We start from the raw sequence: 72,089 nt of genomic DNA on the forward strand, positions 1-72,089 counted from the left end.
AATAGAAGAAGATATTAGAAGATGGAAAAATACACCCTGTTCATGGATAGGCAGAACTAACATCATCAAAATGGCGATATTACCAAAAGTTCTCTATAGGTTTAATGCAATGCCAATCAAAATCCCAATGGCATTTCTTGTAGAAATGGAGAAAGCAATCATGAAATTCATATGGAAAAACAAAAGACCCAGAATAGCAAAAACAATGCTAAGCAGGAAGTGTGAATCAGGCGGTATAGCAATACCAGACTTCAAACTATACTACAGAGCAATAGTAACAAAAACAGCATGGTACTGGTACCAAAACAGGTGGGTGGACCAATGGTAGAGAATAGAGGACACAGAAACCAATCCACAAAACTACAACTATCTTATATTTGATAAAGGGGCTAAAAGCATGCAATGGAGGAAGGATAGCATCTTCAACAAATGGTGCTGGGAAAACTGGAAATCCATATGCATCAAAATGAAACTGAATCCCTTTCTCTCACCATGCACAAAAGTTAACTCAAAATGGATCAAGGAGCTTGATATCAAATCAGAGACACAGTGTCTGATAGAAGAAAATGTTGGCTACGATCTACATATTGTGGGGTCGGGCTCCAAATTCCTCAATAGGACACCCATAGCACAAGAGTTAATAACTAGAATCAACAAATGGGACTTACTCAAACTAAAAAGTTTTTTCTCAGCAAAAGAAACAATAAGAGAGGTAAATCGGGAGCCTACATCCTGGGAACAAATCTTTACTCCTCACACTTCAGATAGAGCCCTTATATCCAGAGTATACAAAGAACTCAAATAATTAGACAATAAGATAACAAATAACCCAATCAACAGATGGGCCAAGGACCTGAACAGACAATTCTCAGAGGAGGACATACTATCAATCAACAAGCACATGAAAAAATGCTCAGCATCGCTAGCAGTCAGAGAAATGCAAATCAAAACCACCCTAAGATACCATCTCACTCCAGTAAAATTGGCAGCCATTAGGAAGTCAAACAACAACAAGTGCTGTCGAGGATGTGGGGAAAAGGGTACACTTGCTAATTGTTGGTGGGACTGCAAATTGGTGCAGCCAATTTGGAAAGCAGTATGGAGATTTCTTGGAAAGCTGGGAATGGAACCACCATTTGACCCAGCTATTCCCCTTCTCGGTCTATTCCCTAAAGACCTAAAAAGAGCATGCTACAGGGACACTGCTACATCGATGTTCATAGCAGCACAATTCACAATAGCAAGACTGTGGAACCAACCTAGATGCCCTTCAATAGATGAATGGATAAAAAAAAATGTGGCATCTATACACAATGGAGTATTACTCTGCATTAAAAAATGACAAAATCATAGAATTTGGAGGGAAATGGATGGCATTAGAGCAGATTATGCTAAGTGAAGCCAGCCAATCCCTAAAAAACAAATGCCAAATGTCTTCTTTGATATAAGGAGAGTAACTAAGAACAGAGTAGGGACGAAGAGCATGAGAAGAAGATTAACATTAAACAGGGATAAGAGGTGGGAGGGAAAGCGAGAGGGAAGGGAAATTGCATGGAAATGGAAGGAGACCCTCATGGTTATACAAAATTACATACAAGAGGAAGTGAGGGGAAAGGGAAAAATAATACAAGGGGGAGAAATGAATTACAGTAGAGGGGGTAGAGAGAGAATCGGAGAAGGGAGGGAAGGGGGGATAGTAGAGGATAGGAAAGGCAGCAGAATACAACAGACACTATTATGGCAATATGTAAATCCATGGAAGTGTAACTGATCTGATTCTGCAATCTGTATACGGGGTAAAAATGGGAGTTCATAACCCACTTGAATCAAAATGTGAAATATGATATGTCAAGAACTATGTAATGTTTTGAACAACCAACAATTAAAAAAAAGAATTGAAAAAAAAAGAATTTACAACTAAATAGCCTGCACTATAAAACATACTGAACAAGATATTTCATGAAGAAGGAATCAAAAATAAAACTGAAAACCAGCAAGGAAAAAACTACACTAGAAGAAAAGTCAATCAAAAGAGCAACTAATTCAAATTAAACACCAGAAATAATACAAAATGACAGGGAACAAAAACCATTTCTCAATAATAATATTGAATGTACATGGCCTAAACTCATCAATCAAAAGACATAGACTGACAGATTGGATTAAAAACAAAACCCAACAATATTCTGTTTCCACATGACTCACCTCATAGGCAAAAACATCCACAGGCTGAAGTAAATGGATGGGAAATTGCATATCATTCATACATATGGATCTCATAAATGAGCAGGGGTTTCTAGTCTCATATCAGATAAAGTGGACTTGAAGCCAAAATTAATCAGAAAGTATAAAGAAGGTAATTTCTTCCTCCTTAAGGAAATTATATATCAACAAGATACAACAATTCTAAATATTTATGTCCCAAAATATGAAGCATCTACATACGTTGAACAAATCTTTTCAATTTCAAGAATCAAATATATCATAACACAATAATACTAGATAATGTCAACACACCTCCCTCACCCATCAATAGATATTCAAAGCAAAGCAAAATAAAGCAGCTATAGAATAAAAATGCAATTAATAATTTAGACTATAGAGATAATATATAGAATATTTCATCCATCAATGACTCAATATGCTTTCTTCTCAGCAGCACATGGACCCTTCTATAAAATACACCATACATTATGCCACAAAGCAACTCTTAGCAAATACAAAAAATAGAGATAATCCACATTCTATCATATTATAACAGAATGAAATTAGAAATCAATGATAAAATAAAAAATACAAGCTACTCTAATACCTGGCAATGAAATATATGCTATTAAATGACCAATGAATAGCTGAGAAAATCAGGGATGAAATAGAAAAATATGAAAGAATATTGAGTCATTAGAGAATGAGAATATCAACAAACATATCAAAATCTCTGGGGCACTATGAAGAGGTATGAATAGTAAAGTTCATTGCAATGAGCTCAGTCATTAAAAGAATAGAAATTCACCAAATAAATAACATAGATTTACATAATGAAGCTCTTGAAAAAGAAGAATAAATCAACACCAAAAGCAGAAAACAGGAAATAATTAAAATCAGATCTGAAATCAATGAAATTAAACCCCCAAAATTAAAAAAAAATTGATTGATGAAACAAAAAGTTGGTTCTTTGAAAAAATTGAGTAAAATTACTAAACTCTTCGTCAAGCTAATGAAAACAAAGAGTGAGAAAACTCAAATTACTAAAATTCATAATGAAAAAGGAAATATCATGATGGACACTATTGACATACAGATGGTATTCAGAAACTATTTAGAAATTTTATACTTTAATAAAATAGAAAACCTTGAGACACTGACAAATTACTAGAGACATATGTCCTACTTAAACTGAATCAGAAGAACATAGAAAATTTAAACAGATCAATATCAAGCAATAAAATTAAAAATGGTATCAAAAGCCTACCAACAAAAGATAGTCCAGGACCAGACAGATTCTCAGCCAAGTTCTACTAGACCATTAAAGAAAACTAACACTATTCCTCCTCAAATTATTTCATGAAATAGAAAAGGAGGGAGCCCTTCCAAACTCATTCTATGAAGATAGTATCACATTGATACCAAAACCAGACAAAGAAACATCAGGGAAAGATAACTACAGACCAATATTCCTGATGAACACAGATGAAAAATTCTTAATAAAATACTAACAAATCACATAAAAATATATTAAAAGTTTGGTGCAGTACCATTAAGTGGGGTTCATTCTAGTGATGAAAGTTTGGTTCAATATGTGGAAATCAATGAACGTAATGCATCACATCACTAGACTTAAAGAATCATATGATTATCTAAATAGATGTAGAAAAAGCATTTGAAAAAATATGGTATTCATTTATGTTCAAAACACTAGAAAAACAAGGGATAGTAGAAATATACCTCAACATTGTTATATATGTTAAACCCAAGGCCAACATCATTCTAAATGGAGAAAAAATGAAAGCATTCCCTCTAAAAACTGGACCAAGACAAGGATAATCTCTTTCACCACTTTTATTCAACATAATCCTGAAACTCTGGCCAAAGCAAATGGCCAAAAGAAAGAAATTAAGAAATATGAGTACAAAAAGAAGAACTCAGGCTCTCACTATTGGCCAACTGTATTTAAAAAACTGAAAAATACTCCAGAAAACTTCTAAAACTCACAAATGAATTCAGCAATGTAGCAGGATATAAAATTAACACTCATAAATCAATTTCATTTTCATATATAAATGATGAAACAACTGAAAAAGAAATTAGGAAACTTATCCCATTTCATAATAGCCTCCAAAAAATATTTGGGCATCAATCTAACAAAAGAGGTGAAAGACTTCTACAATGAAAGTTATAGAACACTAAAGAAAGATTTTGAAGACCTTAGAAGATGGAAAGATCTCCCATGTTCTTGGATAGGCAGAAGTAATATTGTCATAATGGCTGGACTACCAAAAGGAAACAATCAAGATCATGAAGACAGAGCCTACAGAATGGGAGAAAATCTTAACAAACTGCACTTCAGATAGAGCATTTTTATATATGGTATAGTTATATAAAAACTATTTTTATACATTTTATAATTATATCTTTATTTTATGTCTATAGTTGGGGTATTATCTTTTTTATTATGTACTTAGGCTTTTTTAAAAGATAACCAATATGAAAAGGTTTTTAAATTTTACATATATATATATATATATATATAAATATATATATTTTAAGTGAGTATACTGAACATGAGCTATTAACCTCTTAATGAAATTTTGAGTGTACAATAGAGTATTGTTAATGATAGGCAAGATGTTATAGGCAGATCTCTGGGGGTTCTATTTAACAGCTTGAATATTATTTATTTATTATTTTTAATGAAAGTCTATTTGTGTTCAAAGGAAATAAAATTTAATTTGTTTCAATGAAGCTTTAGAGCATTGAATAGCCTACCAAGAATTATGATTTTATTTTGCAGAATTTTAAGAATCATTATAATTGTACTCTCCAGAAAATAACTTATTTTTGATTGTTTTTTGTTATGCATAACATTAGGATTCATTTTGTCATAATTATAAAAGTCAGAAAAGTATAAATCCAGAAAAACATATGAGTATAAAAACAAAAAAACAGACTGAAGTCATTTCATAAGCACAGATAATGAAAGGAAAATTTTCTTTGGTAAAATATTTTCAGTGATTACCTTTGTTCTACTCTTAACACTAACTTCACATTACTTGTGGATTATGAAAAATAAATAGAATATATCTGAGATAATATTTAAATAAGTAAAAGAGAAAATCTTGGGAAATCTCCTTGTTGTTTAATCCATGGTCCCAACTAATCGGTTTTTAGAGGCTAATAAAGCATAAAGATTCCTACACACTCTTGACACACATGCACAATTCAAGAGATTTTTCTGAAAGAAATGAGCCCTATGGGAGCTTGTATTGAGCATTGCAATATTTATATTTTGTGGATCTGATACAAGTGATATAATATTTAGAAGTAATGAGTTAGTAGTTATAATGGGAAATTATTGATGTGTTTACTTATAATTTTAGTCTAACCTTATTTTTATTTATTTTATTGACTATTCTGTCAATACATTCTTGAAAGGAAAAAATAATCATAGATAAATTTTGACTATTTTCCATACTTTAAAAATAATTTGTGGGCAATGATTTTCTTTTTAGATACAAATCCAAAAGTTCAAGCAATGAAAGCAAATATGACAAATGAGAAAACATCAAATTAAATTGCTCTGCACAGTTAAAGAAATCATTGCAGGACAACCTCCTGATTGGGAGGGAATATTTACAAATGATATATCTGATAAGGGATTAATATTTAAAATGTATGAAGAACTCAGCTCAATAGAGAGAAAACAACACAATTGAGTAAAATGGACAAAAGACTTGTGAAAGCAATTTTCAAAAGAAGACACATCTATGTCCAACAGGTGCATGAAAAGAGGCTCAATATGACTAATCATCAGAGAGATACAAATGAAAACCAAAGTTAAGAAATCACCACACACCTGATTCGGCCACTCCACAAAGTATGCATGTTGTCTATGATTCATATGCTGCATGTTGTACATGATGCACATGTATGATTTTTATTTGTAAACTAAAAAAATAAAAAGATCAGGATATTATTTAGGCTTTTTCTTTTTCCACCAAGCTGTGTAAAAAAAAACCCTTTAAATATTTTTGTCCAAAATTACTCTGTAAAGTTGAATTTTAATTGCCTGAGAACTTCACAAAAACACATTCTTGTATGTGAATTTGGTGCATAAACTCTATTTGAAGTACTCTCCATGCAGGGAAGGTTGACTTTGTGTATTTTCAGAGAATAATGTTGTTCTTCAATCCTGGAGGCAGCTTGCTGTAGAGATCTGTGTATAGCAGCCCAATTGGCTGTGTAAGACTTTGTGTAGCATTTTCCATAGGATCACATGTACACAAAACTAGGTCAGAAACTAAAAGCTTAATTGGCTTTGTTCACATGGACTATATAGTTCATTGAGTTATTCAGAGGAAGTATGAAGATGGTTTATATTTCCAATTACTGACTGCCTTTAAGAACCATTAAAAACACCATACACTACAAATTGCAAATTAAGATGTGTTGGCTCTGCTATTTACCCAGTCTCCAAGCCCCAAAACCAGTATGATATGTACAGCATCCAATAAATTACAAAACACTAAATATTCTATTTTTCTGTTAGTGTCATGTAGTCTTTAGCCTTTGATATCATTTACTTGATCTATGAAAAGAATTTCCTATTTGGTCTTATGACTAAGTTTCTGTTTTTGGCTAATATATTACATTTTCATTCTCCTGCTAGAGTTTTCTTTCCAAATTTTTCTACCAAAAAATTCAATTTCCTTAAAACAGCTAATGCATTCTTTTGCCTGTAGGATACAATCTAAGTTCCTTATTTTGATTTTATGAGGCCACTTATAATCTAAACTAGCCCATCATGCCTGCCTTGTCTTTGATCATAATCCAAAGTTTTCCTTTCCTTCTTTCCACTTTAAGTCTTGTGAAACATTGAGCTCTTCAAAAAACATGCTAAGTCCTTCAGAACTAGACCTTTGAAATGACATGTGTCTCTCTTTTTCAGTTCACAAGCATCCGTTTATTCTTCAAGATTTAGCTAATGTGTTTCTTCCTGTGGGATAGGTTTGAGTATCAATAAGGAAAAATTTCAAAATGAAGTTTATCCATTATTGAGAAATAAGAACAAAACTTTGTTATTAGAGTGCTTTTAAGTTTTAAATGTTATTTTGATAATATCCAGGGAATTTTTATAATTATTTAAAAATTCTAAGGAAAGTCATTATTATTAAATAACACATTAAGTATGTTGTCTAGCTAATGCCATATGAATAATATGAATCTAATACACTAATATTAATTTCCTATTGCACTTTGTTTCTCCTGCTATTTTATCATATATATAATATATAACAAAAATATATTATAATATGTAATATATATAATATGATATATTATATCATATTATATATTAAAATATATAATATATGAAATATATTAAAATGTATCTTATTATAAATAATTTCAATGTTCATTTTCAATAAAGTGATTAATATATCTGTTGTATTTCAAAGTATATCATTACATTTGTATTCCATAATTCTCAAAATCTTCCATTTCCAAATGATGCCATGTCTAATAAACAATTTTCAACACTTCATTGTCAGCATAGCATAAAATATATTTACATTTCAAAATTATTGAGTACATAAAGTTTACTGTGGGCACTTAAATTTTAGAAAAAAAAATATTTTGGAAGCAAAAAAAGTCTGTGTAATGACTTTGTATATTGTGAATTGGAATTTTATACTCTTGCAGTATATGAGTAAAAACGAATTCTATTTTGGTAACATGCTTACATTGTATGCTGACACATAAGCTTATGATTATAATAGTTTAGATGTGCAGAGGAAGGGTATTTTCCTATAATAATTAAGTTATAAAGGCAGAATTTATTCTTTTAAGCTTGCAATGTGTTTAGCCTGAAAGACTTGAAAATTCTAAGTTGTTGTTAACATATTTAGTCGGGGAAAATTTTATTTCAGTATAACTTTAAACTTAGAGAAAAATTAAAAGAATAATAGAGTACAAATAATTTCCACATGATCTTTGCTTGTCCTCATCATTTGTTAACGTTTGTTCTTTTTATTTGAGCATTTGCTCACTCTTGCTCACTCTCTTATTTCCTTTCTTTGTTCTTTTTCTCTCGTCCTCTCCCGTTCTCTATTTTTCTATGGACACACATACACACATGCACGCTTATCATTTGAGAGTGCACAAATAATTAGTTGCAGCATCAAAGCATGCACTTCTAACCATAAATATTTCCTTTTATTCCTAAGAGCAAAGGAAAATTTCTTTCTGAACCAATGATCTAAATCAGGAAATTTAATATTTAGCAAGGTTATTATGTAACCCACGGCTCAGCTCATCTTGGAATTTTGCTCATTGTCCTGCTAATGTCAACTATGGCTATTTTTGTTCTCTCCTTAGAACCCGATCTGGAATTCTATATTGTTTTCAGTTGTAACATCTTTTTAATTCTACTTCAACCTAAAAAAGGTTTTAAGACTTTTGTGTTTATGACATTGACATTAGGCCAATTATTTATTGAATATTTTTGTCATGTGTTTGGGGGTTCATAATTTTTCAGAAGATCAACATTTCATCAGACATTTTTTTTTTTGCAATGCATCATATCAGGAAGTACATGATTTCAGTTTCTCTTGTTCCTTGTGCTGTTAAATTTGATAACTTGGTGGGTTTTGCCAAATTTCTTCATTGTCAAGTTATTATTTTCCCTTTGTAATCAATAAGCTATTTGTGGAGATATGAGTATAAATTGCCTGTTTCTCATCAAACGTTGATCTCCTAGATTCAGCCTGCATTGGTGATTTTTCCTCAAAGCAATTAACATTGTGGGTAAACTGTCATTTTCTAATTCCCTCATTCATTCTACATTTATTTGCCTGGCAATTTTACACAGCTCTCTCTTCCTTGACATTTTAGGAGTCTTTCCGTTTCTTTAGATAATTATAGACTTATGAATTGTTTTACTAATACTTAATTTAGGTTGATGCCTTGCTCTCAGATTTGATCAGTAAAAGCCACTTGAAGATGGCTCTCTATGCTTTACACATTTCTCCATCATTTTACTTTCTTTAATCTTATTTTTTGTGGTGGTAGGATTAACCAAGCTATATCCCCAGCCTTTCCATCATTTTTTGATAGCTTCCTTAAGTCACAAAGTATTTCATACTCATTTGTACTAATTGTGCTTAGATTGGCAATCAACTGTTTTTTCAAAGGCCCTCAGTTTTTTTTTGAAGAAAAAGTATCTAGGAACCAATATTAATAACTATATCTCCTAGGGTATCATTGTTTCTAAGCTTTCTTTGCAGACAATGGTAGGAGACTGTCATCTCTCTGTGTTATCTACAAAAAGAAAACACATGAATGGATTCTGAGACTTTCAATTCCAATACTTAATAGTTAATTCTAGTTCCAAATTTTCTATACTTGAAACACATTTCTCCAAGAGTAACTTTCTTTTTCAAGAAATTTCACCTCCATAATTGTAACATGGTTCCTCATTTGATTAATTCTGCAGAAATATGCAGAACAGATAAGTCCACTGGCACTAGGGTAAAGATGCCCGTTAACCAGAAGTCAGTATTTTTTTTCAGTTTTGTTTTGTATTTGAACAAAATATGTTATTTGAACTAGTTCTTTCTTCAGCTTCTATTTTTGCCAAATGAAGTAGACATCCAAATCACAGTAGCATAAAAATTCATTTTATTATGTCTATGGACCCTGTAGAACCAGAATCCAGACAGGACTCATGGAGAGGTTCCATGATGTCTGGATTCTGGCTTGGGAAGTCTTGAATAATAGGATACTTAATGACTGCTCCTATTATAATTTGGAGGCTCCTTAAACCTGCATTTTGATGACTCTGGGTATTGATTGGGGTTGTTGGCCAAAACTGCCTACATGGTGGGGCAGTCATCCGAAGTTGAATGTTCCATCACGAAACAACAAAAGCGCATCACTTTTTTTTTTTTATTTTATTGTTGGTTGTTCAAAACATTACATAGTTCTTAATATACCATATTTCACAGATTGATTCAAGTGGGTTATGAACTCCCATTTTTACCCCGTATACAGATTGCTGTGTCACATCAGTTACATTTCCATTGGTTTACAAATTGCCTTTCTAGTGACTGATGTATTCTGCTGTCTATCCCATTCTCCACTGTCCCCTCACCCCTCCCCTCCCCTCCCCTCCCCTTCTCTCTCTCCATCCCCTCTACTATAAATCGTTTCTTCAACTTATATAATTTTTCTCCTACTCCTCCTTTCCTCTTATATGTAATTGTGTATAACCCTGAGGCTCACCTTCCAATTCCATGCAATTTCCCTTAACTCTCACTTTCCCTCCCGCCTATCATCCCTGTTTAATGTTATTCTTCTTCTCCAGCTCTTCGTCTCTACCCTGTCCTTGGTTACTCCCCTTATATCAAAGAAGACATTTGACATTTGTTTTTTAAGGATTGACTAGCTTCACTTAGCATAATCTGCTCTAATGCCATCCATTTCCCTCCAAATTCTATGATTTTGTCACCATTTGACCCAGCTATTCCCCTTCTCGGTCTATTCCCTAAAGACCTAACAAGAGCATGCTACAGGGACACTGCTATATCGATGTTCATAGCAGCACAATTCACGATAGCAAGATTGTGGAACCAACCTAGAAGCCCTTCAATAGATGAATGGATTAAAAAAATGTGGCATTTATGCGCATCACTTTTTAAGAACTAACCTCAAAAGGCACAAAACATTACTTCTGCCACATTTTATTGGCCACAAGTGAATCACAATCCTGCCCAGACTCTAAGATGAGGGCAATTATACTTCTTGGATGATAGAATAGCAAGTTTCCAAAAGAGGGTACTGGATGCAAAATAGTGTTACACATATCCATGGAAAATAAATATACTACCCACTAGACACAAGAGTAAACATGAGTTATGAACTACTCACTAGCCATAGTAGTTCACATCTTACCACATGCAAAGTAGACTCTCTTCCTCTCAATAATACACATGAGTTTTAACTGAATCAGGCTCAGGCTTGTGGTCCAGGATATCATCATTTCAATTAGGCCTAGGCTTGTATAATGATCCTCAGATGAATTCTCCATTTGATCTCTCTTTTTATTTAAAGACTCTCTTTTAAAGATTGGTAACCTAAAAAGACTTATCTGCCCATTCCCAACATACAATGGGAGAACAAGGATATACTTCTCAAAAAACTGAGGAAACAGGAGCCAAACAATAGATATTTGTCCATAGCAGTTCTGAAAGTCAGTGAAGGACAAGTCTTCCATTCCCTTACTAGGATTTGTCCTTTCTTAGGAAGAGGTATATTCTCTGGATTGTGGCTGCATTCCCTGGACTTTTGATTCTTTTCTCCTAATCATCATTATTTTCTGTAATAAATGGCTTATATTTGCAAGTAAGTTACTGTCCAGCCAACAACCTGCCAGTTGAAGAAAACAATTGGGGATCCAAAGATGTGTTTTTTGCAGTCTTTCTGGTTCTTTCAGTGAAATCTGATAATTTTTTCAAAACATTATGGGGTTAAAACATATGAATATTAATTTATTATCAATAAATATAGATAAAAAGACCCAGAAAATATTTTTGAGAAAGGCATTTATTTTTTTGGTGTGTGTGTGGGGGGTTCTGTTCTGTGAAAGAATTCCCTGAAAACTTGCATATATAATGAAGTAGAGTGGATCTGGGAGCATTTTTTAAGACTCCTTAACAAAAATTTTTTCAGTGAAATGGCAGATAAAATTATATTTTTGAGGTCATAATGAGAATCTTTCAGCTTCACCCTGAGTCTGATCTTTGAAAGTCATTATAAATCATGAACATTTAAAAATTTTAAATTCTAATTTGTTATATGTGACAGCAGAATGCATTATAATTCTTATTACACATACAGAGCACACTTTTTCATATCTCTGGTTGTATACAAAATATATTCACACCATTCCTGTATTCATACATGTACTTAGGGTAAAGATATCTATCTCATTCCACCATTTTTTTACCCCCATGGACCCTGCTTTCCCTCCCACCCCTTTGCCCTATCTAGAGTTCATCTCATCCTCCCATGCCCCCTGTCCCAACCCCATTATGAATCAGCCTCCTTATATCAGAGAAAGCATTTGGCATTTGTTTTTTTGGAATTGGCTAACTTCACTTAGCATTATATTCTCCAACTCCATCCATTTACCTGCAAGTTCCATAATCTTATTCTCTTTTCATGCTGAGTAATATTCCATTGTGTATAAATACCAAATTTTCTTTCGTTAAATTTTTTTTAGGTGTAGATGGACACAACACAATGCCTTTATTTTTTTATGTGGTGCTGAGGATCAAACCCGGGCCCTGCCCGTGCTAGGTGAGCCCTCTATCGTTGAGCCACAATCCCAGCCCCAAAATATATACCACATTTTCTTTATCCATTCATCTACTGAAGGGCATCTAGATTGGTTCCATAGTTTAGCTATTGTGAATTGTTCTGCTATAAACATTGATGTGGCTGTGTCCCTGTAGTATGCTGTTTTTAAGTCCTTTGGGTATAGACCCAGGAGTGGGATAGCTGAGTCAAATGGTGGTTCCATTCCAAGTTTTCCAAGGAATCTTATAATGCTTTTCAGTTTGGTTGCACCAATTTGCAGTCCCACTAGAAATTTAAGAGTGTGACCTTTTCCCCACATCCCTGCGAACACTTATTGTTGTTTGTATTCTTGATAGCTGCCATTCTGACTGGAGTGAAATGAAATCTTAGGATAGTTTTGATTTGCATTTCTTTAATTGCTAGAGATGTTGAACATTTTTTCATATATTTGTTGATTGATTGTATATCATCTTCCGAGAGGTGTCTGTTCGGTTCCTTGGCCCATTTATTGATCGGACTATTTTTTGCTCTTTAGCTTTTTGAGTTCTTTATATATCCCAGAAATTAGTGCTCACTAGTGTGAGTGGTAAAAATTTACTCCCAAGATGTAGGCTCTCTATTCACCTCACTGATTGTTTCTTTTGCTGATAAGAAGCTTTTTGAGTTTGAATCCATCCCATTTATTGATTCTTGATTTTAATTCTTGCACTATAGGAGTCTTATTAAGGAAGCTGGGGCCTAACCCATCATGATGGAGATTTGGGCCCAGTTTTTCTTCTAATAGGTGCAGTGTTTCTGTTTAATTCCTAGGTCCTTGATCCACTTTGAGTTGAGTTTTGTGCATGGTGAGAGATAGGGGTTTAATTTCATTTTGTTGGATATGGATTTCCAGTTTTCCCATCACCATTTGTTGAAGAGGCTATCTTTTCACCAATGTATGTTTTTGGCACCTTTGTCTAATATAAGATAAATGCAATTATGTGAGTTAGTCTCTGTGTTCCCTATTCTGTACCATTGGTCTACCAGTCTATTTTGGTGCCAATACCATGCTGTTTTTGTTACTATTTCTCTGTAGTATAGTTTAAGGTCTGTTATAGAGATGCCAGCTGCTTCACTCTTCTTGCTAAAAATTGCTTTAGCTATTCTGGGTCTCTTATTTTTCCAGATGAATTTCATGACTGCTTTTTCTATTTCTAGGAGGAATGTCATTTTGGGATTTTGATTGGAATTGAATTAAATCTATATAGTGCTTTTAGTAGTATGGTCATTTTGACATTATTAATTCTGCCTACCCAAGAACAAGGGAAATATTTTCATCTTCTAAGGTCTTCTTTAATTTCTCTCTTTAGCATTGTGTAGTTTTCATTGTAGAGGTCTTTCACCTCTTTCATTAGGTTAATTCCCAAGTATTTTAATTTTTATTTTGAGGCTATTATAAATGGAGTAGTTTTCCTCATTTAACTTTCAGAGGATTTGTCACTGATGTACAGAAATGCCTTTGATTTATGAGTGTTGATTTTGTGTCTTGATACTTTGCTGAATTTGTTTACTTGTTCTAGAAGTTTTCTGGTGGAATTTTTTTGGGTCTTCTAGGTATAGAATCATATCATCAGGAAACAGTGCTAATTTGAGTAATTATGAACCTTTTTTGCTGGCTGAAAACACTGCTTCGATCTTTTATGTTTCCTCTGGATTGCAAGAAAAACAGTCATTCTTTCATGTATTTCTCTTTTTCTCATTTCAATGTGGAAAGTTGAAACACAACTCAATGCAACAAAACAATACAACATAACCAGGCAGCACTCTTAACATATGACCTGAAAATTTTCTTAATTAAGTCCATTAGTATATTTTCTATTTTCCATAGTACTATGGAAACTTTTTTTTTAAACTCTCTAAAGCCATCTGTTAGCCATCTTCTTTCTTCTAGTGCCCAATCACATTTCCATTCCTTTCCTTTAAGACTTTCTGGATTCTCTGTCAAGTTGTTTAAGGTTTCTACTAACATGTTTCATAGAATCCTTCAGCTTTTCCTGAGAAAGAGCCTTTTCAGTTTCTTTCTAGCTCACTCCTTTCCACACTGCTATTCAATCTCAAACTCACCTATTTTAGTTTTTGTTATGGAAGTATTTAACATCCCAGTATCAAACTGCTGTCAGGTAGGATTTGGTCATAAAGAATTATTAAAGTGATTAGACCTCATGCAATCATGGGAGCTGGTGGGCATTTCTTGTGTCTGCTGGTGAGGCTCAGACCACAGGCAAGTTACACTAGTATTCAAGAAGGAAGAGTGGATGTGTTAAAGAATAATGACAAGAAGAAACTGAAAGAACAAACAAATCAATGAGGACAAACTGAACCCACTTGACCTACTGGCACTCAAACTGGATCTGTGTTTTTTGCTTTGATGCTGAGTAATCTTCAGAGGTGATGGGTTCCTTTGCTACAGAGCTGCACATATCTGAATAATTGAATGATATTATTAAGCAGAAGCTGGAGGAGCATAGGGGTGAGCACTACCTCATACCAACCTAATAACCCGACAGGTCAACAGTAATGCTGACAAACTACTACAATACCTAGAATCCTGAAGTGACCTTCAGAACATAAACATTCCTGTTACTTCAGTGTGACCTTCTAAATCTGACACACGATAAACTCTAACCTTGAAACCTGCAAAAGAAAATCTTGGGTAAATTTTCAAGATTTAGCTAAGTTCCAACTTAGCTAAGTTGATATATGCATCATTTTAGTGTATGTATAAGATTGTACAAATGTGTGAATATGTATATGTATTCACATGTATAAGCACAGACACAAACACATATACATACACATACTTTTTACCTTGATTTTATTTAAAATATATTATTTAAAAAATCGCATTGTATAATTTCCAACATACAGTTTTCTAGGGTTATTTTCTATATTATTTTTTTACAACTAATTATTACTCCACTGTTTGGGTATAATGTTAAATCACAATTTCAATTCCTTCTATATAAGTTAAAATTGATTCAAACAGTTTCCAGTTACAAAATTACTAATATATTCTGCAAATATATTTTTGTAATAAATATATTTTGCAAATATATATGTATATCATATATTGTTGAGAGCCACAGCCGAGGGAGCCCCAGCAAACTTCCAGCTGCCAGCAAACTTCCAGGTGCCAGCAAACTTCCAGCTGCCAGCTGATGATTGGCTCACAGCGGCCCCAGCAAACTTCTAGCTGCCAACTGATTGGCTCCTCTGTGGTGATGCTCATTGGGCTGTTTCCCCGCCCTTTCAGACCATGGAGCTGCTCACTGGGGGACTTTTTCTTGGCTCTGCACACACGACCCAGCCAATCAGCCTCAAGAGCAGGAGGAGTGGGGGAGGTTGAGAGGCTTGTGGGAAGCCGGTGGTGGCAGTTGGGCTCTGAAGGTTTTTCCTGAGGAGCTGTGTGGTGTGGTGTGTGTGTTCTAAAAATAAAGTTCGTTTCTTTTGACAAGTGGCTCCTGAATTGTGCCCAGCCAGACTGCTGAAATATATGTGTGAGTGGTATTAATTTAATAACTTGTCTAAAAAGTTTGAATTCTATTATAAAAGTTCAAGGTCATGTAAATTTGATTGTTAATTTTATGTGTCGACTGGATCATGGGTACTCAGGCATTTGATCAAATATTATTGGCTATGTGAGTGAAGATGTTTCTGGATGAGATTAACATTTAAATTGATAGGATAAGTAAAACAGATTGTTTTCCCTAATTGGAGGAGCCTCATCCAATCAATTGAAGTCCTGAATGATTATTGAAACTGGAACACTGGTCTTCTTAGACTCAAAGTCTGACAGTACGTTCACTCTTCTTCATCTTGTTGGTTTTCAGATTGGAACTTAAACCATTAGCTCCCTGGTTCTCAAGTCTTCAGACTCTGATGCTACACACTAGTTCTCCTGGGTTAGAGTCTTCTATTGGTTCTGTTTTTCTGAAGAACCCTAATGTACTATACTTAGGAATGAAACAATTCTTGATACTACTTAACAGAAGACAGACTGGGGTGAATTCAGAACAAAAACACTAATATAAAAAGAAACTTTTATGCTCTTTCGGGAATTATAAAAGGAAAATTAGAGTCTTAGAAGAATTTGTACAAAGAGGAGAAATGATAACTCTTTTGATTTAATTGATTTTATTTTTAAAATACATGACAGCGGAATTTGACCCAGTTATCCCTCTCCTTGGTCTATACCCAAAGGACTTAAAAACAGCATACTACAGGGACACAGCCACATCAATGTTTATAGCAGCTGGATTCACAATAGCTAAACTGTGGAACCAACCTAGATGCCCTTTAGTAGATGAATGGATAAAAAAAATGTAGCATATATATACAATGGAGAAATGATAACTATTAATAAGAAGAGAAATGTCAGGAAAATGGAATCACTTGTTATTTGATTTGGATTGACTGGTTGAAAGAAAAGGAAGAATTGCTTTGAGTGGAGACAGCATATCGGCCACAGGGAAGAATGAATCCATTCCTTACTGTTGAATTTATATTATTTTATTATAAAGAAATAAGTTCCCAGATGTTGGAAAAGCTTAAATAAGGAACATATGGAAATACCTCAGAAACGCTGAAAAATTTCAAATAAATTCTTTTCCCCAAATTTCCCCAAATATATAAATTAGTGAATCTCTATTGAAGTTAATTTTATAACATAGTAGTTTATATGTTTAAGCTATCTGTTTGTTTAGACTGTCTTAAAGTATAAATACACTTATTGTTTCTGCTAAATTTAATATATTTGTTTCTGAGATAAAAAACCCTAATGATCATTTATTATTATTATGACTATTAAAAACGTGTGCAACAATGTGGACACTAAACTAACGTTGTCACAAGTTTTTATTTTAGTGAAAAACAGAGCTTATTAAATAATTTCAACTTATAAGAAATAAATTTACTTTCATAGATTAAAGGGAATGGTGGTAATTATAAATTATTTGTGATTCTAACCTATTACACTTTGCACTTAGCTTAGCAACTGTATATTTACTTGCAATGAAGCCATAAGAAATTCAACATTTTGTTCATATAAAAGATTTGTTGTAACTAGATAAAATTTTAAAATTTATACTGAAAGAAAAAATTCAAAATTGCTTTTATTTCTTTTTAGAATACGCTGTTATGTGATTGCTACTTTGCTCTGATTATGCAAAATGAAATTCATTAAACTATCTGGCTTATATATCAGTTATTCCCTTATATTCATATATGCATTTTCATAGATGGATCTCTGGATGCTGATTCATGTGCCACTGTGAAACAAAATCAGTTATATTCTAATTAAAAACAAATCACTAATGGGTATCAACAGTCTCTAGCTTTGTTTACACTATCATTAAATTGAATTTACTCATTCATTGTGTAAACTAACATACACTTAGTCCCAGGTTTTAAGGTGGCTTGTATATAAGTTGCCAATTTTTATTTCCTTATTTATTTTTTTATATCACAAATCTTATTCTTTTTGAAGGCGAGGTATCAGGGATTGAACTCAAGTGCATTTACCAGTGAACCACATCCCCAGTCCTATTTTGTATTCTATTTAGAGACAGGGTCTCATTGAGTTGCTTAGTGCTTCACTGTTGCTAAGGCTGTCTTTGAATTCAGGATCCTCCTGCCTCAGCATCCCCAGTTGCTGGAATTACAGATGTGTGCAACTGTGCCTGGCACAAATCTTATTCTTATGACTCAGGATATTTACTTCACTGAAAGCTAATCATTTCTCCAACCCTGCCTAGTGTAAGTGCTAATACAATGCTAATGTAGAGATAAGATATGCTCATAAATGTTTGTGCTGGAAAGATTTTCATCTTATGGTATTAACCTTCTCTTTTTCTTACTCTACTTTGAATGCTGCAACTCATATTTGAGTTTCTTTTCTTAACATTATCACAGACACTATGCTTGAGCATATATTTTAGCTGTTAAAAATCAACTTTTATTTTAATTCAATGCAAAACTGACAAAGTTATCTTAGATGTTTAGTGAAATTATTGCCAGAATGTGAATCCTTATGGAAACATACAAGTGAAGACAAAATATTTCAACAATTGTCATAAATGTTTGCTAATGAAGACAGTCTTTAAAATTCAAATGGTTTCAAACCCTTCTCATTTAAAAAATACATATTCAGCTAAAGAAAAACACAGTAGTCTTCATATTCCAACAGGCTTTTTTTTCCTCCAATAAATTATGCATGGCAAGCTAGCTAAGTTGCCAACACTGGGAACATGTTCCTTCTGAGGTGCTCTGAAAGCCTTCTGTTTGCTACAAACTTGCTCAAATACATTCAATGCTTCATACTCAGAAAATTTCCCCAAAGCACACAAAGTCTGTTAGCTAAAGGACTATCTGCTACTGGTGTAATAAATTCTAATATGAAGATGTTTCTTCCAAAGATACTGTTTTCTTATTAAAGGACATTTTATAAATAAATATAAATTATTTAAATGTTTTTAAATACATCTTCAGGTCTTTGTGAAATATTGTTAGCTATTTTTTTGATATTAAATTGTTTTGTGGCAATCACTAGAACCTGAATGATTTATTATATTTTATTATAGACAATGTATTAATCCCTGTGATATCACTTACCAAAGAAATTTGTCTAATTTTTTAAGAATTCATACATTGTCTTTCTCATTGATACTGTTGTTCCTAATAAACTTGTACAGTGAACCTAAAATAGCATTTGGACTTGACATATTTTAGGGTTCTCTCACAAATCTACAGATCAGGGATACATGCCCAGCTGACAAAATTAGAAACAAAGGTTGTATGATAATGAATTCAGTAATGAACTTGAACTGTTAACTAAGTTTTATTCAGGAAGGGCAAGATTGAGGGAGTGAGATAAACTTAGTAGATATTTATACAAAAGAATTAGTAAGTTTGGAAACCAGGAGGATTAAATAGGTCTTTACTAAATTAAATAGGTTAAATTTGTCTGTTACAGATTTAACTATCAGTTTGGTTCAGAATTCTGCCTCATAGCATGAGGCAATTAAAACAAACTTTTGTATCTTGATAATGAAGTAAAAGTATTGGGTAGATAACATTTGCAATTAAAATATTATGTTTAAAATTCTGCTTCTGTTCATATATTCCTAGTACAGAACTCATAGTCTGCAAAGAAAAACAGATAAAATATATGAAATGTCTGTTTTTAGGCATTGGTACAACAGGCAACCAGGGTTTCAAACATGAAGTGAAAAGACACAAATGAGTCTTAAAATTGCACTGTGCTTCTTAATTGTATGCATTTTTTCCCCTGACCATAGTGAAAGAAAAGAGGACACAAGCAGAGCTATGAAAATTTCTCTTCTGTTGAGAGATTGTGGGAGGTTGAAGCAGCTGAAATTTGCAGGGCAGATTGACTCAGGTTATTTACTGATCTAGGCCTGCACATTTTCAGGAATCCCAGCAAGAACAACTCCCAAGAACCTATAAATTAAATAATTCATACTGTTCACATTGTGCTGGGAAATATTTGCATGCTCTTCAGCCAGGTAGGAGATTGCCTTAAACACTAGATGTTAAACATACAATGTCAAGCATGCAATCCAAAATTACTGAACACATAGAAGGGACTACAGGGACCCATAACCAAAGAGGGAAATAGTTTAATAGAAACATTCCTATAGATAACAGATGCCGCGTCCGGCGAATGGACCGAGTCCGGCGAGAGACGTCGGGGTTAAAAGAGTTCACAGGACACCAAGGTTCTTCATCCAGGGAAGAGAGAGAACTTTAGTATCTCAGCTCATACTTATATATTTCTTGCAGATAGAGTGAGAATGGAAAATTACTGGTAGGCGGGAGCAAGGACGGAGGGGAACAAATGGTTCTTGTCGACTCATACTAAGCCTTCAACCAGGAACCTTATCAGACCCAAGCAGGTCAGGACGTTCCCACATGACCGTTATAGGCTGAAATATATGAAAACAGAAACCACAAGTTTTTCAAGGTCTTGTGAGCTGGCCTCTTTGGCGTGCACACAAGAAACCAGGGCTGGGCCCAAGCCCTGGGGGCCAGGGGGAATCCGAGCCAGCAGTTCCCCCTCTTTTGCTTGTTGCACGTCAAAGGGAATCAAGTAGCCCCTGTCTTAGGTCGTTCACTGCCCTTACAGTGCTTACCCGTCTCTGGGGAGGCCCCATTCCCCTGTCTTAGGTTGCAGTGCAAGCGTGAAAGTTGCCCGTCTCTGGGTACTACAAGATCAGCTCGTTGTTACCAAGACATTTAGTCGTAGCGATCCAGCCAGTCATTATTAGGTCTTTAGTTGGTTCTGGTTCGATAAGGCATAGAGTCAGAGGAGAGGAATAATAAAAATAAAGAAAGAGAGAAAGAAGGAAAAAAAAGGGGGTAAAAGGAGGAAGGCATGAAGCAGGGATCATTGTAGAAAAGTCATCTTCGAATTGGTCGGAGACAAACTTCAGCAAGATCATCCTTGGTTTGTAGACGTTGATAATGGACCTGTATTGGCCAGAGGGAACATCACCAACAGAATCCATCTCACGGTTCGGAAGATCGGTGGCAACAGCAGGCTCAGGTGTCTGGGGGTCTTCATCCGGAGCCTCATGTTTGTCGTTCACCGGTCTTATGCAGCGTTCCGGGACCCAAATGGGCTTTTCTGCTCCTGGAGGGAAAACACATACGGCTCCTCTCACTCTCGCTAAGAGTGGAGCCAAAGGCTGCCACCTTACGGTGGATAGATCTTTCCACCGTACTTGAGCATTTTGTGCAGTGGGAGGGGAGAAGTGGCGTTGTGCAGCCGTACGTCCCCTAGCATCGGTGAGCAAAAAATTCAAAGTAAACAAAGTTATGGATAATAGCATTTGTGGTCCCTGGCAGCATCTATATATTTCCCCCTCCTTTATTTTTTGTAGATAAATTTTTAAATGTTGATGGGCTCGTTCCACAATTGCTTGTCCCTGGGGGTTATAAGGAATTCCTGTTTTGTGTTCAATCTCCCATTGGGTGCAGATCCGTTGAACTGTTTGGCTTATATATGCAGGTCCATTGTCTGTTTTGAGACAGCGTGGACTGCCCATGCAAGAGAAAGCTTTTAAGAGATGTCCAATAACATCTTTGGCCTTTTCCCCAGTGTGTAATGTAGCAAAGATATAGCCAGAATATGTATCAATAGAAACATGTACAAAAGACAGTTTACCAAAACTGGGGAAATGGGTAACATCAGTTTGCCAGATATCATTGGGGTGTAAGCCTCTAGGGTTAACACCTAAACTGGGAAAATGAAGAAATGGAGCACATACTGGGCCTAGGGAAACAATTTGTAAAGCCTGATCACGCGAGCATCCTGTGCGGAAGCGTAAAGATTGTGCATTTAGATGAAATTTAGCATGGAGTTGTGAGGCCTCATCATACTTGGTTATGGTGTATACTAGGCCCATATAGTGAGTGGCGGCATCTGCTTTAGCATTACCCTCCGCCAGAGGCCCAGGAAGCTCCGAATGTCCTCGGATATGTCCAATGAATAAAGGATCTTGTCTAGCCCAAACAAGGAGCTGAACCGTTTGTAATTATTCCATGATAGTGGATTGCCTGCCAATATAAGGGGCTGTTTCAATAACTAAGGCTAAATTGGCAACATAGAGACTATCAGTGTACACATTAAGTGGGATGGAATTGTATAGTTTAAGGGCCATAATTAGAGCCTCAACTTCTGATCTTTGGGCAGACAGCTTAGGTAGAGGGTGTCGGATTACTTGAGATCCGTCAAAAACAACAGCAAACCCCCTTTTTGCTCCGTCTGTATAAACAGTCTGAGCTCCCGGGATAGGTTCTCCTTTAATAATTTTAGGAAAAATAATAGGACATTTTTTAAGGCCTTCTAGAAGTTTATGTTGGGGAAAGTGATTATCAATTTGACCTTTGAAATTACAAAGGAAAAGACACCAAAGATCATGTTCTTGTTGTAATTTTAAAATCATTTCCTGGGTATAAGGTTGAATGAGAATGTCAAAAGTTTTCCCAAACAGTGCATCACCCAAATATTTGGTTTTCCAGATCAGATCTATCACTAGTTCATAAAAGGGAGTTATTACTCGAGAGTTAGTAGCGGGTAAATGGACCCAATAGATGGGACCTGTTTGCCAAAACACTCCAGTAGGAGTTAATTTTGATGGCAGGATTACAAATGATAGGGGTGTAGAATAATCTATCTGAGTAACCTGCATATCTTGCAGGGCCTTCTCTATTAGTTTTAGTGATTGTAAAGCCTCAGGTGTGGGTTTCCTGACTGAGGTAGGGGAAGGGTCCCCTTGGAGGAGATCATACAGAGGCTTAAGCTCCCCTGTAGTAATATGGAAAGATGGACGTAGCCACTGTATTTCTCCCAAGAAAGTTTGCCATTGATGCAAAGTCTTGAGGTGATGTATTTGGAATTGAGGCTTCTGGGGATAGATCCCGATATGATTGATAACATATCCCAAATAGTTGAAAGGGTGTTGGAACTGAACCTTTTCGGGGGCTATGATCAATCCTGCTCCCTGTAGAAGAGATTGGAGGGTCTCATAAGCCCGAAGGAGTGAGTCTCTCTGCGGCCCTGCTAATAAAATGTCATCCATATAATGAATAAGATACAGCTGAGAGAATTGGCACCGAAAAGGTTGTAAAACTTCGGCTACAAAATATTGGCACATTGTGGGACTATTAGACATTCCTTGGGGTAGGACGGTCCACTCAAACCGTTGGTATGGTTCCTTAAAATTTATGGATGGTAGGGAGAAGGCAAAGCGTTTTCGGTCTTCTGGGTGTAAAGGAATAGAGAAAAAGCAATCTTTTAAGTCTATGACAATAAGGTGCCAATCTTTAGGGATCACAGTCGGGTATGGCAGTCCTGGTTGTAAGGGTCCCATGGGCTGCATAGTTTTATTAATCGCCCGTAGGTCCTGTAATAATCTCCATTTTCCTGATCCCTTTTTTATGACAAAAATAGGAGTATTCCAAGGGGAAGTTGAGGGTGCCAAATGTCCCAGGTTGAGTTGTTCCTGAACTAGTAAAGAAGCGGCCTGTAATTTTTCTTTTGTTACGGGCCACTGTTCTACCCACACTGGAGTGTTCGATAGCCATGTAATGGCTAATGGGGGTGGCCGCTCCTCAGTGGCCCCTAAGAAAAATTTCCCAGTCCTCGTCGGTCCTTTCCTTTTCTAATGACTCGACCCATTGGGTCTATGGGAGAAGTTCTGCCCTCATGTCCCTTTCCTAAGCCCTGTCCAGGCAGCCATCCCATGTCAAGCATTACATTATTAACAAAATGGTTGTTTTCTTTCAAGGTCCGGGTAGTAAGGATAGCCCCCATTTGTTGGAGTAGGTCTCTTCCCCAAAGATTTGTGGGAAGCCCAGCCACCACATAAGGTTGGAAGAAACCACTGTGACCTTCATTATCTTCCCACTTAAAGAAGGATACACTCTTTTGTGGTCTAGTTTGACCTATCCCCTGCAGGACAGCAGAAGGACTCTGGAGGGGCCAGGCGCGAGGCCATTGTCTATCGGAGATGACGGAAACATCCGCCCCCATGTCCAATATTCCTTCAAAAGTTTTATTTTGTATCTTTAATGTAAATTTGGGGCGTGAATCCAAGTGAGCCACCCAGTAGGTTTTGGGAATCCTGGTGGAGCCAAAGGCCCCCCCTTTTCTGGATCTAAGAAGATTAGGCCCAGGGACAGATACCAAGGGCAGAAGCACCAACTGACCTATACGCTCTCCCGGGTGGATGACAACAAGTCCCTGTGTAGCCTCCACCAGAATCTTTATTTCTCCCTGGTAATCAGAATCAACAACTCCGGTAAGGACTCTCAATCCCCGCTGAGCAGCGCTACCTCGCCCCAGTACTAATGCCACTGTCCCTTCAGGAAGGGGTCCAAACACTCCAGTAGGTAATATCTGGGGTCCCATCTGTGGGGTTAGTACCGCTCGGGAGGTGGAACTGAGGTCCAATCCTGCACCTCCTGGGGTTCCCCGGGGGAGTTGGCTGATAGAAAGGGGTTGGTTACTGGGAGGCGGCGGAGACGCCTGATCCCTAAGGTTTGACTCTGTCTCGGCATTGCCCCGTACACTTTGGTTTCGGGGGCCCGGGGCGGGCCCCTGTTCCTGTTTCCCGACGGTATGGGGTTTCCATCAATGTCCCATTTGGACTGGCAATCACTACTCCAGTGTCTGCCTTTACGGCAGCAGGGACAAAGTCCAGGTTTTCCTCCACCAAGATTTTTATGAAATTCCGGGCAATCTCTTTGTATGTGACCCCTTTTGCCACATTTAAAGCACCCCTTTGGGTTAGTCCCTTGATTGTGAGATTTTTGAAAACCATTTTTAAGGGCCGCGGCTAGGACTTGACCGGTGATATGGGGCCCATCTATATCCTTACATGCCCTAATCATATCATCAACACTTTTAGCTCGTGAGGACTTTATAGCATTTTGGCAGTAGGTATTAGCGTTTTCATAAGCCAATTTTTTAATCAAAGGCATAGCTTGTTTTAGGTTTGGGAATATTTTACCCGCTGCCTGCATTAGGCGGGCTATAAAGTCTGAATATGGCTCGGAAGGTCCTTGAGAAATTTTTGAAATTTTTGTCTCTGTTTTGGAGACAGGTAGGGCCTTCCAAGCATGCACAGCAGCTGAGGCAATCTGAGCGTAAACTCCTGGATCAAAATTTATCTGTTGATCAATGGTGGCATATTGCCCAGTCCCCGTCAACATTTCTGTATTTCTCCGTGGATGGCCTGCATTCAAATTAATTTGGGCCAACTCACGGCATCTCTCATGGTACTCACTTTTCCATAACAAAAAATCTCCTCCTGATAAAACAGCCCTACAGAGTTGTTGCCAGTCACTAGGAACCAATTGATTAGCTGAGAAGGACTCAAAGAGTGTTAACGTAAAGGGAGCATGAGGCCCATAATTAATAACTGCCTCCTTAAGTTGTTTGATATCTTTAAAGGCTAAAGGGACGTGGGCCCGGGTCGGTTGTCCATCAGCGTCAATGTTCTCTATCACAGGAAAAGTTTGAGCTATGTTAGGGTTCCAACGGACCCCAGCCCGCCTGATTGGGGTGTCTCCGTTTCCGTCCCAATAAGGATTATAAAGAGGAGGAGGGACAGGTGGGGGTGCACTGGGCGCTTTCGAGATAATTCTTTTTAAGCGGCCCTCCATTTCTTGAATTTCCTTTTCTAATTCTTCTTCCTCTTCAGAGAGGCAACAAGCATCTTCAATGTCCTTCTCTAAATTAACCTGAAGGCGTCTCTTATTTTTCCCAGTAGGGACTTCAGGAGGGTCCTCCTTCTTAAGAGAGGCTGCCATCTGTTCTTCCTGAACTTGATTAAGGACTTGTTCACATTCTGCTAGCTGTTCCTTAATCTTTATTTTATCTGTTAACAAAGCATCTTTAACCAGTCTCCATAAAGAGAAAGTAGCGATTGGGATACTTTCTGGACCTTGGTCCCTCAACAATTTCTGTAAGTCACATCTGACTTGATCCCAGTCACTATTATTAAGAAATCCTCCTGTCAGAAACCAAGGACATGCCTGGGCAATAACTTCAACGAATTCTGTTGCAGTTTTTGTTTTTATTCTGGTTCCTTGTGTATTCAACAGCTCTCTGAGTTCGTTGGCCAGACGAACTTTGGCTGCTGAGTTACCCATGGTAGCTACCTGTTCCTTATGTAAGTTTCAATTTTTTCCCCTTCTCTTATGGAAGGTCTCTTTTCCCCTTCTCTTATGGAAGGCTTCTAATCCTCCCTCTCCGTGGAGGGAGCCCCGTCCGCTTACCTCTGCTTTCCGATCTCGGTGGGACCTCCACTTGCCGCGTCCGGCGAATGGACTGAGTCCGGCGAGAGACGTCGGGGTTAAAAGAGTTCACAGGACACCAAGGTTCTTCATCCAGGGAAGAGAGAGAACTTTAGTATCTCAGCTCATACTTATATATTTCTTGCAGATAGAGTGAGAATGGAAAATTACTGGTAGGCGGGAGCAAGGACGGAGGGGAACAAATGGTTCTTGTCGACTCATACTAAGCCTTCAACCAGGAACCTTATCAGACCCAAGCAGGTCAGGACGTTCCCACATGACCGTTATAGGCTGAAATATATGAAAACAGAAACCACAAGTTTTTCAAGGTCTTGTGAGCTGGCCTCTTTGGCGTGCACACAAGAAACCAGGGCTGGGCCCAAGCCCTGGGGGCCAGGGGGAATCCGAGCCAGCAAACAGAGATAATGGAATTTTTAAATAAGAATTTAAACCAGCTTATAAATACAACATACTCAGAGATCTAAAGGGAAGGAATACTGTAATTAGGAGAGATATGTAGGAAAAGAACAAAGAGGATTTTAAAAAATGAAAAATGTAATGTCTAAAACAAAAAATTCACTGAGTGAGCAGAAGACAATGTAAGATGCTAAAGAAACAGTGAACAATACAAGAGAACTTAAAGGCATTAGAACTAGACATGATTTGGGCCAAGGTACACAGCTTAAAAAAAATAAAAATAAAAAACTGAGGGGCTGGGGTTGTGGCTCAGTGGTAGAGTGCTTGCCTAGCATGTACGAGGCCTGGGTTTGATCCTCAGCTCCACATAAATAAAATAAAATAAAGATATTGTGTCCACCTAAAACTAAAAAAAAAATATTGAAAAAAAATTAAAGAAAGTGAAGAGAGCCCTAGTTACCTGTGGTACAATATCATACATGGTGCATAAACACAGTTGCAGTTCTAATGGGAGAAGAGGAAACATTTGAAGGAATAAATTTTAATAGATACCAGTATTTATAAATCAAAATAGTCAGTGACCCTCATACCTAATCACAGATATTACTGTAGCAAAGACTATGCTAATAATTTTTCTGAAATCCAAGGATAAAGAGAAATATAAATTAATGCAGAGAAAAGAAATAGGACAAATGAGAATGAGTTAAGGTTAACTTCAGACTTCTCATCCAAAACAAATAACAGAGCTGGGGCTGTGGCTCAGCTGTAGCGCACTAGCCTGGCATGTGTGAGGCACTGGGTTTGATTCTCAGCACCGAGTATAAATAAATATAGGTGTATCAACAACTAAAAACATATTAAACAAACAAACAAAAAAAGTAATCTGAATGACAGCAGAAGAATGTCTCCCATGAGCTGAAACAGAAAAACAAAAAAACAGAAGCTAAAATGTGGCAAACTAGAATTTTGTATGCTGTGTAAATATTGTTTACAAATTAATGTGAAATAAAGACATTTTAGAAAACTGAAGCTGAAAGAATTACCTAAGATTAAATTAGAAGTGAACTACTGTTTAGGGTTTACTCAGCAAGTTTACTAACGTTTAGAGAACTGGAATGACTATATCCATACCAGCTAATATGAACTTGAAGAGAGAGGAAGAAAAACATTTTATAATAACCAAAGTGTAAATTCATTAAGTCAAGGTAATCCTAGTGGCTTGGGAGCCTGAAGCAGGAGCATTGTAAGCTCAAAGTCAGCCTCAGCAACTTAGTGACGCCCTGAGCTACTTAGTGAGACCTTCTCAACATGAAAAATAAAACTGAGCTGGGGAGCTGGAAATGGGGCTCAGTGGTTAAGAGTCCCTGGGTTCAATTCCTAATACAAAACAAACAACAAAGAAAAACAAAAGAAAGACATATATGTATTTTTAAAATATATAATTTTTTTTTCAGAAGAAAACACAGTATATAATAACTTCTGGAATGAGTTAAGATAGTATATAGAGAAATTTAGACGACCATATGAGAAAACAGGAAATTACTGAAATAAAACAATCCCCAATGTAACGTATTGTGACTTGATGGGATTAATTGCTCTTAAAGAGGGATTTGATAATGAGAGTTTTCCCCTTTACTCTTCCTCCTTTTGTCATGTTAGGACTTAACATTCTTCCCTTCCAGATGCCATGTCATCTTGGAAGCAGAGACTAGACCTTTACCAGACAAGGAAACTTTCATCACTTTGCCATCATCTTGAGCTTTTCACTTCTAGAACTATGAGGAATAAATTCTTGTTCCTTTTAAATTATCCAGTCTATGACATTTTGCCATAGCAATACAAAAAGAACATCTTTAGCCAAATTGCCACAGCAGATAATCATACAGTACTTCAACGTCAAGGCTTTGCTTAAAGATCACCTTGACATAGAGCTCTGTCCTCATCAGTGGTAAGAATGAGGCTCTTGTGAGGAAGAGGAGAGGCAAACTGAAGTGGTTTCCTGTAGTGGTATATTCTGGGTCTCCATGGATAAGTACTGAAGACCAGGGGGTGGAGGTTTCAAGTAAGTGGAGTGTGACTACATAAGAAAATGGAGAAATTGTGAAGAACAAATTAGTTTATTGTTCTATGCCTCAAGATGTAGGGAGAGCCAATGGTTATTTGGGATAATGAAAAGGGTAAATAAATATTGATTCACAGTTTCAATTCCAGTTATAGATGTGGGCATATAGTGGACAGGAATAGAAATCATGGCATGTTCTAAATTTTACTTAGATGACTCTTCAATCAACAATGTGAAAATATATTTTAAGTTAATGGGTAAAATTTATCCTAGGACTGGGGATGAGCTCAATGGTATAGCATGTATGAGGTCTTGGGTTCAATCTCTATTTCTGCAAATAAAAATGCCAAAAATTTTCATTTCTATTCTACTATTAACAGTTCAACTAAGATAAGGGAGAAAGAGTATGAAGAATATCCAGAGAAGGTAGAAAATATGGAAATAAAATGTTACAGAAATTAGTGAAGCACAGAAATCCAGATCTCTAGTATTGTTCAGTCAAATTTTGCACAGTACGGGCAAATGATGAAGGAAGAGGAAGGATTTATTGCTGCTTTGTGACAACATATTTCATAATCATATCCTATTTGATACCCTTCCACTGCTTTGAATGATTACACATGCATAAAGAAATTGTACCCAGTTAATGGAAATGGAGGGCAAATAAAGATGACACGTGGAAAGAAAATGGTAGTTCAATGAGCAAATCCTTTTTCCTTATCCTCGGAATGGTATAATTAAAAGTAAAAACTTTATAGAAGAGGGATGGGTGCTTAAGATAATATTGAATATGTATCTCTTGCAAATTTAACTTTGAATAGAGGAAACCATCTTCATTCCTTTCTGACACATCTGTTTTTCAAAAGGAATATTGCTTCATGGTAAGCAGAAGGGATACAGTTCGTGCAGCTGCAGGACCAGGATATAACTCTGAAGGACCTGGGAGTAATATTCCTCACAGAAAAACCGACATCTCCAGACTGCTTCTTTGTTTGGAATAAAAGAGACACAAAATCATTCTGTAGCTACTTTTTTTTTTCTTTAACTAAGAGCTCTTTTTAAGTTGTGGTAACCATTAATATGGGTCTTTTAGATCTTCTTTATTGACTTTGAACTCACTTCCAAGCTTATGAAGTAGTCACACTTCCAAGAAACTGTTCTGAGACTCTGAACATCACGATGGTACCAAGGCAGGTCCATTCCCCTGAGAATGAGACTTCACTGACAAGTAACTCTAGCTCAAGGATTCTCCAGAGGCCTTGTCTAAACTTTATTACAAATGCACAGTGATCTAAGGCTCTTCATATGAATGCTTTCTTCCTTTCCTCTCTCCTTCAAAGGGCGCAGATCTTCATTTCTCATCCAAGGGTCCTTTGGTCTCCCCTGGTTTTCTCTCCATGTTCTCTCACAAGCATTTTCTTCAATAAATCCCTTGTACATCTCAGACTGTGGGCTTCTCCTTAGAAGAACTGAACTAACACAAGTTGTGCCAGGAATGATTTCGGAAAGCAGCCAGTGCAGTGAGGTTTGGGAACTGACTTATTCACTGCCATGCAGGCCAAACGAATCAATAAATGAATAAAAATTTTCCATCTTGAGTGGTATACGGGACAAAGAAATCCCTTGCACCTATTTACTGCTGAGTTAGCTTTTTGTTTCGGTGACAAATACCTGAGAAAAACAACCAGAAGGGAATAGATTTATTATGGCTCACAGTTTCAGTGATTTTTATCCATGGTCAGCTGCCTCTATTGCTTTGGGTCTAAGGTGAGAAAGAACATCATGGCAGTAAGGTAGGGCAGAGGAAAGCTGTTCAGCTTATGGCAGCCAGGAAAGCAGAGAAAGAAAAAAGGGTTGAGCACAGGAAGCACCTTTCCAGGGCGTGATCCCAGTGAACTACTTCCTCCAAGTAGGCCCTACTCCTAAGTTTCTGCTACCTCCCATAATGCCATTAAATAATCAATTCATCAGCGGCTTACTCCAGGGATAAAGTCATCAGAGATCTCATGATTCCTAAAGCCTCACATCTGCATGGGGAACCAAGCCGTCAACACATGAGCCTTTGTGTGTGTGTGGGGGGGTACTTTAACATTGTCTAATTGCTGAATAATCCACTAGAGGTGACCTGGAGGGAATATTTCAGTGGAAATGATTGAAAGGTAGACGGGAACATATCCTATGAAGACTGGAAAGTTGTTTTGTTTCTGCAATGGAAAATGGTGTATAGAAACTGAAAGGTAACCAAAAGGTGTTTGTAAGGAAGTAAGCATCATTTATTATTGGTAATCCATGTCAGAAATTTCTAAGACATCCTCTGTTAAAATACTTTTTGTTCTTTTTTTTAATGATTTTTTTTTTTCGGTTTAAAAGGTATTGTTGATCTTGGAACCACTTTGGTACTGTAAAATGCTTTTGTTAGCATTCAGATGATTATTGTCCACAGAGAATAAGACACAATAGACCACTGAGATGAATGCATGGGTATCATAGCAGGTACCCATAAAAAACAGGGCAGGACAAATATCACATGAAGAAATACTGATATTTTGAAGATTGGAAAATACAAATCTAACTTTGTCACCAAAGTTATTACAAAATCTTTCAATTTCTTCTAATGTGATTTCTTCTTTATATAAGGTTAGTTGGTGGGAATGACTATAAAACTTCAATAAGGGTTTTTTTTTTTTTTTTTTTTTTTTTTTTTTTTGCTGTGAAAGCAAAGATACCAGTGAAAAAACTACAAGTTTTTCTTAACATCAAAACTTTATCAAATCAATGTCTTTTAATAGACTTTATTGAGAACTTATCACTAATCTTAATAAACCATTTGTACAACTTTTAGAAATGGTTTATACTTGACCACCTTTATTATTGTTTAATCTTACAAATAAATTTAATCAAGGAGATAAAAGATGTGACGTCTGTAAAACACTGATGAAAGAAATTGAAGAGGATAAAAACAAGTGAGCATATTTGTGGGTCAGAAGAAATAATATTGTTAAAATGTACATATTACCCAAAGAAATCTATAGATTAATGCAATTATGTCAAATACCAGTTTCATTATCCACAAAAATAAAAAAAAATCATACAAAAGATTCTGAATAATAAGGTAATTTTGAGCAAAAACAACAAAGCTGAAATCATCACACTGTCCAGGTTCAAAATATCCCATAAAGCTATGGTAACTCAAACATCATGATTTGGTTAAAATTAAATATATGTGTGTAATATGTGTGTGTTTGTGTATATATATATATATAATATATATACTATATATACACACATATATATATATATATAAATTAATATACAAATACACTAATAAAACACAATAAAAATCCTATGAACATCCTTACACAATTACAACTAACTCATTTTTTGACAAAGAAGACCAAACTGCACAATGAGAAAAGGACATTCTCTTCAATAAATAGTGCTGCGAAACATGGATATCCATATACAGAAGACCGAAAGTAGATTTCCATCTCTCATCAGTTACAGATCAGCTCAAAATGGATTAACAATTTACACGTAAGACCTTTATCTATGAAACTACAAGAACAAAATATAGTGGAAATGCTTTAGAACATTGGTCTGGGTAAATACTTTTTGGATATGACCCCAAAGACATTAGTAACAAAAAATGTTAACAAAAGAGATTACATTAAATTAAAAATCTTTACAGCAAAGGAAACAAGCAGGAGAGCTAAATAATATCTTATAGAATAGGAGAAAATATTTTTATACTAAACATCAAGCAAAATGTTAATACCCAAAATGTATAAGGAATTCAAACGATGCAATAACAAAAACAAACAAAATAAACCACAAAAAGCAAAAACTCAATTGATTTAAAAATGTGCTAAATACTTTTATAGACATAACTTTTCTCAAAAGAAAAGGATCTGGTCAACCAATATATAAAAAATGTTCAACCTCACTAATAATCAGGGAAATGTAAATCAAACCACATAAGATACCACTTCACCCTAGATAAAATGACTGTAATCAAAAAGACAAAAAAATATTAAATGCTGGTGAGGATATAGAGAATAGGGAACTCTTTTACACTGTTGGTGTAAAAATTTAGGGAATGTAAATTAGTACAGCTATTATGGAAAATTATATGGCCATTTCTCCCAAAGCTAAAAATAGAACTAGCACGTGATCCAGCAATCCTACTACTGAGTATACTCAAAGGAGGTGAATTCTACATGTTGAAAGTACATCTGCACTTCCTCGTTTATTGGAGCATTATACATATTGGCAAGCTATGGAGTAAGTGTATATATCCATCCACAATGAAAGGATAAAGAAAAGGTAGTATGCATCTCTCCACAATGAAATTTCCTTCAGTCACAATAAACATAAAAAGTCTTTTCATTTGCAACAACATGTATAGTCCTCGAAGACATTAAGTGAAATAACTCAGGCACAGAATGACAAATACTGCATGATCTTACCCACATGTGGAATCTAAAAATGTTTATGAGATTGAGAATAGCAAAGGTGTTACCAGAGATTAGAGGGGTGAAGCATGGTTAACAATTGGTCAGCAGATACAAAGTTACAGTTAAACAGGAGTTCTGTGTTCTATGGCACAGTAGGGTAAATATGCGTAACTATAATGCATTGCTTATCTCAAAATAGAGGAGAGGGTTTTAAATGTAATCATCATAAAGAAATGGTGAATGTTTAAGGAGATAGATTTGCTAATTATCCTGCTAGGGTCATTATTCTATGTTTGAATGAATCAAACCATCACACTGTATTTCATAAATATGTACAACTATTATGTGTAAACAAAGAAAATCTGTAGCCTCCAGAACACTAGGACAATAAATACCTGATTTTTCAAGCAAACCGTTTTGTGGTATTTTGTTATAGCATCCCTAGGAAACTAATACTGTCGCAGTCTGGCTGGGCACAAAATAACCGAGATGCCACACAGCCTTGTAGGTTCAAAACAGGAACTCCTTTATTCTCCGCACTCCCATGAACGCCACGCATGCGCACGCACGCATGCACCCACGCGGCCTTCTCTCGGGACACACCACACACCAACCGGAAATCCCTCCTCCAGCACTTCCCCAACCAATGGGAACTCCCAAAGTAGCAGGCCAAGGCGGACAGCAGGGGTCTAATATACACAGCTTAACATAACCATTATCATCTCAATGGCTTGCTGGCATCGCCTCTCAAAAATGCCATGCGTCATTTGGAGTCTGCTATGGCTCTCAGCATAATACGCCGTGCAATTATATATTAAATTAAAAAATATATACACATGGTTTGGTTTAATAATACTTACGTATTTAATGTAAGCTGATGTTGTGTTTTTGATATAAAACTATTTGAGTTAAAATATCACAGATGTATAGAGTTGAAATGATAGGCTGTTAGCCTCCCAATTTGTGGATACAAAAAAAAGTCACCTTCAACTATATTTATGAAGAAAATCAAGAACAACAAAAATACATAGGTAAAAATCTTTAACTTGAATAAGCACATTTTATGCATGGCTTCAAGTTTATTTGCACTCATAATCAAAATGATATTATAGGGAGTAACAAATTTAGGGAGTAGTCATAATCTTCCAATGAATGAACAAACTATGTATAAGTATAATGGGAAGTTCATTCTCAGCAGGACCATCATAAAGAGCCAGCTGAGTTAATAAATGCTAATGGCATTAGTCTTACTAGAAGACTACTTAAAGAGACACAAACGTAATAAAAAAATTATGTTCATTCATTGAAGTGCACATATATTCCAGAAGAATAACCATTAATTATAAACTTTTATAGAGTAGAGATTTTAAAGTGTTGCAATTAATTCAGTTACTAATGTATATTTCTGAAATAATATTTTACATCCATAATAACATGATTAATCTAAGTGTAATGAGTACTAGATTAATTAATAATATCTGATAATTTATCTTAAATTGATAGCAGTCACATTTTTAATGGTGCATTAATTATAATTATGTAATTACAAAAAATTATCAAGAAACATATGATATACTCATGTTCCAATTTATATCATTAGGATTAGCACTAGTAGGGTAAAACAGACAATTAAAAATTAATATTGAGTTTTTAAATGTTTAACATAAATGTTTTATTATTGTAGATCCAATTTTTATGGTAAGTTCAAATTTCAGAGTAGGACTTTTTTTATTCCATGGAATATTAATTTAACCAGCACATTCTTAATTTATAATGTGAGATGATTAAAGGGTGAACATTGTTTTCAGAAGTCAGCCCAAGATTTATAATTCCTTTTCCCAGATTTGAGTTGAATTATATCTTAGAGGAAAATTATTATTTACACAAAGTAATTTAAAAGCATTCACTAATGTGTGTGTGTGTGTGTGTGTGTGTGTGTGTGTGTGTGTGTGTATACTAAATGATAAAGTTGTTGCATACGTGATCTTAGTTGCTAGTTGGGGGAAGTATGTGAAGAACTTGGGAAAATAAAGAGGGCCATGTTGGCAAAGTAAAACACCCTTCCCACAGCTTTCCCAATTTGAACACTTGATTTTATCTTGTTCAATGCAGCCCATGTGATACTTATTGCCTCTGTGTCAAACTTCAGATTCTGTTACTTTTTGGGAAGGACACATGTCTGAATAAATCTGGTATTTGAGAAAAAATAATAGCAATAACTGCTAATGCTTATTGACAGCTTGCTATGTCCCAGCTCTGGGTGTCCAGAATTGTAAAGTTAAACAGTCACAGGGTTGGAATATGAATCCAGGGAGACTGGATCCAGGGTCTTTGTTTTGAATCTAGGAACAAAAATAAATTTATCTTGCATTTAAGAGATATAACAATTCTAGCCTCTTTTTACTCTGAGGATATTTAATTTATTGCTTTAAGAACAATGGGAATAGATAACCTTGGGATTAAGTATTGGTAACGTAATGCTTATTTTAAATAAAGAAACAGAAATCACAGTCAATAACTGGTTTTCAAATCTGTATTTACCTAAATGGTGGCTATAGTCAAACACATGTTCATAAAGAACACCATGTATGGGAACATGAACTCTGATAGACAGGTCTTTCCTTTCCTGAAGTAGAACCTGACCTGAACTTTGGGGCAGAACTAATACATTATATATTAAATTATGAATTTTTTGAGTAACAATGAAAATTCTTTAAAATGTTTATTGGATTATGCTATCATTAAGTTTTAAGAAATCAATGCCTTTAGGAAGTTGGTAAACTATGCAGAAATATTATGATATAATGGTAATAGCTGGAAAAAAATTTAGTCAACTACATTTAAATTAGATCTCAGTTCCCCTATTCATTATATTTCAGAATTGGAGAAAAAATCATTAATCTCTTGATTTATCTCCAGTTCTCTTGCCTGAAAAATAGGGTCAGCTACAACTATTTAACAGTCAATTGAAGGAAAACATCTAAAGGGGACTCATATTCATGCTTAGAATGGTTTTCCTTCCTCCTCCTTGTCTTCCTCTTCCTTTTCTCCTTCTCCTTTTTAACAGATTAAAGGTCATTTTTCTGAGTGGGGCTACTATCAGTTGACCCCTTCAAAAGCTGTTAATAGTTACTGAGTTTACTTATTTAATCTTATTTAATCTTTGCAATCCTTTTGTGTTAAGTTTACGTCCCTGATGACCACATATGGCTACCCTATGCTTTCCATCCTTGTGTTAACACTGCTCTCCTCAACACACTCTCAGTTGTTATCTCAGCAAGAATATATGTGAAGAAGGAAAAAGGTATTTTTTGCCTTATATATTATATTAAGTACCTGTGGTTTTCACCACTAATTTTTATAGTTGGCTTTATCACTGCTGTGACCAAAAGACCTGACAAGAACAATTTAGAAGAGAAAAAAATAATTTTGGAGCTCACCGTTTCCGAGGTCTCAGTCTATAGATGGCTGACTCCATTTCTGTGTGCCTGAGGTGAGGTAGAACATCATGGCTGAAGGATGTGGTAGAGGGAAGCATCTAGGAACATGGCTCCAGGAAGCATGGAGAGAGAAAGAAACTCCCTCATCACCGACAAAATATAAGCCCCAAAGTTACACCCCTAATGACCCACCTCCTCCAGTCACACCCTAACTGCCTACAGATATCACCCAGTTAATTTCTGTCAGTGGGTTGACAAACTGATTAGATTAATACTCTCATAACCCCATAATTTCACTCTGAACTTTCTTGCATTGCCTCACACATGAGCTTTTGGACACCTCATATCTAAACCATAACAATTTCTAACCTTTGCCTTCTTAGCCAGCTTTTTCCATTTTTTTTTAATGGATAGTTCCTAATTATTTTCTCCTTATTGACTACACTATGTAGGATCTTCATGGAATCAGCATTTTTTTTCTCATGCTAATATGATCTGCAGACACATATGTACTGAATGTAAGCTATAGAATTTAGTAATAACTTCAATAAATATTTATTGAAAAATTATTCAGAGTCAGGTAGTCTATAAGGTAAACAAATAATAAAATGTCACATGAATTCTTGAATGGCTTATAGTATAGTGATAAAATTGTAATTAATGAAAAAAAATCATGAGAGTAATTTAGCTCTAGATAGGGAATAGGGGTGGAAGGGAAAGGGAAGGAGAATGGGAATAGCAAGGATGGTGGAAGGAGACGGTCATCATTATACAAAATTCATGTGTGAAGACGTGAATTTGGGGTCAACATACCTTATATACAAATAGAGATTTGATAAATTGTGTTATAAAGGTGTATTAAGAATTTCAATGCAAAAATTATGAATGTAATGCACTCCTCTATTGTGATGTAAGAAATATTTTTAAAAAACTTAAAAAAATTAGTAAAAAAAAAAAGAAATAAACAAAATGTTTCAGTTTAAAAGGAGTGAAATTCCCAAACATGTCGGGGCAGGAGGACACACACAGCTTCGGAAAAATGATGTCCTGAGTGCTAAAATCATAGCATCGACAGAAAAATAGTACAGAAAGGTGAAAGGGGTAGTAGGGGCCAGATAGTATCTCTTTGACTTATTAAAAACTTCAGCCTTTGTGTTAGTCAGCTTTTTATCAAAGTGACAAAATATCTAATATGAGCAATTTAAAAGGAAGAAAAGATTTATTGTGTCTAATGGTTTTAGAGGTTTTGGTCCATGGGTGGCTGGCTCCATTGTTTCTGGATGGGGTAGGGCTGAACACTGATAGGTGGACACGATGAAGCAAAACTGCTCACCTCATGGCTGCCAGAAAGCAGAGAGGCAGAAGAAGTGGGGAGAAGGGACAAGATATAGTACCCAAAGTCCTAGCCCTCAGAACATGCTCCCTTCAATTAGGTCCACCTCCTGTATTTCCCATCACCTCCCAATAGTCCATGCAAATTGTGAATCCATCAATGGGTTTATCCATCGATAAGGTTAGTACCCTCATCATCCAATCACTTCTCAAAGCCCATCTCTGAACATTGCTACATTAGGGACCAAACTGCAATACATGAGCCTTTGGAGAACATTCTAGATCCATAATTGCAACAGTGTTTTATTAAAAAAAGAAGAGAAACCACTCCTGTGTTTTAAAGAAAGAGTTTATTTGTTCAATATATATTTAAAAAATGTTTTAATTAATTATATATGACAGTATAACTAACTATAGTATAACTATAACTTCATTATATTTGATAAATCATATGTAATGAAATCTAATTTCTCATTCTTCTGATTATACGTGGTGTAGAATCCCACCGGTTGTATGGTTATGTATATACATAGGGTAATATTCCTTCTACTATCCTTCCTACCCTCATATCCCCTCCCCTCCCTTCACTACCCTCTACCTAATCTAAAGTAACTCTATTCTTCCCTAGCCCCCATTGTGAATTAGAATCTGTGTATCAGAGAAAACTTGAGGACCTGGAGACTCAAGTATATACTTTTAAAAGATTGTTTCATGGAGTATGGATGAATGATTCAAGTTTGGGATTGTTAATTACCTGTTAGGAGGTTACTGTGGAGCCAGTTTAAAATGTTTACTTGGATTGTGGTGATGAGACAAGAGGTCTGTGGCCGAAGTATAGAAGGGAAAGAGAATTAAGAAGTACAAGGTATCAGCTTAGGGCCAAGGAGAGGGAAATTTCAAGTGTGTCTCCCAGTTTTATGATTTTATTTTTAAAATAATGTAGCTAGAGAGATGGTGAACTCATTCGGGGAATTAGATCCTCCTTCAGGAGAACCAGGTTTGGATATGCAGTCTATTAGGATGCCTAATGGGAGGCAGATGCTGCATTGAGTTGGAGGGGCCTGGTTGTGCACACCTGGAAGCTGCAACCCAAGCTCTTAAGAGGAAAGCTAAGGCATGCACAAGATGACAGGAGAGCTGAGAGAAGATGAAGAGAGGACCCAGCCTGAACCCTGGATAATTTTCAACATTCAGAGGTTGAATGCAGGAAGATTGGTAAAGATTACCGAGAAAGAGCTGCCAAAGAGGTAGGAGGGAGATCCGAGGAAACAAAGGTGTAAAGCATTGAAAGAGAAACTGGTCAATAATGTTGAAAGTTGCTGAGCTGTTTATTCAGATTAGAATGGAGGAATGACCTTTGCATTCACCAATATGAAGGGCAACATTGATTTTAGTCAGTTTTTTCAAAGAGAAATGGTGACAGAAGACAACTGTAGGGTTCTGATTAGTGTGCACTGTATAATGAACCCCCTAGTGTAATTACGATTTCCTTTACTTGAGCATATATTTAAATGCAAGATACGGGAGACATTCTTTTGAAGGTATTTTAAAGGAACCTTGAGAGGACCAGGGCAACGTTTCCTAGAGTGTGTTTATAGATCATTAATAGATATTATTAAGAATAAATGAGGGTCAGTATTCAAAAAGTGTTTGGAAAACATAGAGCTAAAAATAATTATTTATTTACTCAGGTCCTTTCAACTTTTAATATACTAATGCAGTTTCATCTCTTAGAGGGGAAAAATGGTATATAGGGTCTCCTAAAACATTTCACCTAGGTTTACCTAGTTAGAGACCATCTTCATTGTGGATTATTCCTGTTTTTTTTTTTTTTTTTTAAATTCATAGAGTATTTTAAAAATGGTATTAGATTTACCAAATTAAAATTAATAAAAAGTACAGTTTCCAGATAGCCTTCTTCCTCCCACCCCCTAGATTTCCCTATTACTAACTTCTTTTGTTAATACAAAATATTTGTGGTATATGGATAATATTGATACAACATTATCAATGAAAGCTCATAGTTTATATTACTATTCACTATTTCTGGGTTGCACAGTTCTCTAAATTTTGACAAATAAAAACAGCATGCTTTTACTGAGTTAAAAATATCTTTTGCCAAACTACCAATCCCTTCCTCATTCCTCCCAATCCCTAGCAGCCACTGATTTTTTCTTACTACTATTTTGACCACTGCTATGATTTTGCCATTTCCAGGATGCCATACATGGAAATCCTGCATTATGTAGTCTTTACAGAATGAATTCTTCTTTTTCTCAACAAATATGCATTAAAGGTTTATTCATGCCTCTTTTCAATGGGGTGTTGATAAAAGCTAATTTTCTTTTATCATGACTGTATAGGTGTGCCGCCATGTTTATTCATTCACCTATTGAAGGATGTCTTACTTGGTTTTGATTTTGGAGAGTGATGATTAGTGCTGATAAAGACATTAATGTGCAGGCTTGGTGTGGAAATACGATTTCAGTTCATTTGAATTAGTGTCCAGGAGCTCAAGTGCTAGATCATATGGTAAAACTAGCTTTGTAAGAAAATGCAAATTGTCTTCAATAATGACTGTGTCATTTGGCGTTTCATCAACAATGAATGAGAGCTCCTGTAGCTGCACATAATTGATAGCATTTGACCTGGTCAATGCTTTTGGATTTTATCTATTCTCAAAGATGTGCCTTTACCATTGTTTTAATTTGTAATTACCTAATAACATATGATGTTGAATATCTTTACAAATGTTCACTTCTGTTTGCATATTTTCTTTGGTGAAGTGTCCGCATAGATCTTTGACCACCTTTTAATTGTAACGTTTGTTTTTTTTATTGCTGAGTTTCAAGAACTCTTTGTATATTTTGGATACAAGTCCTTCATCATATATGTGATTTGATTTTCTCCTAGTCTGTGACTTGTTTTCAATGTCTTGAACTTTGGAACTTTTAAATAATTATTATTTAAAACATTTTTACTGTCCAGATAAATTTATTTACTTTTACTATATACTCATATATAGTTGTCATCGATTAATTAATTCATCTGCTTTAAAATGAAATATACTTATTAGTGTATACTCAGTCTCTTTTTTCTTAGAAATAGGAATTTTGAATGGTGACTGGCGGCTCTTTCTGGCTGCTTGTTTTTCGCAGTGATGCTTACAGTTTATTGTGTTCCAAATCACAGGCTATATATCAGGATGCTTTATATAAACTTTTATTTAATCTTTACAGTGACCCTGAGAATTAGGGTATATTATATAAATTACAGAAATGCAAAATGAATTCTGAAAATTAAGATAATTTACTGAGAATATAAAAGTTAGTAATTGGTGTACCTGAGATTGTAGCCAAACTATGCAGCTCTGAATTCTCCCTCCCTCCCTCCCTTACAATCTTCCTTCCTTCTTCCTACCTTCCTGCATTCCTTCCCTGGATTTGGTTTCAACCTCTATTCTGTGTGACGATGTACATGCACATATGAAAGGTGATAGTCAATTCAATTTACTTTCTCTTAGAAGTTTCTATGTGTATGACAACTAGCTGTAGTTCCATTTTCTATTCCTGTTTAAGAAATAATATTTATACACAAATAATTATGAGGGAAACTGTTATATCATTGTCTACATCAGATGTTCTCAAAATGTGATCCTCAGACTGACCCAATATCATAACTTAGATATTTATTTGAAATTTAAGTTATTTTTAAAGTTTGTTCTTTTTTGTGATGCAACATGTGAAATCTACTCTCTTAGCCCATTTCAAATATGCATTATTGTCGACAATGATTGCAATGCTGTGCATGGATCTCTAGAACTTGATTCATCTTATAAAGGAGAGTTTGTACCTGTTAGCCAATAGGTCTGCATTTTTGTCTTCTATAACCCCTGGCAGTCACCATTATTCTCCGCTTCCATGAGTTCAGAGTTTTAAATAAGCGATATCATTCAGTATGTGTCTTTCTGCATCTGGGTTATTTCCCTTATTATAATGCACTATACCTGGATGATTCCACGACAATTTTTCCCTCATATTTATTTGGGGACCATTTTTGAGAGAAAGGATAATGTGATTGGTCACTAGACAACAAGTGTTGGCCAGTGCCAGGCAATAAAGTAAGTCTCTGTTTATGCATCTAATGCCTTCTTTACTTAAACCACTAATTTCCAAGTACCTAGAGGGTAGAAGGGTCAACTAGTGCACATGAATTGGTATCTCATTGCTGCCTTATTGTAAGAGTTCTGTAAATTGTAGGCATGTCTGCTGTAACTAACTTAATTCCCATTATTATTGCTTTTGCTTTTATTTTTAATTATAATAATTAGATTTTGTTACTTGTAGAATGTGAGATCTTGAGCCAATCAATCTCCACTTAGTTTAGCTTCAGCTTCTCAGAAGTGAAATGGAAATTATGATTAAAATCTTCAGAGACAGTTACAATATTTAAAATGGATAATACATGCAAATTACTCAGTTGAGTTACAGACCCAAGGCCTGTGCTCTGAGGAGGCAGGTTATCTCTTCTCTCTCTTCCTTGAAGGGTGTTTACTATATTCTTTTGACTGACTTCCAGGGATGTGTGTGATCTGCTTATTGATATGGAAGAGTTCATATCTCCTGTCCTCTCTGGAGCAGACTTCTTTGACATTTCAAGCTGATAAATGATCCCTGTCTACATGAGATAAAATATATTCATTGGTTATCCCCAGGGGCTAAGGTAAATTCTTGGGTAAAAAAAAAAATTGTAATATGAAGAAAAAATGTTTGCATGCCATTCATGTAAATTGAGAAAGACAACATTCTAGCTGACGATTTCTGAACTTACTTTGGTGAATATCAACTATGAGCAACTAAAATGTTGTCAACAAAATAATGGCATAAATGGAAAGGAAAAGGCTTGCTAACATAGATAAAATATACTCTTGCACTCCTAAAATGTAGTTTACAGACAGAAATGGAAATGTCTCCCACAAATAACTCTCTTTACATTGTTCATAAGTAACAATTTATTCACTCGGAGCTTTCCAGTTTCACTCTGACTCCACTTACTGTACCCTTCCATCATTTCCAAGAGTTGATGATAGGGTCCACGTTAAAGTGCCCTCTCTGGATTCTAGGATGATTTTCATCTTTTTAAGGTTAAACTCATTTCATTTTCTTCACTTTCCCATACCATTCTGCACAGTATGCTAAAACACAAGGTTATTGGTCTCGATTTCATTATCTTCATCTCTCAAGGATCAAAAGTATAAAAGAAAGATAAGTGAGAAGCAAATAAGAGGAAATTGAGCTTTTTGGTCATGTCAGAAAGAAGACTTTATTTGGTAAAATAAGCAAACTAAACATTTTTTTTTCAGATAAAATAATGTATTGAATTTTAGAGTCACTTTTAGACAGTAGCTGTTGTACACGTTCTCTCTTGGCATAACAATTTAGTTAAGTAATTCATTAAGGAACATTTATTAGAACCTTCTGTGCGCCGCTATTTGAATGCAGGTAGTTTGATTTCAGAGCTCGCTTTATTAACCACAATGTTTATGGCCTTCCATGATGTGTGTCTAGTGTGTGAGGCTTACTAATTTCTATATGCTTCATAAGGTATGGAGTGATATTTGTTCATGGAAAGCAATCTACGGTATCTTATTAGACTAGAGATTTTTTTTGGTCATCAATTTATTACATAATTCAAACCGTAAATTGGATATTTGATCTTAGTCTTCCAGGTGATTATTTAATATGCTGTGGGTAAGCAGATAGAAAATTCCAGTTGGTTTCCTCCCTTTAATTATACATGAAGGCAACTTCCAGAAATATTGTATCTATGATTTAGCAGCCTTGCATTAAGGAATTTCCGTGCTTATAGGATACTCCAGGATATTTTGGATCCTATAACAGTAAACAATTTATTTTCCATGAATTCACAGGTCTCTGGAAAGAAATAAAGGATGTGATTTTGTGAAACTGATGTGACTTTTGCAATGAAATAATCAGCAATCTACATTATAAATCATCATGGTACTGTTACCTTAAAAAGCAATATGTAATCATTTGGTAATAAAAATTTCAAAAATACTCTTTGCACGGTCTTGATAATTGCTGACAGACATTGTAAAACATTAGGGAATACAAAATTTCTTCATTCTCTTCTTATTCTGTAGCAAAAAAAGTCTTATATTTTCTGTACCCGAGGGTACTCAAGGATGATGAACTATGTCCCTTTTACATGTACTTTATTGGTGCTCAAATACAAAATTAATTTATAAGAGCTTTAACTGGGAATTGAAAAAAAATGACCTAGTGCATGCTCCAACCAATGTAAAATCCTTTTTGGTCTCCATGGAATTCTCTAGCTGCAATTATTTCCCATGGGATTAGCCCCTGAAAGTCAACGGTCTCCTCATTCTCTGCCATTCAGCTTTCCTGTACGCATTTAAAGCTAGAATCAGTGAGCTGCTCTGTTAGAGGAATTGTGGATGTACTGTATATTTGCTTGTGGGTCAGTGTCAGATATAGCCTATCTGTCAAGTAAATGTATTCCATCATCTCCACTACCTTATCTTTTAAAATTATCAGGCTTTAAAAATTATCAGAGATAATCAACTTAGAGACTAATTTTCAATATCCAAACAATAATGACTGATCTCCAAGACAATTTCTTGTTAACAATGATTTGCTGAGTAAGTTTACAGTCTATGGTAATAAAGGAGGAAATTAACTTTGGACAAACATCAATTCTTACAAATTTAGTAAAAAAATATCAATGTGAGGATTTAGCTGGGGTGTTTTAAAGTTATATCAGGGTATAAGAGTGATTATAAATAGTATGTGTCTTTTGCTCACTATTTTATAGCTTCAAAAAGCACTTATTTCTAAAGCCTTTCACCCCACTTCCCCACAGGCTCTTAAGGAAAATCTCACCCTTGCTCAAGATTTGAACCATCACCTGTCTGTAGACATTTCATTACATAAGTTCAGTCAGGAATCCTAGTTTCCAATACTTTATCTGTAAAGGCCAGCTGACTCTTTCGATCTATGCAATTTCTAATATCTTTTCATTCAAAATATTTATTTTTATTATCTTTAACATAATTTTTTCTTTATATCTACTTTTTAAAGGATATTTTTAAAAAAATACCAGTACTTCTATTTTCTTCTACTCCCTAAATTATTAGAAACCTTTACTTTATAATTATTAAGTTCTTCTGGACTTATTACCACATCCAATTGAATACTAAATTCTGTTATTTATGTGCCTACAATATTCCCTATGTCTTCCTATTTTTCATACCATAATCAAGTCCCTGATTCTCAGGATATTATTTATTTATTTATTTTAATTAATGTTTTTTATTTATATATGACAGTAGAATGCATTACAATGCTTATTACACATATAGAGCACAATCTTTCATATCTCTGGTTGTATACAAAGTATATTCAATCCAATTCCTGTCTTCATATATGTACTTTGGATAAAAGTGACTATCATATTCCACCATCATTTCTAACCCCATGTCCCCTCCCTTCCCCTCCCACACCTCTGCCCTATCTGGAGTTCATCTATTCCTCCCATGCTCCTGCTCCCCATACCACTATGAATCAGCCTCCTTATATCAGAGAAAACATTCAGCATTTGGTGTTTTGGGATTGGGTATACTCCTACACTGCTGGTGAAACTACAAATTGGTGCAGCCAATATGGAAAGCAGTATGGAGATTTCTCAGGATATTTTAATAATCCACTCATGACCTTCCCTTTTCCAGCATGGTTCCCATTAAATGGACAAGCTGGTTTTCACTTAGCATTATCTTCTCTAACTCCATCCATTTACCTGCAAATGCCATGATTTTATTCTCTTTTATTGCTGAGTAATATTCCCTTGTGTATATATGCCACATTTTTTAATCCATTCATCTATTGAAGGGCATCTTTAAAGCCAATTTTAAAGATAGGTAGTTAATGTAGTTAGGTAAATCAGGTGTAATATTAAGTAAGATAAAGAAAATGGAGACCATTTTCAAACAGAGTCCAGGAAACTAGAACAGCACTTGGGGAAATTGAAATGTTAATGTCCCCAAGGCCCAGAACCCAACCTAAGGAACTGTTGATGAAACAGCTCCCAGCAAAAAGGGAAGTGCTACTCAAGGCCCCCCAGGCCCTTCCTGCCCAGATTACTCCTTCAGCCCACCTATTGCCCACCTTTTGGCGTCCCACCTGCATTCGATCACTGCAGGATAAAGGGAAACAAAGCACAGGAATGTGGGAGGACTAAAAGAAGACCTTAGTTAAAAAAACCAAAGACCTCCCCCTTCCATGGATTCTGTGGGAGGAAGTCTTTTCTGCTGTCCTTTAATAATGCTTGCACTTTCCACTCTCCACTTGCCTAGGCGTGCTTCTCTGGTGTTATACTTCAGTATTGGGGGAAGCAAGGACTTGTCACCAGTAAACAGTGGTAACACTATTATAAACATTGATGTGGCTGTGTCCCTGTAGTAAGCTTTTTTAAATTCCTTTGGGTATAGACCGAGGAGAGGGATAGCTGGGTCAAATCCTGTTTCCATTCCCAATTTTACAAGAAATCTCCATACTGCCTGGATGTGGAAGAAAGGGTACACCCCTACACTGCTGGCGAGACTACAAATTGGTGCAGCCAATATGGAAAGCAGCATGGAGATTTCTCAGGATATTTTAATAATCCACTCATGACCTTCCCTTTTCCAGCATGGTTCCCATTAAATGGACAAGCTAGTTTTCTTAAAAATGGAGTGAGAATTTTACATTTTGCTTTATGAACGATGAATACAAATTTAAATATACTGATTTTTTTTAAAGATTTCTCTGTGTGTATGTGTGTGTATATGTGTGTATGTATTTATTAGATTGGCTCAAACAGTAAAATGACAGAAAAATTCCACTATAGCTGTTTGAAAGCTAGAGATCCAGGAAAACCCCGAACATGGGTCCAAGAAGCTAGATGTTTCAGGACTTGGTAGGGTGGTAGTGATGCAGTCCCCCCAGTCTGAGGCCAAAAACCTAAGTCCATGGAGGACCACGGGGCCAAGTCTCAGAATCCAAAGGCTGCAGCAGAACCTGGGGTTTGATGTCCAAATGCCACAACAGCAGAAAATGAACCTGCTCAGGAAGAAAGGGAGACAGGGGGCCAGGGGTCGGGGGAGGATGAGAATATTTTCTTTTCCTGCTCTGCCTCCACAATAGATGGTGCCCAGCCACAGTGAGGGCAGGCTTTCCTTAATCTGGTTGGGGACTCACATGCCAGTCTTCTCTGGAAACACCCTCATAGACATATCTAGAAGCAATGATTTACCAATTCTCTAGGCATCCGTTAATTCAGTCAAGTTGACACTCCTAAGAAATTAACCATCTCGGATGTCTTTGACTGTTTACAACCAGGCTTCCCAAATCAATGTTTCCAAGGTTCAAAATAAATAAATAAATAAATAAGAAATTATTCAGCAGAGTATCTGTACAAATGGTTGTTGGTCAAAATTGAGACAATTCCTCAAGTCTCAATTTTTATTCTTTGTAGTAATGCTTTTTTTTTTCCTGTCCCAACAAATTGCAACTTTATCCTAAATTTGTGAGCCACTTAAGTGAGTTTTTGGGAATTATAATAATTGTATACAATTGGAAAATAGTAGTGAGCTGTGAAACATCATAGAAGTAGCTTATTTCTATCAGAGTTCATATATTATGCATTTGAGATGATAAATTCTTATAGCTGGAGACTAAATTTCCTCCTCTTTTCCTCTTTTGATATCTTTCTATATTCCCACCAGCTAAGACAATGCTATGGTCACATGGTAAATGCTCTTGAATGAACACATTATGCATTTAAATAAAATGCCCTTGCATTAGTTTTCCTTTGTTGATTTTGTTTATTCCAGTTGATGGCAGTAAAGGACCTTTGCTCTAGCTACAAAAGGAGGAAAGGATAAACAAAGCTCATACACTTGAACTTCTTCCCCACAAGAGAAAATAGCCCCGTTTGTTAGATGACACAACTCACCTACACACACACACACACACACACACACACACACACACACACAATCTCACACTAAAGGAATGTGTAAGGAGATAGGAAATTAAATTATTAAACTGACAGTCCGTTGATCTTCATAAATAACAAGGGCATGGATGTTTTTATTCACTTTATTATCTATCTTTTCTATGTCACGTTTTCAGCATAAGATGTAACTCACTTACATAATTTGATGAACCAGTAGAAATACTTATATTCCACCTTACGCATTTTACAATGCACCTGGATGAAAAGAATAAATGGTATGTTCAGGGATAGGTGAGACCTCAATAAAGCTGTTTAGTTCAGATTTGTCACATAAGGCAGATGGCAGCAGAGCAGTGTTATGTCAATGACAGTTTTCAAATGAAAAACATTATATTAAACCTTGAGAATGCCAAGTGGAATTGCAAACCTAGGGCACTGAAAGAGGAATGGTAGAGAAGCTTAAAATAAAAAAAAAAGTACATTCAAACACCATAGAAAATGATTTTATTGTGGTGGTTTTTAATTGTTGACAAATAAGAGTGTTCTGATGATTTTTGTAACTAGAGAGATGGTAGCCTTGAATTTATATGTTCACTAGTAAATTGCAAATATAATAGTGATATTTATAAGAAAGAAAAAGAATGAAATATTATTATTGCTATTGACTTGCATATTATAATTTTTCTGTTGTGAAAATTCAAGGTTCTCTGATTGTTCTTATATTAATTTATATTATTCATTGTTTCCCACAGAAATGAAATGCTGGAAGGCCCCATTATAATTACTGAGTTTTACTATTACAAAATTTTATGTCTTCTCTTATTAATTGACCTGAGTTTTCATCATTCAAATGTTGCAACTGAAATGCCCAAGAGGTAGAAATGTTCAGTGACTTGCTCAAAACTGTAGAATTTGTTAGAGGAGCTGGGAATATAGCTCAAGACCTCCAATTCTTTCTTGTGCATCAAGCGATTCTTTCATTTTGACAAAAAAGCAAGAAGATCAAAACAAAGCAAAAACAAAAACAAATCACACACACACAACATACACACACACAAAACACACACAAAGAAATCAAAAGCTGCACCCACTTCCCCTGCTGTGGCCAGGTTCTCTTCCCAAATGAGAATTGTGTGGACAGAGAGAACATGCCCCACCATGGTTGGCATTCCTCCCTGGGATGCTCGAACCTTCTCCCTGTCAAACTGCTCATTCCCTGACAGGTTTTGGCATTTACAATGTGATTTCCTTTGCTCTGCATCCTAAGGGAAAACCCTGGAGCTTCTCCTTATGCACACTAATCATACAGAATATGTCTGTTCTGTCACCACCCATCCTCAGGATTATGCACAACTCACTTCATATAAGGACAGTTTTCTTAAATTTAATTTTGAAAACTGCACAGTTTTGTTTCTGCATGAATGAACACCTTAAATAAGGGGCAATATAACAAACTCATAAATGCATCACCTTTTGTAAGACTTCCTTGTGGAAAATTTTAAAAATCATTATATTATATATAACATATATTAAAGTTACCTATTTCTGTATATCCACATTTCGATAGTCTATCTGAAAATTTAAATGCTATCAGAACAATATAATCTAATTAGGAGAACATTAAAAAATTTTATAGCCCATGTCTGAGATGGTCATTGACTTCCATGACTGGATGAGTGAAGAATACCAATGAAGAATATGAATGTCCAATGAGGACATTAACAAAAATCCTGAAGATACAAGATAAGATGAAGTATTCAGCTTAATGTTAAAATAGCATGAAATGCTTTTCCTGGTAAGAATTGCAGAAATATTTTGATCAATTTTTATCAATATGATGTCATTGAGTGACTTTTCACTAGCTCTTAAATTGGAATATGAATCTTTGTTATTATATTTAACATATTTAAAATAGCATAACTAGTGAATTATATAATGTAAAGAAACACTTTCCATTTTTTTTGTTCTGTTTGAGATCTATGAGTCAAATCTTTCTTCACCTCCTCCCCTACCTCTACACAAATTAAGATCTACATTTGTCCTTCACTATCCATGGAGGACTGGTTCAAGAAACTCTGTGGATACCAAATCTGCAAATGCTAAAGTTCCTTAAAATGATGTTGTATTTGCATACGACTTATGTGCAGTCTCTTGCACACTTTATATAATCACTAGATTATCTATAATACTTAATGTAACATCAATGTTGGAACTTAAGTATCACGAACATTTGGATGTTCAGCCTCCATAGATGTTGCTTTAAGTCCTTCTTTAGTTTAACTTTATAAAGACAATACAAATTTTATGGTAAAGTTAAACTATTTAACGACTTAGGAGTAAAACCTGTCCAAAATAAAAAGAGCCAAGACCTTTGACAACATTTTAGATATTTTCTATATTTTATCTATTTCTCGAAATATTCATGAAAAAGACAATGAAGTCTAATTGACATTATGTTTGGGAATCTGAACATCTAAGTTGACTATTCTCTTCCAATGACTGAGTGTGGCAAAGCTGCTCAGGCATAACTATCCCTGGGAGTTACCAGACCCCTCTGCAAACTTTGGCATGGGGACCCAGTGGCTTTGCCATTATAATCTCAGATTGCACAACAGCCTACCACATAGCAGTCTCCCTCTCTCAGGATCTGTCCTGCATCTGATGGCTTCCCCATGCTGTATCTGATTCTCCCTATTTTCTCTCTCATAGTCATTTTACCTAACATATTCACACATTTAATGCCATCATAAGATAAACTTCTCAGAGGGCTCAAATTAATAGAATGACAGAGAGTTTTCAGATTTCAGATGTCTTTCTCATATTCCAATACCAGCGTTGTCAAACATGTGGCTGATTATAATTAATTAAACATGGATAACTTTAACATTGTTATTTTTGATTAACAAAATATATGTTTGAAATAATGAAGTCAAAGAGAATCTGTCAAGTACTTGGTGCTAATATACTTTATGGTGGTATTTTAAAATTTTTATTTAGGCTCATCCTGTCATGTTATCATTTCCAATAAATGTTATGATTTACTTAGTGACTAAACACAACCAGAAAAATTCTCCTTCTATAGTATAATGTGTAAGCCTAGCATATAAATTGAAGGCAGGGAAACTATAACTGGTAAAAAATAAAATGTCAATGTATCAGGAATTATTTATAACAATGTAAACTGTTACCCTCTGATCTGCAAGTTATTCTGTGTATATTCTGTAACACTTCTCTGAAAGAAATGTTAGAACGACATCAAGTCCAGTTTTCACTACAGGGAAATTTTTAGTAGATCCATGATGAAGGTCAACCCTATTGAACAAGGGACTAATTAAGTGTTCACCTTTGGTAAATGCCTCTTCAAGTTGTGCAGTTTACTCTTCTCTACTGCTCTCTGAAGACTTTTAAAATAGCTATAAAAACAGACCTATATAATGTATAGGTGGGTTAGACCACAGAGTCTAATATCAAGCTTGCACTACAGTTTCTCCTCTGAAGTGATATAATAATGGGCCATTATATGCAGCAGATGCACATTCTTGCTGATCTCCAAGTGAGAGAATGTTGCTCCTCTGCTAAAGCTGTTCATAGAATTTCCCCAAAAGTCAGATTTAACACTGTAGTGAATTCTACTGAATATTTACTTAGTGTATGAGTGGTTTGGATCCCACACCCCCAGACCAAACCAAAATTCAGCATTGAAGAGGGTTGACATTAAGGTAACTAAAAGACCTATAACTATGTATATATAGTTAAAGTACTTTCCAGAATAAAATAATTGTATTTTTCTCAATTTAATTTGAAATGCTTAAATAATAATAACAATAATAAGGAAACTATAGAAGAAATGGACTCCCCTTTATTCAAAAACTTCTATCTCTCAATCTTAGCAAATTTTTATTTGTGCCAGATAACAGTGGTACATGCCTGTAATCCCAGTGGCTTAGGAGGCTGAGGCAGGAGGATTGCAAGTTCAAAGCCAGCCTTGGCAACTTAGTGAGGCCCTAAAGCAGCATAAAGAGACCCTGTTTCTAAATAAAATATATATGAAAAAAGGACTGGGGATATGGCTTAGTGGTTAAGTGCCCCTGGGTTCAATCTCTGATACCAAATTAAAAAAAAAATCTTATCTGTAAGCTGGAATTTAGGAGGTGAAGTTTGCACAAATGCATACACACATGAGAACATACATGCTAACAAGAGATTGGTACATTAAATAAGGAATTTTATCTTTGTTGACATTGCTCACTTTTCATTCAACCACAAAGCAGTTGCCATAGCTAGGGCTTGATTGGAGATCCTAAAGTGCCCAACATTAAAAAAAATAAATAAATAACTTTTTGATATAGAGAACCAATACAAAATGCTCTGTCACTTTTGCCACCTGAATTACGTAAACCTTGAGCCCTATAGACAATTTAACAGGACTTGACTTGCTTTATTCTCTCCTCTCAATCCCACTGCGGCTGTGTTTCAATCTGTCAAGCCCTGTATCACTTTCATACAACATTCTTTTACTGCTTGTATCTTGAATTTGACTCTTGTTCTCTGGGGATCTGAGTGAAACTGCCAGAAGTCATTTTACTTGTCACCTTTAACAACCATCAGAAAGATGGAAGTACATCTATCGATGATGGGTTTGAGTTTTCACCTGACAAAGCACAGGCATTGAAAGATACTTTCGATTTACATGCATTATATTGACTAGAACCTGAATCGCTCCGTTTCAACAATTTGTGATCACAGCCTGGGACATATTCTGTTTTTTGAAATGGTCTTGAGGTTCTTTTTCTTTTTTCTTTTGTTACTCATTAACCACATGGAAAAATAAATAGAATGAAATTTAAAAATGATGGGTAAATTGAATCTTTTCATTGTTCTCAACACAAGTCAACTTATTTTCATTTCAATTCTCTTTCTTCGGATTCTGTAATTAGAATTTTGTGATATTTAAAATGCTTGGTCCATCATTTCATAACTTACAATAATATTAGTTACAATTGATCTAGTATTTTAAATATACCAGGCTCTGTTCCTGCTGTCGCAGATGCAAAGATGTGCTTCACCCTCACAATTACCCCCATGGAGAGAAGTGTAATTATTATTCCCATTTTATGATTTCAAATGCAGTAAAACCAGAAGAAAATTACCCACATTGTTATATTATATTCAAATTTCAATTCTCAGCCCTCTTTTCCAAGATTTGAAAAAAGTAAAGAAATGTGTTTTGATCAAAGAGGAAAAAAACCACAGAAATCATCTCACAATGAAGGCATGGGCTTAGCTACTGAAATAGAGCATTTTACTCTCACCTTGGAAGGGAGATTTCAACAAGTTGTTTAATTTATAAAGACCACTGAAATCAACATTTAATCCATAACTGATATTTTACTTCATAGGCATGATGAATTGGATACTGGGTTCCACAGTGTCATTTCTTTTCTGTGTGAAGGAAAGCACTCCCCTAGAGACACTACATGAAAAAGACAGGCGTGTTCTGGTGGCGTATCTGATGGTCTTTGTTTTTGCAATATCATCACGTCTAGAACAGAAGCATCATGGAGACCTGGGACTGGTAAGATGGATGAGGGAAATTCAAAAGTACTTTCAACTTCACATAAACGTGGCAGATTCACCTCTGCTTAAAACTTTGAGTTTCCAAATGAGATATTATCAGATATACAGTAAACTCCATAAGGGATGCTGAAAGGAGTAGAAGGCCAATGTGCCTGGAGTGTTTCTATCTGGTTATTAGATTTTATTTATTGGAAAGGGTCTGTTTCTATAATTTATGAAAATGTGATGGTCAAAATTTGACTTATACCTTCAATTACATTTATTTAAAGATTATGTTTTAAATAAGTTATGTAATAATACATTTACTATAATCAACATTTTCGGGGATAGTAAAGCAAATAACTTTGTCATATTCTTCCAAAGAACACAAAGGGAGAAATAATCAATTTAAGGAGGCATAATAACACTTTCACATATTGTGTTTTCAATAAAATTGCCTTGTCTTGTACTTAGATGGCTTAGAATAGGTAATTTTTTAAAATACTTTGAAGCAATGCTACAAATTCTTGGTAACAGACCATATTTTAGTAAATATTTTTGGAGTGATGGCTAGAGTCTAGAGTGACTCCCACTAATACCTGCCCTCCAGGGATCCAAGCTTTTGTATACCTGTATCCCTTGAGTGCAGATAGCACCTGTGGCTTCCTTCTTATCAATGGAATATAGTAAAGGTGAAATGATGAATGTCCCTCTTATTAGGTATGTTACCTGATATGACAAGATAATGGGATCTAACTCTGGGAATAGTACTATGTTATATAAAATTCTATTTGAGCAGACTCTAAGCAATAGACCCTCCTTCTGGCCATGAAGCCACCCACATGTGGTGAACTGCCTATGGAGAGAGAATCACATCACAGAAAATTGTGGTTGGCTTCTAGGGCCTGACAGTGACCTCAAGTCAATTGCCAGTATGAAGGTCATTATGCATAAAGGTACAAGAAAATGATTTCTGCCTGCAACAGAAATGAGATTGGGTTCCTCCTTAGTTGAACTTTCAGAGGAAATTGCAACCTGGCCCAACACTTGGTAGCCTGTGAGACCCAACCAGAGAATTCTGCTAATCCAAGAACTGTCAGATAACAAATCTATACAGTTTAAGTTACTAAATTAATGGCAAATTGTGATACAGAAATAGAAATGATACATGTGGATTTTAGAAAACACTATGTTGTGTAAAAATCAAAGCATAAAATTATATTTGGCATTGAATCTATGCACATGTGTAAATGTTTGTACTTCACCCAAATCAGGTTTTCTTTCTTCTCATGTTAATGCTAGAGAATTAAAACAACAATGCAGAAAGCTTTTAATCAAACCTAGTGTCAAGTCTAGAATAGGTGAAGGGACACTGTGAACATTTGGGATAGCTTTGAGTGTTCTTGACCGCTGTTCGTGTTTTCCACTCATGAGTCTCCTGTTCAGTTGTGACGTGATTTCCATATATCCTCAGCCCTGTTAATGGCTGCACAATACCTGAGGTACACCGTGTGGCTAAGAGGACACAGTGTGTCAGCCACATTGATCAAAGCCACCGAATACTTTCATTTAGACCAAAATTAAAAAGAAATAGTGCTTCTGCATCATTCAAGAAAGTAAATACAGGCAAAAGAGCAACAAAAATGCTTAATCATGTGAGGATCAAAGAGAGATCTCTTGTTGAACCAATGGCTATGCCATGGTCTTCCTGCAAGAAACTTTCCAGGGATAAGAAAAAAAAAAAGTCAGTAATTCAAAAAATAAATGTCTGATAAAGTCCTTTTGCATACTTGGAATATATAATATAGACACTTCAGTAGGCAGGAATGATTCTGAGGTGCCGTTATGGTTTGGATGTGAGGTATCCCCTCAAAGCTCCTGTGTAACACAGGAATATTAGGATGTGAGATGATTGGATTGTGAGAGCTGTGACCTGATCAATCCATCCTAGTGGGAATGGGCCATCTAAGTGGGTTGTGGCTGGAGGAAGAGTCTCACTGGGGATCTGCTCTGGAAGGGTTCATTTTCTCTGTTACCCCTCGCACCCTCTCTCTGCTCCCTTGCCACCATGCCAGGAGCAGCTTCCCTCCCCTTGACCTTTTCCAAATGCTGTGCCTCCTCACCTTGATCCCAGAGCAGTGGAGTCTGCCATCTATGAACTGAGACCTCTGAAACCATGAGTCTGAAGATAATTTTATGCAATATTTTATTTTATTTTTAAATTTTTTTTATCCCCAGTACTCCCCACCCAAAAAATATAAAATAAAGGTATTGTGTCTAGCTATAACTAAAAAAAAAAAACATTTAAAAACCCTTATTTTCCCCATTTTATTTTATTTTATTTTTATTATTATTAGTTGTTCAAAACATTACAAAGCTCTTGACATATCATATTTCATATATTTGATTCAAGCAGATTATGAACTCCCATTTTTACCCATATACATATTGCAGATTCACATGGGTTCCACATCCACTTTTTTACATACTGCCATACTAGTGTATGTTGTATTCTGCTGCCCTTCCTATCCTCTACTATCCCCCCTCCCTTCCCCTCCCCTCCCATCTTCTCTCTCTACCCCATCTACTGTAATTCATTTCTCTCTCTTGTTTTTTTCCCCTTTCCCCTCACTTCCTCTTATATGTAATTTTGTGTAACAATGAGGGTCTCCTTCCTTTACCATGCAATTTCCCTTCTCTCTCTCTCTCCCTCCCCCCTCTTGACCCTGTTTAATGGTGATCTTCTTCTAATGCTCTTCCTCCCTATTCTGTTCTTAGTTGCTCTCCCTATATCAAAGATGACATTTGGCATTTGTTTTTTAGGGATTGGCTAGCTTCACTTAGCATAATCTGCTCTAGTGCCATTTGTTTCCCTGCAAATTCTATGATTTTGTCACTTTTTAGTGCAGAGTAATACTCCATTGTGTATAAATGCCACATTTTTTTTATCCAGTCATCTATTGAAGGGCATCTAGGTTGGTTCCACAGTCTAGCTATTGTGAATTGTGCTGCTATGAACATCCATGTAGCAGTATCCCTATAGTACGCTCTTTTAAAGTCTTCAGGGAATAGTCCGAGAAGGGCAATAGCTGGGTCAAATGGTGGTTCCATTCCCAGCTTTCCCAGGAATCTCCATACTGCTTTCCAAATTGGCCGCACCAATTTGCAGTACCACCAGCAATGTACAAGTGTACCCTTTTCCCCACATCCTCGCCAGCACTTGTTGTTGTTTGACTTCATAATGGCTGCCAATCTTACTGGAGTAAGATGGTATCTTAGGGTGGTTTTGATTTGCATTTCTCTGACTGCTAGAGCTGGTGAGCATTTTTTCATGTACTTGTTGATTGATTGTATGTCCTCCTCTGAGAAGTTTCTGTTCAGGTCCTTGGCCCATTTGTTGATTGGGTTGTTTGTTATCTTATTAATTTTTTGAGTTCTTTGTATACTCTGGATATTAGGGCTCTATCTGAAGTGTGAGGAGTAAAAATTTGTTCCCAGGATGTAGGCTCCCTATTTACCTCTCTTATTGTTTCTCTTGCTGAGAAGAAACTTTTTAATTTAAGTAAGTCCCATTTATTGTTATTAACTCTTGTGCTATGGCTGTCCTATTAAGGAATTTGGAGCCTGACCCCACAATATGTAGATCAGAGCCAATTTTTTTCTTCTATCAGATGCAGAGTCTCTGATTTGATATCAAGCTCCATGATCCATTTTGAGTTAACTTTTGTCCATGGTGAAAGATGGGGATTCAGTTTCATTTTGTTGCATATGGATTTCCAGTTTTCCCAACACCATTTGTTGAAGATGCTATCCTTCCTCCATTGCATGCTTTTAGCCCCTTTATCAAATATAAGATAGTTGTAACTTTGTGGATTAGTCTCTGTGGCCTCTATTCTGTACCATTGGTCCACCCGCGTGTTTTTTGTACCAGTACCATGCTGTTTTTGTTACTATTGCTCTGTAGTATAGTTTGAAATCTGGTATTGCTATGCCGCCTGATTCACACTTCCTGCTTAGAGTTGCTTTTGCTATTCTGGGTCTTTTATTTTTCCATATGAATTTCATGATTGCTTTATCTATTTCTACAAGAAATGCCGTTGGGATTTTGATTGGCATTGCATTAAACCTATAGAGAACTTTTGGTAATATCGCCATTTTGAGATGTTAGTTCTGCCTATCCATGAACAGGGTATATTTTTCCATCTTCTAAGATCTTCTTCTATTTTTATCTTTAGGGTTCTATAGTTTTCATTGTATAAATCTTTCACCTCTTTTGTTAGGTTGATTCCCAAGTATTTTATTTTTTTTTTTGAGGATATTGTGAATGGGGTGTTTTTCCTCATTTCCATTTCAGAAGTTTTGTTGCTGATATACAGGAATGCCTTTGATTTATGCGTGTTGATTTTATATCCTGCCATTTTGCTGAATTCATTTATTAGTTCTAGTAGTTTCTTTGTAGACCCTTTTGGGTCTGTTAGATATAGCATCATATCATCTGCAAATAGTGATAATTTAATTTCTTCTTTTCCTATTTTTATGCCTTTAATATGTTTCGTCTGTCTAATTTCTCTGGCCAGTGTTTCGAGAACTATATTGAATAGAAGTGGTGATAGAGGGCATCCCTGTCTTGTTCCAGATTTTAGAGGGAATGCCTTCAATTCTTCTCCGTTCAGAATGATGCTAGCCTGAGGCTTAGCATAGATAGCTTTTACAATGTTGAGGTAAGTTCCTGTTATCCCTAGTTTTTCTAATGTTTTGAACATAAAGGGATGCTGTACTTTGTCGAATGCTTTTTCTGCGTCTATAGAGATGATCATATAGTTCTTATCTTTAAGTCTATTGATGTGGTGAATAACATTTATTGATTTCCGTATATTGAACCATCCTTGCATCCCAGGGATGAATCCTACTTGATCATGGTGCACAATTTTTTTTTATGTGTTTTTGTATCCGATTCGCCAGAATTTTATTGAGGATTTTTGCATCTAGGTTCAATAATTTTGATTTTGTGCGTAAAGCACTTAAAGTACATTAAACCATCAGAAAGCACAGGTATTTCTAGCTCTGCTGCTGGTAGGAAATCTGTGGCCTTCTGATATCACTGGCACTCCTGACTCTGAATTTATATGCTACTAAAAACAATCATTTTCTTACACTTATTCACACATAAGGACTTAACAGAAAAATCATAATGGACAGTTGATACAGTAAAAAGTTCATGTGTTGAGGGTAGGTGAACAGCCAAGAGATACCATCAGCATCCTGGGTCAGCTACTAAGCACCACCATCAGTGACCAGATATAGCTTGTCTCCACCTACCACACTTTCTATTGATTGAAAGGTTGCTGCACTTATATTTTATTATTTTGGGGTAAGGAGAAACATCATAAGTTGAGGGTCCAAGAAGCAATTTCTTTAGGGATAGAGAGGCATTTTGCTGAATGGCCTTAAAAAATGTTTCCTCCAGTGTCTTCAGCTTCATTTGTTGTAGGTTTCGTCTCAGAAATCTCTCTTTGATTTTATTAAGCAGCACGATTTCTTGTTCTATTATTGTGCACTGCTCTAGCTGTCATTAAGCCCTTCACATGTCATTATGGGATGGTTTTCTACAGAGTTAACAGTGTCTTCTTCCTTGTCCCTGTTATGCTTACCTTGATTCTGAACTGTTTTTGCCTCTTTTATCATAACCCAATGAATAAAGAACTATTGTGTCATCAAGGTTAAAAACTTTTTACTAACCCTGAAGGTATACATTTTTGCATATGCAGAGGTTAGACATCTTTTTCTCTCACTTGAGATACAGAATCCTTCAAAGTTACCACCTTGCTCTTCAATACACTGAACATGTTCATCAAGCCAGAGGCTGCGCCAGGCACGCACAACTCTGTCTCTAGTCACTATGTCCTATTGTATCTTTATCTGCTAGGCACTGGCAACAGCCGATACAGAATCCTTTATGTAAAGTTCGTTCAAAAAGCTTCCAAACCCATGTCTTTGTTTACTGCAGTTAGTATGCTGTTCAATAAATTTTTTTACACTTATTCTTTGTTGATCTGAAGATACTTGAGTCATATGTCAGAATTAACAAAATCATATATAGGAGAAAGTATATGACATGCTCATTATAGTTATTATGAGAATTTGAGCTGGAAGATGGGCAGATTATCTGTTGAGGGCCACAGACAAGTCAAGATGGCGCCTGGCACTTTGCCAGAAGGAGTGGTTTGAGAAGTAATGCCAGCGAGCCATTAAGATGATGGAGATTCCTTAATGACTGATTGCTGTATCTAATGATGTTAATTAAGTTAAGCTGTGTATAATTATTAAGATGATAAGGATTCCTTAATGACTGATTGCTGTAATTGGATGATGCTAAATTGAAACAAGCTGTGTATTCAGTTAGGTATAAATACCTCTGCTGTCCTACAATAAGGGGCTCCCGCTGTTTCAACCTTCACAAGTTGCTTATCATCCCCCAGTTATTTTGCCCAACCAGACTGCAGTAATTTTCAAAGAATAGCAAAGCCTTACAGTCATCTACTCGTCCAACTTCCCTATGTGAGCATGAGCTACTATAGGGAATACGTTTGGGAAACCAATCAGAGAAGATTCTTTTTGGGATCAGCACCTGACTATGAGATGTATTAATGTAGTGAGACACTTCCACAAATTCTTCTTAGTTATCATTTTATTATTGCATTTTATGGATGGATGCATGGGCTGTGAATGATTCTGCTAAAAATATTCTCTTATTTTTTTGGTTCAAATACTATATATACATATATATGTGTGTGTGTATATATATATTTACACACACACATAAATTATATATATTATGAGAAATTTAGTTGTTCCATATCCTTTCAGAATGTTGGTTTATTTAAATTTACTTTCTTGTCTTTTAGATGAGAATGTAGTAGAGTCCACTTGTGGTTTTAATGTGCATTTTCAATTACCAGTGACGATTTTATTTTCTTACTGCACACTTGGTTATCCTCTGTGCAGTGCCTTTTCAAATATTTTGCTTACCTTCTTAAACTGGGTTGCACATTTTCTTAAAAATTGATTTGTAGGGTTTACCATGTGTATTTTGGAAATGGTCCTTTGTCAGATTCTGTTTGGAAGAGAAGAAAATATAACAGGGAAAGAAAGAAGCTGTGAGACAGAAGGGGAAGACTTTTGACTTACTTGTCCGTATCAGCACAGACCCAAAGCCAAATTGTGCAGGCATCCTTTCCAATAGTTACTGATAACCTGTTTCGCCTGTTAATCCTGTCTCCAGGAACTCCCGAGAGCTGAAGCTTGTGATGTGTAGGTGAGGAGTTAAAGTGAAATCCTGGGTCCTGAGGGAGAGTTTTAGAGCAATGTCTGTGTTTAATGTGACTTACATTACCCCAGTTATTTTCTATTTGTGAGCAATTCTTCTAAGTGATTCACATAGCAGAAGGTTCTATATGTATGTTAAATTTAGGAGAACCCTGAAACTTCATTCACCTAATGAATGGGGATTCAATTGGTGAAGGTTTTCAACCTAATAATTATAAAGAATTCTAAAAGTAGGAACTAATTGAATTTCAATTTACTTTTCTTTCCGCTCCAACAGCACGATTTTAGGAATTTTTTAAAAATAGCTGTATTATGCTCAAATATTTCATTATAGCATGACATTAATGATCTTGTAAGTAGGCTAATTGTAGATTCCATTGCAGACCTCCTTTGGAGATACTTCTGTTCAAAACTTAGAGCTGGTAGAATACATTTAGTAGAATAGATATGAGTACAAAAGTCCATCCTGGTATTGGTGAGATTTTTTTTTAGGTTCTTAAATTCATAGGAATTAGAAATCAAATCTTGTATACAAGTACAGATTACTTGAAACCACAGAAGATAATTTTCTACCTATATGATGTGAGAGATTATTTTTTGATACTTGTAAGTCTTCATTAGGCAAATTCTGCAACATTTCCCTATGTTACTTGATCCAAAGATGTGATGATGACTTTAATACTTTCTCCCCACACAAACTACAAATAACTTCAGGGTGTTCACGGACTCAAGAAACCCATCCATGGAGTCTCCAATGGCTCATGGATCCAAAAATTTAAAACATCCTAGCCTAAAGGATAAGATGGATCCCTATTACAAGGCCTGACAGAAAGATTACTTTTCCTGTCTTTTGAATGTTTGAAGGGGAATTTTAAAGTATGCACTAGTGTGTTTGGGTATTTTGGAGTCAACACCATGTCTGTGAGAATCATCAATACAGTGATGCAGTTGGATAATTTGTTCTTCTATCATTGTATGATACTGAATTTCATGGGTGGATGTCTGGGTTATGAATGACACCACTGAAATATTCTTGTATACATCTTTTGGTTCAAGTGCATACATTAATTAAAGTTGGGTTTTAAATGTATTCCAGGGATTATCAAAGATGCATCAGAATTTCTAGCAAAAATATATTTTCATGGGATGCTTCATTGAATTTCCTGCAAATTTAAGATTATATAATCTAGGGATTCATTTGAGTTTTTAAACCCTCTTTGATAATAAACTTTACATTCCAGAAACCTTATGATATGATGGAAGACATTCTTTTTTATTACATATGCAATGCACTTAGCAATGAAAATATCAAATAAAATTCAAATTGTACAAACTGTTTTTATCATCATTTTAGTTTTTTTTTTAAATTTTTCCTTGAAGCTTTTAAATTCTCACTTGCTATTGATGTATAATATACATATGAATCTCTGTCTCAAGTATGTCTGTGTGTGCACCCAAGTAAATTATAGGATGATGAAATTTGGGGAAACAAATTTATAGTGACAATTTAAAAGATGAATCAGAAATGTAATAATTAAATAAGTCAATCCCAAAAAACCAAAGGCCAAATGTTTTCTAAATATGTGGGTGCTAATTCTCAATAAGGCGGCGGACACTAGAGAAGAATAGCATTACCTTAGATTAGGTAGAGGGAAGTGAAGGGGAGGGGAGGGAACGTGGGGATAGGAAAGATAGTAGAATGAAACAGACATTATTACAGTATGTATTATGTGACTGCATGACCAATAGGATTCTACAACACATAAACTCAGAAAAATGAGAAATTATATCCCATTTCTGTAAGATATATCAAAGTGCATAAATGCATTCTACCATCATGTATAATTGAAAACTTTTAAATTTTTTATTTGTTTTAATTAGTTATGTTATCTCTTTTTTTTTTAAAAAAAACTGCAGACTAATTTAGTGAAATGTATTTTGGTTTTCTATATAGTATACATTTTACTATAATCAAGATATTTGATATATAGTCTATAATTAAATAAGATTCCACATTTAAAACATAACATTTCAAATAATAATAATTTTTAGTTACATGAAGGTAAGATATACACATAACAGATCAATGGTCAAATATGTGGTTCTGTACTGGGCTAAATAGTGTTCCCCACAAATCTATGTCTACCAGAATCTGTGAACTGGACATAGTTTATTTGTAGGTATTATCAAATGAAGATGTCATACTGGATTATGTGGGCCCTAGTTCAGGGACAGATGTTTTTATAAAAAAGAGGGGGAATTTAGACAGAATGAGATGGAGAGAAGATGGCCATGTGAAAATGGAGGCAGACATTAGAGTTAAGTTGTCACAAGCCATAAAAGTCAGGACTGCTGAAGACCACTAGAGCTAGAAGCGACAGGGACGACATTTCTCTGGATACTTTGGAAGGAGCATGGCCTTCTGACAACTTGATTTTGCACTACTAGCCTGGATATAAAAGAATAAATTTACTTTATGCTACCTACTTTTTTATAATATATGAGCGCAGCCTTAGGAAATGAACTTAGATTCCCATGACTCTCAGATTACATTTGAAATCCTTACTATGGCATATATACATTTTGTAATCAGATAGTATTTAGGTTTTCAGCACATCATGTTTCCTTCTTGCCTTATTCTTTCTGTGAAGTTAATTGAACAATGTTATCTTTACCACGTTAAGATACCACTGTAAAATGAAAAGGTCCATATTGTAATTTGAACCCAAAGCTCTACTTGGAAGTTAAAAATATTGCCAAGAAAATACCATGATGCTAACCCTCTAGGCGAAAACAGGGCTGGCATAGAGATAGTCTGACAGCTGGATTTTAAATGTATGATGAATAGTATGCATTGGTGCTGAATCATTTTTTGGTTTGTAATGATTCATGGGAGTTAAGGTGGAAAACGTAACCCTAACCCACCCAATGGTAAAAACTTATTATAATGGCTAATTTTGTGTCTCAACTTAGTGAGCCAAGAATGCCCAGGTAACTGGTGGAACATTATTTCTGGGTGTGAGAGTTTCTGGATGGAATTAGCATTTGACTTAGAAGACTGAATAACACAGACTCCTGCTCACCAATGAGGATGGTGACACATTGAGGACTAGAAGAAAAAAAGACAAGGAGAAAGGAGGGAAAGCTCTCCTGAGATGGGAATTCCGTATTCTACTGCACGGGGGAAGCCTTTCCCATTATAGATCTCTCAATAGCCTACTGGTTCTGTTTCTCTAGGGAACTCTGACTACTACACTTATAAAACCATAATTGCAGGTAAGAATATGATTCCTAAAAGCATGAGTAGTCTTCAAATGTATTTGTTTCAATTACACATTTTGTGGTGTTATTTATGAGAGAGGTTTTAATCTGGCACAGATCCTAAACTTTGGCAAGTTACCTTCAGTATCAGAGACAGTAGCACATTGGACAGAGCTTTGGTTTTGAGATCAGAATTCCATCTCTGTATCTTTCTAGCTTTGTAAATACTGGCATTATTCTATCTTTATTCATCAAAGATATCAAAATTAAAGTGAATATTACATAACATTCAAGACCTCATATTATATCCCAGGGCAGAACTCAATGCAGCCAACATTTTTTTTTTCTCTTAAATGAGGGCAAATCATTTTTTCAGCTTTGAGGAAATCCTAAGAAGGGAAAGACAATAGGTAGTTAGTTAAATGCCACCAAAAAAAAAAAAAATCCAAAATGCAGTGTCTTAAAACAGCAATCATTTTAATCACAGATCCATAGGCTGTTTGGGGTTTGCAGTCTAGTCTAGGCTCAGCATGGGACTTTAGCCAAGATTCCCATGTCTCCTGTCTCCTCCTGTCACCAGTGAGCATGTTTTCCCTACAGTATCAGTAGTGCTGGAATTGGAAGCCATACTAAGTAACGGTGTCTCAAGGCTTCACTTGAAGCATATCTTCTAGCATCTTCTTAGCACAAGTTATGTGGTCAGGTCAAAAAATGGGGAAATATACCTGGAGCAAGGTGGGGATGGACATGATTTTAAACCACAAGAGAGAATAAATAGTGCCATATACCAGAATTGCTGGCTTCTGTTTATAATCCAATCAAAGAATAAAAAAGAAACATTTTAATAAAAAGAGACACAAGATAGTAAAAAGAACTTATCCACTGAGGTTTGCATAAGGCACATGGTCGGTGAGTGATTGAGGAGAGAGTTGTGCAGTCTGTTTCCACCTCTGTAACCATAGGAGACACAGAAAGAATCTGCCCATTATCTCAGACAAATCAAAAACTCATTCCTGTGGTACGAAGGCACTTAGTTACATAACACTTTTTCAACTGCTATCATCTTGAAATTAACAACAAGAAGAAAAGATTCTAATATTCCTTTCAATGTGCCATCTAAGGATCACTACTATAATTTCTAGGTGGCCTGCTAGGGTGGTGTTAGGCATAGAAATAGTTAATTGTTGATGCTATGAAAGTACGAAAGGATGTGATTGTGATTAAAAGTAAAGCAGCATAAAAAGATCAAAATCAGCTACAGTTTCCAAATTGTTGTTATTCCAATAACAAAGTATACTTATGAGAACTAAAAAAATAAAGAGCAGGACTATTCTCTCAAAGGAAAGGACTGTATCTTTTATGATTATTTTCCTTACAGTAAGGATAGTGGTCGCAGAATCAGATGGTCCAACTTTCTGTCACTTAATCATGTGACAGTTAAAGCTTTTTTTTTTTTCCATTTTTTTCTGATCCCACTTCTACAGTTGCAAAATGGATATAGCTACATCTTACAAAGTTGTTAAGAAAATAACTTAAAAAATACTCATGAGAGGAATTTACCTAGTGTAAACTATTAGTCTTGTTATTGTTTTTTGTTTCAAGTTAACAATTTTGATAAGCCTTCAAAATTCTGACAATAAACTTCACATAGAATAATATAAACCAAACAAACAAACAAACAACAAAACAAAACACAATGAACCTGATTGCAAACTGCTTTATAGGTTATATTGAGGATTTTTTAACTTCATCTAGAATATCTTTAGTCCTACATTGTCATTATTCCTTGGCCACAGAGTGCATTGCTAATGCCAAAGTGCAGCTTAATTGACCTGGTTCCTATTGCACGAACACTAAGGGAGATAGCTTGAAATTGATGTTGTGAACTGTCTACCTTTCTCACAGCATTCATTTGTTTGAAGCTTTTCAATGTTTGCCTTTTTTGAAATTCTAACGATCCCAACTCTAGGAAAGGCCTACACAGGTAGACATAACTATGAGACAACTCAAAAGATAGCTCTGATGTCATGCAATTCCAAATGTAGAGCTAATCTGTTTCTCTTCTCTCATCATGTTTGCTTTTTGGCCAATGGCAAGCAACAAGTGCAAATAACACTTTGAAGTTGAAGCAATGACCTGTATCTACTTTCTTTAAAAGGATGGTAATTTTTTAACATGTAAGCACACTGTGATTGTTACAGCAAACACAAAAATATTGTTGCAAAGCAGGGAGGCTTGAAGGTTAAGAAAACTTAATTTGTAAGAAAATACAGAATCAGGTCTTTAGTAAAAATAAACTGTAAAGTGAGTACTTGTGTTTCAGATCTGTCATAAGCTAAAGCTTATCCTTGGCATGAAAATAGCTACTCAAGAAAATCTCATCTTAACTAGATTCAAAGTGTGAAGCAAGGCTGCTATTCACTTCTTGGATGAATGTTTGCTTCACCTATGATGAGGATAAAACCTGCTGATACATCACCCAAAAATGGCAGATTTTCTTTTTAAGCAAGCAAAGCAAAAAGCAGCAGGAAGTAAATTCAGAGTTGCAGAATAAAATCATGTAAGAATCTTGTTTGATGCTACTGAAAAGTAATTGGATTTGTGAATACCGGGCAAACAGCTCAATGAAAAGAAAATGATATGCTGATGTGTTGACATTTGAGCTTGCCTTATAAAAAGGAGGAAAAAAATAAGCCTCAAATTTGAACTTGTGGAAATCTTTTTTCCCTTTTCTATGACTTCTTGCCTGGGGATCTCCTTTTCATATAAATTAGTTGGTAAAGGATTGGCAATATATTCTAATATTACTTAACATAATCTTAAAAGGGATATTTGAATATATTAAAGAGCGGATAGACTGTCACAGGGGAGGAGCGTTCATTTCTTAGGATTATTAATAATGTATTATGTTTTAAAATGTGGTGGTCAAATTCAAAGTAAAATAAGGATCTCAGTTAACAAGATATTTGTTATTGTCATGATGACTGCAACCTAAGTCAAGCTAAGCCACTCTTAGAAATAAATAGCTTTTATGTGAAAGGTGATGAAATCCTCCAGCAATACAGCTGGGGCACATCTGCGTTATCCCAGCAATATTCTGTAGTTAAAAGTTATGCATTTATACATAATGCATGCCTTTGATTCACATCTGCATTACCAAGGGCTAGTTTGTTTCCACTGTGCTTCACTCCACAAAATATATGCAATTCTCTGAGCATGCATTAAGAAGCAGCAAGTCTGGATACATTTGTATTTCAATACATTTTTGATTAAACTGTTTAGCAGTTTTGTTTTTAAACAATGTCTGTATTCTGTTCTTTAATGTAGGTGTGGATATCAAGGTGGTAAAGGGTTCTAGTATAACCATGTATCTTGTTGGATATAGGATGTAAATCACATACATGTAGAAGGATAAACTCCTGGTCATGGGGGACATTACCATATTCTGTTCATGTACCCTCAACCTCAGTTCATTGTACACAAAGACTCTGATGTGGATCCAATATCCCTCAAATGAGGATGTGGACTCATCTCTCAGGTGCTATAGATGAGACGCTTAAACATTGAGCTCCTTCCTTTCCAACAGTTCCACACAGATGAGATTATTTAAAATGGACATAAAATTAGCATTAAAAAAGAGAAAGAGTTCAGCCACAGGACTGCCTGTAAACTGAGAAGAATGTGGAAGGATTGGTACAATTTCCCATATTTTTGCTTTGAAAGTAGAGGTTTCAGTTCAGGTAAGTATATAAGATATTTGATATCATTTATTTTATTTTAATGTTTGCAATATACTAATAGGAATAGGAGCAATAAGGGGTTTGGTCTCGTTGGAGTATAAATTTTGAAGCATGGATTAGGGAGATTTGGTGCTGATGAGATAAAACGTGTTCAAACAACTGGAGAGAGCATGTTCCAGATTGAGGAGATTAAAATTTATCCTATGGATATGGGTTATCAATATAAATGGGGTGAGCAATGAAGGCAGAGTAATTAGTCTAGAATTTTGTTTTAAGGAGGCTGCTCAATTTACAGCATGGAGTATGGATTATGTGGGCATATGGGATATGAAGTTGAAAGGGAAGAAAGCAAGAACATTTAGGTGCAGTGTAACAGTCCTGCAAAAAGACAATTAAAAAACTCGACAAATTACTTTGTTTCAGTTTATTGGTACCAAAGCCCTTTATTCCTCTCCTCTGAAAACTGGTGAGATTCCTCAGGAGTTCGTAGACTTTTCAAAAAACAGTCCAGTGCTGGCATTACTCAAATTAGAAAAACATAAAACCATTTAAAGCTCTTTCTTAATGTTTCAATTTATTTAGGCAGAAATTGTTTACTAAATTCCTACCATGAGCCAAGTACAAACCTGGGTCCCAAAAATATTAGTGGGAGAATTGTAATATAGGGGGCATTACAGAGAGGAGTACCTATGAAAGGAGAATATAATAGACATGACAATATGCAAGCACATAATTTTTGCAAGTCTGTGAGGAGGTAGGTGAGTTGGGGTAGGGAATGAACATCTTATCCAAAAAATCAGTAAAGGATTCTACAGGAAGTAAGATCTGAAATGTAGGAGGGCTAATGGTAGGGTAGGGGCAGTAAAGGAAGAGAGAAAAATTCGGGCAAAGGAAAAAGCAAGTATACAGAGAGAGCCTGGCTTAGCCAGGAACCAGAAATTAGTCCAGCCTGGAGGGATCAGAGGGTTCAGTAGAGGGATCAAGAGATGAGGCAATTGCACCTTGAGTGCATTGTCCTCTTGTGAAGAACACACATTCCTTTGGGTAGAGGCTGTGTAATTGTCCTAGCCTCTTGAATATTCAATGTGTGCATCAGTTAGGGAGTGCAGCCAAGGCATTTTCTGTGGCCCAAACAACTCCTCTTGGTGTGCAGCTTCTGCTCAGGCAAGGAGCCTGAGGGACCTGCAGCAATATTCACCAGCAGGAATCTGGAATCCTCACAACATGGGTGCATTTCTAATCTGTAGACGTGTTGGATCTAGACAGGTACTTGGCTTCTCCCTCTGGGAATCTTGCTTCACCGATTCCCAAACTGCAGTAACTAGAACACTGAGGGCATCCTCTTTGCTCAGACAGGCTTTCCAGTACTTTGAATCCAGTGTCTTTACTTTAGGTAACTAATGTACTTTTTTTTTCACAAAAATAGAAGTTTCCCTGGAGAGCCCACACTAGCTGTTCTTCCTTCTCTTTTCTGTAGCAGGGCTGCCCTGCCTGCTACTTATCAGGTCTGAAAAGGAGGTTTAATTTCTCAACTATTCAAGGAGGCTCTTGGGGGGTGTCATTCACTGCATCGCTGACTTCTGGGCCAGCACAAATTGAATTCCATGCATGCATGCTTATCTGTCTTTGACAGACCCTTGGAGTCTTGCCTCTCACAGGGCAGTGTGGATGCAGAGGCTGCTGCCTTTCCCAGCCCCCTCACTCTGTGCCTATTGCTCTGTCTCCCCTTCTATGACAGCTGCTCCTTCCTCTAGGTCTCTCCTTAGTGTCTGCTTTCCACCCCTGCTGACTGTAACCTTCTTTCTCAAACACTAAGCCTCCTAAAATGTTTTTGGGGCAGTCTCCAGATAATCACCAGAAAAGTCTCCAGATAAGCTGTGCCCTGAATAATGACATGTTTTAATTCAAGTACAGTCAGTGTCCAAAGATCTCTAAGCACTTGCTACACCTGATCAGCAAGTACAAAGTGCAAAATTAAACTAGAAAGAAATGCTTTGCCAATGAAGTCTCCAATTCGGGAAAACAAAGCAAATACCTCTTCTTAACAAGAAAATTGACAATAAAACACTTTTTTTTTTTTTTTAAAGAAAGCACATCCTTCATACTTTTTGGAAGGTTTAGGGATATCTTGGCAATCCGGGGTAGTTATTGCTTAAATAAAATAAAAGACAATTCTGACTTCTGACTGTGAGAACCATAGTATGAAGGAGATAGAAAGCTAAAGAGCACCTTGTCTGGTGGCCATGTTGAGGTGAAGAGCCGAAGACCCAGGAGCTGCCAGGGCATCCTCTTGGCAGTAGTCCCTGAGGAGCTGGTCCCTTTGTCTATCAGTAGCTTTTCATGCTTACATTTTCCTAGTTTCCTGTGGGATAGCCACTGAGGATACATAAATTGAGGTGAATAAGTAGATATACCAAAAAAATGTGCCTTGTGAGCAATTGCTCCCAGAAGAAAGGTGGTCCCCTTATTAGTACTTTGGCCAGAAGATACAAATATGGGTTATGACTATGGAAAATGGACAGACATAGAGCATGTAGGCATTAGGTAAGATGCCAAATACCTAATGAAAGGGAAGTACACACCTTGGGGAAACAGCCACTCTTAACTCACAGCTGCTTCCCGCCCCCAGCTAGATTTTTATGAAGAATAATGCACTTCCTGTTCAGATAAAAGTTGCTGCTTGGGTCTGTTTTCACCCACATTCATTAAAAGATGAGCCATGGTAGTTCTTGCCAAAGACTTTTATTAGAAGTCGAAGAAAGAACTCAGGAGGGCAGTTTGACTTCTACATGATGGCACATTTGACTCTTCAGATTTTCCTTTGGTAGTAAATTTTGCTCCTGCTGACAGCAAGAATAATTGCTGCACACAGAGTTTAACTCTATTTTCTTGCTGGACTTTTTACAGTATAAGCAATCTTGGACAACAAAGTTTTCAGACCAAATCCCGCTTCTGAGCAGAGAAAATCAACTTGTATTCTGATGTCCAACCCTACAGCCATCAGCTTGTTGTGACAGTAGAAAGAGTGTTTGCTTTGAATTGCTCTTTATATTCCAGATGGTAGCAAAAATAAAATGCTTATTTTAAAAAAATTATGCGTGATAACTATTCTATTAAATAAACACAACTTCATGAGGTGAGATTTTCGTATTTTAAAGTATTCTCAAGTATTTAGGTACTTAGGTATTTGTGTATTGTCTTTCACTACCTTCTGACTATTGTCTATAATTCTCTGCATTCTTTCTCCATTTGATGTTGCCACTTAGAAATAATGGTATTTTACCAAGCTATATCTTTTTGTTGTTGTTGTTGTTGCTGGGGATTGAACCCAGGGCCTTGTGCATGCGAGGCAAGCACTCTACCAACTGAGCTATATCCCCAGCCCAGTAGTGTATCAAGGAAATAGCTTTAGCATTGGTGTACTTTATTAATACATCTTATTTCACTTGTTGGGGATCTATAAAAAATGTTCCTACTGTTTTCATCTTTCAAATATATTCAATAGGATTCTGAGTCTCCAGAAAATCTATTCCTTTCCCTGGTTTTCACTCAACCAATTACCAGGGACAGGAGAAATTAAAACATAGGGGTAAGCTACTGCATTTTTTTTTTAATATGCCATCTCCTGTTGGGAGACGAGAGGCTTCACAGGTTCTTCAAGTGGCCAGGGACTTTCACTTTTGACTTGTTGCCCAGTAGAAAGGTAACTTTTAAAAATGGATGCATATTGATTATACAGAACAGTGGGTTTTATGGTAGAATATTCATCCATGAATCAATTGCACTCCCTAATATCTCCCTGTCATGATTTAGATGTGGTGTTCCCCCAAAGCTTTCAAGTGAGACAATGCAAGGTTTGTATGAAAAATGATTGAGCAAGAGCCTTAACTTAATCACTGAATTAATCTCTGATGGGATTAACTTGGTGGTAAGTGGGGGCAGGTGGGGTGTAGCTGGAGGAAGTGGTTCATTGGGAGCATGGTCTATATACATTTTGTATCTGGAGAGTGGAGTCTCTCTCTGCTCGCTGATC

Source organism: Spermophilus citellus (genome assembly GCF_964194105.1).
Source record: "Spermophilus citellus genome assembly, chromosome: 16".
NCBI lineage: Eukaryota > Metazoa > Chordata > Mammalia > Rodentia > Sciuridae > Spermophilus > Spermophilus citellus.